At 56.1% G+C, this 70,620-nt stretch overlaps 2 long non-coding RNA genes across 3 annotated transcripts; both read right to left on the reverse strand.

The window, feature by feature from the left end:
* Positions 1-19,794: 19,794 nt before the first annotated feature.
* Positions 19,795-23,911, reverse strand: LOC112674215 (uncharacterized). Its single transcript, XR_003145331.3, has 2 exons — positions 23,466-23,911; positions 19,795-20,292 (listed from the first exon to the last, which is right to left on the reverse strand). It is a non-coding gene; the product is annotated as an uncharacterized LOC112674215 (long non-coding RNA).
* Positions 23,912-28,598: 4,687 nt separating this feature from the next.
* Positions 28,599-46,550, reverse strand: LOC118352234 (uncharacterized). 2 transcript variants are annotated; one of them, XR_007405593.1, is made up of 3 exons: positions 46,371-46,550; positions 31,169-31,256; positions 28,599-30,301 (listed from the first exon to the last, which is right to left on the reverse strand). It is a non-coding gene; the product is annotated as an uncharacterized LOC118352234 (long non-coding RNA). The 2 variants fall into 2 exon arrangements; XR_004809054.2 differs by lacking the exon at positions 46,371-46,550 and adding an exon at positions 31,596-31,859.
* Positions 46,551-70,620: the final 24,070 nt, after the last annotated feature.

Here is a 70,620-nt window from a genome sequence, read left to right on the forward strand (position 1 = left end):
GGAGACCCTGGCAATTTAAAGAGGCAATTGCTTCTGGGGCTCACCCTGCGAAATTGGAACTAATAGAGCCACGGTCTCCATCGAGAGAGCTCCGGGGACCTGGATACGATCCAAGAAAGACTTATTCCGGACAACATCAATATTTGTCCCATTAAAAAGTGTAGTGTAAAAATCAGTTACGTTGTTGACAATGCTCTTCAGGTCCTCCCTGGGCTAATCCGGTTATGAGACCTGGTTCTTCTCTCTGGCCCAACGGCTCGGCAAAGGAGCCTCACAAAGGAGCCCCGGCCCCTGGCCCGGGATCCCCTTCTGGGGTTCCGCTTAGAGGCCCCAAAATGACAGCGTGTGCGTCCCACCCTGCTTCATCCTTTTCTCCCCCAGGACCCCGCCTTCCTGACACTCTCACCAAATGCAAATTACCCACTTAAGTTCTCACACAAAGTCCAATTGCCAATTTGTCTTTTTATTTCTTACACTTAAAAGTAATTTGCCCTCAAATAATCCACGATGAATTGTTCGTTTTACTACCACAGCGAGCCATCCACCCGTCCAGGGAGCCACTCGTTCCGCGACGCCTGGCCAAGAACCTGCTCTGGGCCGAGAGAGTCCTCAGGGGGCTGGTGGCCGGGCCGTGCAGCAGTGACCCGGAGCCCCGTGCCTGGAGTCGTCAGCTGGCCTTAATAGGGTCGCTGGCACGCCGACCCAGGTGGGTTTGGGCTTTGGAATCCCTCGTGGCCGACGTGCATGAGTTTCGGGGGAAGGCGGTGGCCCGGTGGAGAAGCAGCGCCCCGTCCTGATCCACGTGACTCCCCACCCGTCCCTGTCCTGCCCGTCTGCATGTGGATCCTGCAGGAGGGTGGCAGGCCCAGCTCCCAGCGAGCCCTCTGCAGGCCGCAGGAACCTCGACCTCGCCCTTCACGAGGGGTCCACGCCTGGCTTTCCTGCACCGCAGCAATGGGAGAAATGCAAGGCCTCAGAATCCCAGCCTCTGCCTGGAGGTGGGGCTGCCCGGCTCGGCAGGCTGGAAAAGCAGCCCCCCTGGGCTCCAGGACACGGTGCCTCACGGGGACACCTGTCTGGCCCCTGCTTTGTCTCCGGGAAGCTCAGGGGGCATGACCAGCCCCACCAGCCACCGAAGCCCTCAGCTGGGAGGACGCTGGGGAGGGCAGACGCTGGGCGAGGGGGTCCTGGGCTGGAAAGCACCTGGAAACTTCTGGGCAAGGCGCTCCGCCCCGCCCCCGCCCACAGAGTCCAGCCGGCCATCTCGCCACCGTCTTCCAGGGACAGAAACCTGGCTGGAGTTCTGGAAGCAGGTGACGTGGGGCAGCGGGGCCGCCGGGAGCCACAAGGATGGAGCCGGCGGGGACCTCACATGAACATGGGGACGCTCAGAAGCACCATGCATTATTTATTGTCATAAAAGGCAAGACTGAAGTTTTATCATAAAATGTATGTCTGCATAAAAGAATCTGACAGGGCAAATCAATAAGCAGGGCGATGGCTTGTCTGGAATGGCCTTTTCGATTGTTTTTGTTTATCAGAATAAAGCTGAAGAAAGAATGATGAGCCCCGAGCTGGCAGGTCAGGGGAGGCTCGGACGTGGGTCTGGCTCGCTCAAACTACAATATACGTAGGAGCCTGGCCACCCGGCCGGCCGGCAACGAGGAAGCAGGAGCGGGAGGGGGTGTCTGGTTCCGCGCGGGTGTCGGCAGCGCTGGGGGTAAGAAGGGGGGTGCATGTCAGCCTGTGGACCTGCTGCGGCCTGGGAGCCCGTATCCCCACACGTCCCCCCCAAACCAGAAAGGCACACGCTTCCCTGCAACCATCTGGGCCCTGTCCTTGGCTCAGTTTCCGGAGGCTTCACGTCAGCGTCGCTTCACCAAATCTTCATAGAGGTTCCTTGGGGTGAGAGCATGACACCCACCCCACTGAGACCACACGGCCCCTGGGGACACCTCCTCACCCTTGCTATGGGCACCAGAGGGGACACGGTCTCTTCGCCCGGGACATCGTGGGATGGGGCAGTTTCGATGGAGAAACTAGGCCGAGCCCTGCGGCCGCCCCGACGTGACCAGCAGAACGAGACCGCCTTGCTCGGGTGTTCGCCTCCCCCAGCACCGGCCGCCTGCGTGCTGCAGCCTTAGCCCTGTTCCCTGATTTGCAGAAAGGCCAGGGGTGCTCCCTGGGATGCAGGAGGCGGGGGCAGAACCTCACGCTCAGCAGGGCCAGGCACGTGGTGGGCGCCCCGCGGGCTCTCGGCAGCCCGGCCTGGTCCACTGCCCACACAGGCCTCTGCTGGCCGCCCTGCTGAAGGAGCCAGGCCCCACCCCTCAGCATCACCCACACCGGGACCCCGTCCTTCCCTTTCCTGGGGCTTTCCACAAATACCTTTATTTCCCAGTGTTCCTTGACCTCCCCCCACGCGGTTTCACCGCCAACGAGTGAAGGAAGCTGCAGATGAGCAGCAGGTGTGTTACCAGCACTCATTGAATGAGTGAATGGATGAATGAATGAATGCATGCACGCAAGCCCTGTGTCAGACCATGCGCTGGGGACAGGGCCGGGAGGAGACGCCCGAGCCCGTAAGGACCGCATGCATGACGAAGGGGACCGTCGGGGTCTGATGGAGAACGTGGGCGCAGGCGCAGGAGGAAGGCGGCCTGCGGGCACGGCGATGCCCGAGCGGGTGCGGACGAGCAGCGGGCGAGGCTGGGGCGGCAGGAGCTTCACGTCAGGCTGCAGAGCTAGGTCGCGGGGGCTCCGCCATCTGTGGCCAGGCCGGGTCGTGTCGCCGGGGCGGGGCCCCCTCCGCCAGCCCCCCACCCCGGCTCGCGGCCCGCGGGGGCGTCGGCGCTGCCGTGGGGATCCAGGCCCCGCGCCCCAGCCGGGAAGCGGCGCCAGGGATTTTGACAGTTGGGCGGCATCTTCAGCCTGAGGAGGCCGCAGCCGGAAAGCCGCAGCGGTCTGTCACTAATGATCATTTAATACTGTTTGGTACCCGTGTGTGTACACACTCGCGGGCAGAGTCAACGGCATGTGGGTGTTTACACTGAAGGAGCGTTTCTAGGTTCTAATTGATAGAACTTTAATTTCCATGTGGTCTCAACAGTAAACATGCAAATGGCTCTTCTCGGCGCTACCGAGCCTTCGTTATTTTTAGGGAAGCAAAATGTTTTACTTTGGCCCCCGGACTGAAATAGAATGAAAAGCAAATGCAGATCGGACGAGAACTGCAGACACGGGGCTCGCGTCTCCCTCTGCTCCTGCCCGGCCCCCCGGAAGCCTGACCCGCGGCCGCGGCCGATGCGGGGACACCTGTGCTGATCCTCCGTCACATCAGTAAGAGTGAGCTCGGCTCCCTGTCGGGGAGAGAGGAGCTTTGTCTCCTGCAGGGGGATCCAGGACATGGGCCTGAGGGCCCACGAGGCGCCAGAGGTCTCTCCTAACACCTCCGAGTTCACCCAGGAGGGAGGCAAGGGGTGGAGTGAGGCCACAGCTCCGCACCTGCGGCCTGAGCTCAGGGTCCCTGGCTGCTTTGCTTGCACCCAGTTAGTAGAGGGAGTGGGACCCCCCCAGCCCTGCTGTTGGCTGTCACAAGAGTGAGAAAGGGTGATGCCTTCGAACCAGCCAGACCGGCGCTTCTCCTTGGCGGGGGGGGGGGTTTGCCCCCCGAGGACACGTAGCACCATCCAGAGACCTCTTCGGGGTCACTGCAGGGCACAGGCCAGGGGTGCTGCTGCTTGTCCTACCATGCACGGGCAGGACAGCCCCCAGCAGCAAATGTATGTACCGTGGCAGGAAACTGCCCTGGAGAGCACAGCGGTGAGCCGGGCCCCCATCGGGTGCCCCGTGGAGACACACAGAGCTCCTGGCCCCCAGGCGGAGGCTGGAGCTCCCTGCAGACTCAGCCTCTCAATCTACTGAGCCAAACATGTTCTGCTGGTCTATCCACACCATGACATGGAAAAGTTGGGGCGCGTGGCTCCCCAACACAGGAGGCAATCAAGAAATTAGTTAACTGTTCTCAAGACCTCACTGCCCCCAGGTGTCACGGGGGCATGACACTATCCGAGAGCTCGACCGTAAGGACAGCAGAGATGTCTGCACCCACTGAGGGCCTGGTGCGGACTCTTCTCCACATCCCTCGGGGAGAGGACAGTCGCCACCGCATCCCACGGTGGAAACTGAGGCCTAGAGAGACCCCACGGCTTGTCCAGGGTCAGGCAGGCCCGCACAGACCTGAAAATAACTGGTCCCTCCAAGGTCTCAACTGAAGAAACAAGGGCATGGCTAGCCCGGTGTCCCAACCAAAGGCCAGTGTCCCCTACCTCGGCTTCTCTTGCTCTCAGATGCACACTGGGAGCCGAATCCAAGGACGCCCCTGGTGTGGCTGGGGCTGAGTATTACTCACGGGCCAGCACGCTGAGCAGTCTTAGAGGTGGGGACGGGGCAGCGGGGACAGGCTCGCATCTGGGGCAGCCCGCCTGCAGGACAGGCCCGGGGCCCCACAGAGCCTGGGGGAAATGCTTCTCAGTCCCCCGTGCAAGCCTGCCTGCTGGCCACATTGCTGGGACGGGAAGGGGCCCGAGGCAGACCGTGTTCCTGGGGTTCTCAAGCAAGGACCACTCCTCAGGGGCCCCAGGGAACGGGCTGTCCCCGATGCAACAGCTTCGGCGCCAGGAGGATTAGTGACGACACATCCAGGCCTTGACTCTGCAGAGCAGGAACTAGGAACCCCACCAGAATGTGTTGGCACAAGGCCCCGGTGGCCGCACTGGGAAGGTCGCTGGATCAGCCAAGGGCCCCGTGGGACCTCGACCTGCCAGGAGGAGTCGCCGCCACCTGGCCATGAGGACGGCCACCGAGGGAGCCGGCTATTGGGAAAGAGCCACAGAGGTTCTCTGCTTGGCGCCTTGGGCCAGCAGGTGCGAGGGGCTGTGGCAGGGACCCGGCCCCCCCTCAGACGGAGCACCGCGGCCCTGAGCCTGCTCTCTGAATAGGGCTGGAGAGGGAGACACGAACCCCTGAAGGACCGGGGCCGCTGATGCGGTGGCCCTCACTTGCCATCTTGGGAAAGGCAGAAAAGGAAAGAAGGGGTGGAGGCCGGGGCAGGACACCAGCGCGCAGCTGTCATCATTTACCCGCGGGGTACGGCGCTCGGAGGGGGCAGCCTGGCGTGGGCCCCATCTCGGGGGAGCTGGAATCCGCGGGGAATGCAAGGAAAACGCACATAAACTGGGATCATCGATGAGGCGGCCTCCAATATCATCTTCCTAAAAATCGGGAGAGCAGACCGTGAGAGCTCGGCCCCCGGTCTCATCTGTGCGGTGGAGCTAATGATGGTGAACGTCGTGGGACAGCGCTGACCCTTCCCTTCTTGGGAGGACCTTCTCCTCCCCCCTCTCATGAGGCTAAGGGCGCCGTGATGGGGAGACAGAGCGGCCGGGGGACCTGGGTCTCCTTATCTCCCCAAGTCCCTGCGTAGGGGCAAAGGAATCCCAGGGAAGCATCCTCGAGGGGAGCAGACCTCCTGCCCGCTCCAACCAGGAGAGTCCTGGGCTGGAGGGGGCCAGGGGGCAGGGAACGTGCAAGAAGCTGAGAGCCCGCTCCCCCGCAGAACCGCAGTGCAACGTGAGATGGACTTTGCAGCGGCCGCGCTAAAATAGTAACAAAAACAGACAATATTAATTTTAATACTGGGTTGTATCTAACCCGGTGTATCCGAAATGCTATGGCTTCAACATAGAATCAATGCAAAAATAGTAATGAGATGCCTTACACGTTCTTTTCTGCACTGAGTCTTCAATGTCTGGCGTGTGCTTTACACTCAGAGCATCTCTCAATGCGGACGAGCCACGTCCCAAGTGTCGCCCAGTTGCCCGTGAGTGAGCATTGGCCACCGTAGAGGTGGCTCAGGCGTGTGCCGCACCCAGGATCCCACCTGCCGGCCAAGTACACAGCTGAGGCGCCAGGGGCCCCCGGGGGCCTGGGTCTCCCGTAGGAATCACCACCTCCTGGGAGTCCGTGGGATCCTGCCACCAGACTCTCTCCACTCCAGGTTCCATTTGGAGTCACGGGAAGACGTTCCAACGTCCTTGTTCCACGGGCAAAAGTCACACAGAGTGGTTTAAAACTTTCTGTGGAACCGGTAACGTTTTTAACATATCTGCAGTGAACTTTAATGGGATTCCATAAAAACGGAACAGACCTCGGAACTAAGCTGGAAGAGTCCGTGAGTGACCTTGGTGTTTTTAATTAAATCCAAAGTGAGATTCAAGATTGTGGGGGTTTTATGTGGCCAGCTAGTCAGAAGCAGTCAGGACCACGTCAGATGGGACAAGGTGAAGGACTGGGCCCTTCCTCCTGCCAGCTGACTCCGGGCTGATCTGGACCGGTTCGTTCCCAAGTGTGGGGTCAAGTAATATTTCAGTGTGTGATGCCCTAAGAGCTAAAGAATTTTCCAGAAAAGCTGAAAGTACTTCTTCTGGATGACACCCCCTTGACCTTCATGCTAGTCCTCAGAGATCTTTTCTTGTTCATGACAGCAGAGCCCACACATGCCGTCATCATCGTCTGTTAGGACACCCGTAACCCCTGTGGAACCGCGGGCCCAGGTGAGCTAGGTGTGTTTGTGGGGGGCGGTGGGGGCAGAAGGCTCTCCGCGAGGAACCGCTGGTCCCCGGGTGGCAATCACGTACGTGAATGGCCTATTTCATGGTAGGACCCAGCCTGAGTTATAAAAAGTCACAAACGGTTCGCGGATTCCTTCTTTTTATTTTTTTATTTTATTTTATTTTATTTATTTATTTATTTTATTATTATTATTATTTTTTTTTTTTTTTTGCTGATTCCTTCTTGTTAGTAAATCAGACTCTGCAATCCCTCCACCCAGGAAACATCCAGAAACCCTCACCCATCAGCCACGGGGCATCAGTCGGAACAACTGTGTGCACCAGATGCAGCCCCCGTGCGGCCCCCCAGGGCTCCCGGCCCCAGCAGGGATGTGCGCTCGGCTCTTTGAACCTGCTGGTTGTGTTTTCCCAACCTTTTCAGCCACGTGTTACAAATATGGGGCGTGATGATGCCGCGTGTGCTTGTATCCTCCCTCCTGCCGGGTTAGACGTTGAACCCGTGTCTATCCAGTTCCTTGCCTTTCTATCTCCCAAAGTCCCCGGTGCACAGCCTTAAGCGAAGGAGAAATTCAAAACCACTTGTTGAAAGGATGAGCGGGTGCCCTTGAGCACCTGTCCCCACAGCGTGGCCCCGACCCCGTCACCTGTTCCGTTGGAGTCCCTTGGGCTGGGTGGTCCCCCTCCTTCCCATCCCCTCTTACATTTTCTTTACTGGTTTTGCAAGAACCACAACGGAAAGTCTCAAATAACTGCTTGGCTTGGGCAAGATGTTCCAGTTAAGTAAGTGAACAAATGATTAAAGTTAACTGGAGAGTAATCAGCAAACATTTTTCCGGTTGCTTCTGAAAATCCCCATTGTCGATCATATTTCTAAATATAGAAGGGCCCATCTGTCTACGGAACAGTCACGGAAGGAACATAGCTGAACTGCCGCGTGTTGGTTAAAGATCGTTCTCTGATCTTTATTTCCGGTGACAGGTGGTTCTCCGGGCTGTCCCACCTGCCCGCCCCGTGTCATCGGTGCCCACCTCCTTGCAAACGTCTTCTCCTAAAGACTGCATGGCTGTCGGGCACTTCTCATCCTAAATGTAAGTCAACAGGACCTTTCCCACTTTAATCCGAAGCTCTCTGACAATGTGCCAAATGAAGGACCAAAAAAAAAAAAAAAAGTCCATAAAATTTACTTTGTAAAAACCCCCAAAGAAATGGACAGGTCCTGGGGCACCGGGATGGCTCAGTGGGTGAGCATCTGCCTCCGGCTCAGGTCGTGATCCCGGGGTCCTGGGATCAGGTCCCACCTCGGGCTTCTCTGCATGGAGCCTGCTTCTCCCTCTGCCTGTGTCTCTGCCTCTCTCTCTCTCTGTCTCTCATGAATAAATAAAATCTTTTTTTAAAAAAAGAAAAAAACAGGTACTACGGACCTGGATACACCCCCCATCTCTTCCAAACCTATTTTGTTCATGGATCAAGTGACCACATAGTTTAGACGAGCGGGGGGCCACTCGCCAGCCCCAGGGAGGCAATAAATCTTGATCGGTTAAACCAGTCCTCTTGGCCGTGATCAGTTTGGGTGATCCTAAAACGATTGCCATGCGACGACCACACAAATCAGGATTGAGGCATGAAGGGCAGTCGTCAGCTGAGGGGCTCCTGGAGAAGGTTTCCTACCTCTTAAGAGGAGGCACAAGACTATTCTTTCTTTCTGCCCTGGGGTGATGTCAAAGGATGAGAAGGTTGGTGCTGTAGCAACCAGGGTGCAACCGTCGGGGGCAGATCCGGGAACTGAAGCCAACAGCGCGGTGGAAGAGAAGGATGCGAGAGAGTCTTGTCCCTAAGTACACCACTGGTCGCTAGATCCGCCGTCCTGAAATCTCTAGAATGTTCCATTTTGATTTAGGTTACTAAGTCAGTCCTCCTATGACTTAGGACTCAAATCTTCAATGATTTGCAAGACCCTTCCCCCTTTCTGGTCTCCAAGTGAAGGGTAGCAGAAAATAAAGAGAAAAACACAGTCTGGTTAATTAGACACGCTACATGGCCTGGCTCTGGGTAATCACAATTTCATTTTATAGTTTTAACCTTTTTTTTTTTTTTAATCTTGTAGGGGAATTTTGCAACTCTGGTTTCTAACCTGCAGGAACCCACCCACACTGCCTTAAGGGGGCTTCTGTCTCAGCCTGTTTTCCTCACCCCAAGAGCCTCCACGCGGAAAGGTCGATCTTAGAACCTCACACCTACACCCTGCACAAGCACATGCGTCCGCCCCGACCTCTGCTTTCATCATGAGGGGTAATTCCGTGCCAAGTGTAAACATCTGAACAATCTCAGGGCCCGCTAGACAACCTAGCGGGTTGGCGATACCCGAGCAACCAGGAGGCTCCTACCCAAGCATGGAAGTCAGTACTGGTCACTCTGCTTAAGCAGAAGGGGTTGGAAATCTAACGAACCGTTAGAAACATTTTTTTTCCTCTATCTTCCTCTAGTTTAAAATTTTCATTTGAATTTATATACCGTAAAATTCACGTCTTTAGGTGTACAATTCAACGGGCCTCCCCACATGCACGGCTTCTGCAGCCGCCCTGACAGTCAGTACGGGCCGTCCACACCCGCGTGCCTGGATCTACATTTCGTTCCTATAGCTTTGCCTTTCTAAGAATGCCACACGAGGGGTACCCTATGCACGGAGCGTCTTGTGTCTGGCTTCTTCCACTCACCGCGACGCAGTGAGACTCCCCCTGGCTGCTGCTGCACCAGGAGTTCGAGCCTTCCTGCCGCCGAGCCGCGCTCCCCTGCGTGGCTGAGTCACGGTGGGTTCATCCAGTCGGTGCTCCCGGAAGAGTGTTCAGGCTGTTTCTAGTTTGGGGAGATCGTGAAGAACCCGGCTGTAAACCCCCATGTGCAGGTTTTACGCAAACATTAGCTTTTATTTGTGCTGGGCGGTGCCAAGAAATAGAGGAGTCCAGCAAACCAGCGTCTCTGGCGCGCCACGTCCTCGCCAACACTTGCTACTGTCAGTATTTTTTCATCCTGCCCGTTCGAATAGATTTTTTTTTTTGAATAGATATTTTGAATGATGTTGTATGATGGCTTTGATTTACTTTTCCCTCCCGGCTCTTGCCGTGTGCTTTTACCTTCCACAGATGTCCGTGACGCGTCTGTTCAAGCGGCCTGCAGGAACTTCGACCCTCTTGTCATCCTCCAAGGTCATCCTTCGTGACCTCGCCTGGACCGGAAGCGCCTGCCTGTGATCTGAGCTCTCCTTGATCCCGGAGCGGAGCCTCAGGGCTCCCCAAACGCCCCTGGAGGACTTCTGTAAGCGTCCCGTCCATCTGTTCGATGGCTGGGCGCCCCCGGGGGACACAGGGAGACCTTAACGGCAAACTCCGGTGCAGTGGGAAAGGCGCAGGAAATTCCTACACTGCCGTGTTAGGTGCTGTAAATGGGAAGGTAGCAGGAGAAGGTGAACACCCCCACCTTTGGGGGGAAGGTTCCAGGGCAGCCTCACCCTCCCGACGATGTGGTCATGGCACATGGGACTGAGGTTGTCGTAGCAACAGGAAGACCTGCCCCGTGAGGCCACTGTGAAGAGGTTGCCATGGGAGAAGGTTTTTTTCAACCTTTTTTTCAACCTTCATAGGTTTTTGCCAAATCTCTTTGGCTTGAGGAAAGCTCATTCCCTGCACGATGGGGGAAAATGCAATTTCAAAAAAAAAAATAATGATAATAAAACTGATTACATCTGCTTATTCATTTTAAAAGTGGATGAATTAATCTCCACTGTGGATGTTTTTAATTTAGGAAATGTTGTAAATGGACCTGTTCGCTGTGAAAGGAAAGGCCCAGGACTGTCTCAGTGGAGAGGCTGAGACAAACGGGCATCCCGTTGTTCCTAAAAGGCTGTCAAGGGTCAGGGCCTCTTGGCCACTGACAAGGAGTGTGTGTGTCCTGGAACCCAAGAGGAAGGGAAGGTGGGAGGAGGGTCCTGATGGGCAGAGGCCCAACAACGCGGGCCTGGAGGCTGGAGGGAGAGGCGGGCGGGAGGCCGGGTGGGAGTCAAGGCCCAGGCAGCCTGGTGGCAGGAACGAAGAGCACGGACTCCACTCGCCGGGCCTGGGCTGCAGCTCCCAAGCTACCATGATGACTTGGCTCTGGTTATGGTGTTTCAGGAATGAGTGTGCGTGAGCTGGGGTAAGTGTGGCAGTGACGGAGGTGGAGGTGGGTGCAGGAGGGCAAGGGAGGAGACTGGCCTCGGCAGGGGTCTCGCAGAGGTGGGGAGCACTGCCGTACCCAGCCTAAGTTAGAATTTTCCACAATGCTGGACTCACTGATGAGGAGGGGGCAGGGAAGGGGCAGAGGAGGGGTCAGGGAGGGGGCAGGAGAGGGGGCCCAGAGGAGGCAGGGAGGGGGCAGGGAGGGGCAGGGAGAGGGGAGGGAGGGGGCAGGGAGGGGGGAAGGGGTGGCAGGGAGGGGGGAAGGAGGGGGCAGGGAGGGGGCAGGGATGAGGCAGGGATGGGGCAGGGAGGGGCAGGGAGGGCACAGGCTGCTGGTGTGTGCCCCGGTCATCAACCAGAGGGCAGGGTCCGGGACACATCACCCTGGCTGTGAGCACCACCCCCAAGGAGTCCCCCCGACTCGAAGCCTGAACCAGCCTGTGGTCCCCACCCCCCGCTACCACCCCCACCCCCCTCCAGGCCCCTCCAGGAGACACTGGCTTTTCTGGAACAGGACTCTGATGGGAACAAGTCACAACCCACCCCCAGGTCCACTCCAGAAAGCACATCCTTCCAGGGCTACGTGGCCACGGGGGTGTCACTGCAGACGCTGGCCCCCGGCCCCACCTGAGGCCTCTGCAGGCCCCTGGGCTCCGCGTCACACGTGACAACCCAGGGCCGGGGGGTCAGGCCCTCGTCCACCTCACAGACCCGCGGGGCCACACCGGGATGCCAGGTCAGAGGCCCGGGCCATGTCCTCGGCCCTTTCCATTGAGCCAGGACACTGGCTGGGACACAGAGGGGACCAGGGGAAGGATACAGGGGCCGAGAGCTCTTGGATCTGTCCTGGAGCCCAGATGCACGTGCACTGACCACACTGCCACCCAACACCCACAGGGCTCGCGGGCGCACACGGGGACAGGCACACACGTTGGCACACGTGCACACGCCTCCTGTCCCCCGGGCCCAAGCAGGGCAGACCTCTCAGAGCCCAGCAAGCCTGCCACGAGCAGAGAAGGGCAGTGTGTCACCCGAGTCTATCACTGGCCGCCCTGCCCTGTTCCGGGATGTGTGGCATCCAGGCTCCGGGGCCCCCGAGGTTGGCTGAGGCCAGGGCCTGGGGTCCTGGGTACAGCTCTCTTCACTGCTGGTGGTTGTCCCCCGGCTCCCCGACCCCGGGAGGTCACCAACCTGCAAGGACACGCATACTTCACCAAACAGAGAGCCTGTACCCCGGCCTCAGAACATGCCCCTGCCTCTACCAGCCGCCACCGAAGAGCCAGGGGCACCTGCGGCAATGGTGAGGCCATGACAGGCACAGGAGACATCATGCCCTCACGGCACAAGGGGCTCAGAAAAGGCGCACACAGTGGTATTCCTGAGGAATGATGGTGCCAGGTTGCCAAAGCGTGTGCCCCACACCCCAAACCCCGCGTCCAGGAAGCAGTGATGCCCGCTCACGGATCCTACGAGGCCCCGAGTGTGGGCCGCAGACACTCCCTGGAACCCGGGGCCCAGCTCCACCGGCCTCACGAGGGCAAGTCTGGTCCCGACACCAGGCTCCACGGGCCTCCAACCCCACGGGCCTCGCCTGAAACATCGGGGCCGACTCTCGCTCGTGCACGTGACAATCCAGACCTCCGGGCCTGGGGCAGCCCCCCAGTCTCTCTGCGGCTCAGAGCCCGGCGACTCGGCCGCATCAGGAACGGGCCCACTGCCGGCCGAGAGGAAATAACGCCACGTGGCTTACGTGAAAGACAAGAGGGCAGGTGTGTGTGGGGGGGGGGGGGCGGGCGCTGAGGGACCGCTTGCCAGCTGGGCTCCAGGCTGGGCTCAGAGACGCCAGCGGACCTGGCTGTCCCACCTGCTCACGTCCCTTCCTCCTCGGGCGCACCTGCGGGCCGGGCAGCTCCAGGCTCACCTGCCCCAGGTAAACCCCCCTGTGAAAACAAACACGAGAGCAAGAGCATCTCGTTCTGGGATCCAAGCAAAACCTCGTGTGGCTGGCTCCGGTGAGGTCACGTCATCACCCTGATGAGCCACCATGTCCGGGGACTGTTTCCTCAGAGGTGTGGCAGCCAGTGCCCGAGATCTAGTCCCAGAAGGGGAAGGCGGTAAAGGGAGGAGAGGCCCCAGGGGAGCCCCTGTCCCCCGTCTCTCCGGCAGCCCGAGCGGGTGTAAGCCCCAGCTCGGGGCAGGTGTCCCCCGGGCAGCCTCTCCACTCTGGGTCAGCTCAGCAGCGCACCACCCTCGCGGTGGGGACCACGACCAGGAGCTGCTGTCCCGCCCCCGGGCGCTCACTGCGGGCGGCCAGGCCCCTCTGCACCCCGAGATGCGCCCCGAGGTGAGCCCGGCCCTCCCGCCCACGTCCTACCTGGAGCCCCCGGCCGCCCTGGATCTCCGCGAGGGCCCGTTTCTCGTGCTCAGAGGAAGGCGGCGCCCTGGACCCCGCAGACCCCCGGGCGTCAAAAATAGAAGATGTGTGGTCCATGAGGAGCTGTTTGCAGCGGGAGAGCGCTGGCTCCGCCCCGCCGGCTCTCGCGGCTTCATTGCTGTCATCAGAGTGTGGTTCACAAGGGACGTGGCGGCCTCGGGGCGCGTCGACCTGCCCTCCTGTCGCAGGCGTTCAGAGAGGACTGCCCGCCTCCCCCTCCCAGGCCGTATCGGGGACCGTCAGCCCATCGCTCGCAGCCCCCCAGCATGGATGCACCCGGGCCGCGTGGTTGATCATCACACGCTAACCAGGCGCCCAAAGGGGGAAAGTCGGGGCCCCGGGGTGGGGGGAGCCTCCTGCAGCCCGCAGGGCAACCATCTGTCTTCACATCCACGTCCCTTGTGCTTCTGCTTTCTCGGGGCCCGTTTTTTGTCCTCAATTAATTACAGTCGATGAGACGATGCACAAAATGACTTTGCCGGGTACCGAGTGGACCTCCTCGCGGCGGGGCAGTTTCCGCAGGTCAGCGGCCCGCTTTCGCCTCCGCCGCGGAGACCCCGGGTGCAGGGGGGACGCGGGGGCCGCGACGCCTTCGCCCTCGGCCTCCGGTTTCTAGACGGGGCGTCCTGAGCCCAAGCAGGAAAGCTCTTGCAGCAGGCGGACGGTCCACAGACGGGGGTTCCCAGGCCCCGGCGGGAGGACCGGAGCCAAACTCCGAATGGCCGGGAAGACGGAGGAAGAGGGAGGCCCGAGTCTCAAGGAACCAGCTCTGCCCGCATCTTTTTTGCCTCAGTTACATGTCCTGTGTTATGTCTCTAGGAATACTCCCTTGAAACAAAACGGGGAAATCCACTGAAACCTCATTAGGATTCATCCTTCCAGTGAGCACTTAGTGAGCACCTGCTGTATGCACAGAGCTGCAGGAGGGGCCCCAGGGGCTGGGGATGGGGAAGGACCGGAGGACCCGTTCGGTTGACAGGACAGTGGGTACGGAACAGTCTGGAGTGGAACTCATGGTCCTTGCATCTGGGCAGGGCAGCCATGCCTCAGTTTCCTCATCTGTGCCTCACATGGTTGTGAGGACTCCATGGGATCATCTTGCACCTGAGAATCCAGGACGGTGGTGCGAAGAGAGGTTCCGATAACACGGTTCTCAGGGGCGACCGGCAGCTAGAAATGCAGATTCCCGGGCCCCGTTCCAGGCCGGCAGGTTGAGGAACCCCGCAGCAGGCCCAGAGCCAGTGTTTCCGCAGCCTTCGGGGCTGGGCGGCCTGCTACACCCTCGCACTTGGCACCCCCGTGACCGCGGGCCGCCGGGGGTGGAAGCAGGGCGCCTGCGGACGGCGGAGCCAGCAGGGGAGCCGCGGGAAAGGGGGCCTGGAGGCTCCGAGACAGAGATACGCCAGGTTTGTGTCCGAGAGTGTGACGTTCCAGGCGGGAGCCCCGAGGGGAAGGTGGTGTGATGCTCCCGCGCTCCTGACGCTCCGCGGCGGCGTCCCGTCCGTCTGTCTTGCCTGCAGGGCGCGAGCCCGCTGGGGACAGCCTCAGAGACTGCGTCCATTCCCGTGGCTGTCGTGACAGCTTAGCACGGGCAGCAGGCTCCAGCCACGCACATTCACTGTCCCCTGGGCGGAAGTCAGGGGTGGGCAGGGCTGTCCTGCTGGAGGCTCGGGGGTAGGCTCGGGGGTCCGTTCCCTTTTCAGTTTAGGGCTCTCTTCCTCATCAGAGCCCCAGCGTTGGTGGGTCTCGGGGGTCTTTATCTCCCTGACTTCCTCCTGCTGCCCCTCCTGCCCCCTCCTCCCTTTTCAGGGCGCTCAGGATTCCCCTAGGCCCACCCGGGAAATCCAGGACCACCTCTCCATCTCCAGCTCAGAGGACCAGCAGCCTTGTCCATTGCTGTGTGATGGAGCATGTTCACGGGGTCTGGCCCTGGGACGTGGGCGTCCTTGGGGAGCCATCATTGTGACAGCCGCAGGACAGCCTGTGTCTCTCCGTCTGTCCCCCTGAGACCCCACAGCATAGCCAGCAGTTAAGAGCAACAGGAAGACCTGGGTTCAGTTCCTGGCTCTCCTGCTCTCTCTGCCGTGTGACCAGGGACAAGTTCCTAAATCTCTGTGGGATTCCATATGGGCTCCTCTAGAACCAGCAATGGTAACAGCACCCCGAGCACAGAGACGTCGGTGCCGAAAGGGCTCTCACACCTATTCCTGCCCCTGAACCACGGTCACGTCTTCACCGATATGACCGCTGCGGTCACTGTACCGTTGGCAGGACAAGGAGAGCTCTGAGCCTGCTCACTGTGCCATCACGGCCTCGTCTCCGGTGGACACGGATGGGCTGTGGCCCTCTCGCTACACCACCCACGCTCCCCTGGGAAATGTGTGGCGGCTGAGCTCTGAGGTGAGCCGATCAGCAGACCCCAGACCTCTGTCCACAGGGACCGTCCCAGGTGGGATCACAAATATGCCCTGGGGCCCGGGGAGCAGAGGAGGTATTACGGAGGCCCTGCTGCAAGGGGACACCAACCTTGGGCTTCCAGCCTCCAGAGTGTGAGAAGGAAATACCTGTTGCTTACAAGGTCCCTGCCTGCAGTCCAGAAGGATGGACTACTCTGCTCTCCCACAGGTGTGGAGTCCTCCACAGGTGGTTCTGGGATGTGAGCCCCCACATGGAGCCTCACAGAGCTGAACACAGCACATCCTGTGGCTTGAGCGGCAAGTCCGGCCGACACCCAGCTACGTCCAGGTGTGAAGCCACGGCCCTGAGGTCGATGGATGCTGGGCTGGTGGTGGGGGTGGGGACTCTAGTAAAGAGGGCTCTGTTCTTGCAACTATATGACACTATTCCCTACTGAAGACTCTGGGACCACAGGTGAGCCACAGATGAAGCACAGGTGAGCCACTGTGGGTGAAGCACAGGTGAGCCACAGGTGAAGCACAGGTGAGCTACAGGTGAAGCACAGGTGAAGCACAGGTGAAGCACAGGTGAGCCACAGGAGCCACTGTGGGTGAACCACAAGTGAGCCACAGATAAACCACAGGTGAAAGCACAAATAAACCATGGGTGAGCCACAAGTGAAGCACAACCGAGCCACTGATGAGACACTATGGGTGAATCATAGGTGAGCCACAGGTGAAGCACAGGTGAATCACAAGTGAGCCACAGGTGAGCCACAGGTGAAGCACAGGTGAGCCACAGATGACCCACCAGTGACGCACAAGTGAGCCACAGGTGAACCACTGTGGGTGAACCACAGATGAACCATAGGTGAGCCATAGGTGAAGCACAGGTGAGCTATAGATAAACCACAGGTGAACCACAGATGAACCACAGATGAGCCACAGGTGAACCACAGATGGACCACAGGTGAGCTACAGGTGAGCCACAGGTGAGCCACTGTGGGTGAACCACAGATGAACCACGGATGAACCATAGATGAAACACAGGTGAGCCACAGGTGAGCCACAGATGAGCCACTACCAGGGGCAGGCAGGCGCCATGTAATCACATTCTTTCTGGTCAGCACTCCTGGGTGACCTATGGCAGTGACCAGGCTGCTGAGTTGACAAAGTGCTTGGTCAGCGAGGTATCAGCTTGCATTTCTCAAAGTGAGGCCCCCTCACCACCTGCCCCTGGCCCTAGGGGCCCAGTGCCACCTGCTGAGTGTCTCTTGGGCCCACCTCACACCGTGCAGACCAGAGCTTACACCTGCCTGGAGAGGCCAGGGTCGTCTCCAAGCAATACCTTGTGTCCAGGTGCCGAGCCTCTTGGAGCCTCCATCCTGGCGCCAGAACACACAGGTGAGACGCGCCATCTCATGGCCCGCTGCGGTCAGAGCGAAGTGGGACTTCACCTGTCTATGTGTCACCTGGCCCAAGGTCAAGCAAGGTTACTCTCAACCTGGCCCCTTCTTTCTTGAAGTAGCGAGGGGAAACTTCTGGCAAAATGGGGCAGGGGGGTTCTTTTTGTTGTTTTTATCCGAACCAGTAATGCGCACGTGTGGTGAAGCATGACAATTCCCGAGCCCATCTGGGTGGGTCCCCAGGCCGTGTTCCTGACCAACCACCTCGGCTGCTTCTGGACTGAGGTCTCGGCCTGCCCGGGGGCCCCGGGGCCGACACGAGGCGGACACAGAGCTTAAATTGCATGACTTCCCTTCCAGACTCTTCTGAGCGGCTGCCTCCTGAGGGGCCCAGAGCAGCTGGAGCAACCGTGGGGACCAGATGGCTCCGAACAGGTTGCAGGTCTGCAAACATTCCCCCTCCCCTCGGGGCCCGCAGGGTGCCCGGCCCCACTACGGCGGGGCTGGTGCGCGCCACTTGTTTAGGCTGAAGGGGCGTAAGCAGAGACAGTGAGGCCCCCGGGCGAGCCGTGGAGGTGGCTGGCACGTCCTCGTGGTCTGTTGCCCGATGACCCCTCGTTCAAGGGGGACAGGAAAGCAGAACTCAAGCAAGCTGCAGCCTGCCTCCCCCGCCAGGGAGCCACACTACTCACCTGTTGACTCAGGTGAGAAGGGAACCCTTCCTGCTCCCAGCCTCTGGGGTGGGGGAGGTTGTTACTCAGCACTAGTACAGCAGCTGCTGACGGACACAGGCCGGTCTCAGCCTTTTTATCCCGTCGCGTTTTTCCAGGGTAACCCTTTACATTAAAAGCAATTTATATTATTTAAAAAAAAAAAAAGCAATTTAATATTTTCCTGCTACGTTTCAACTTTTGTAACTCTCTCCGCCCTCTGTCACGTTTCTCAACAGATTTCCCCTTTGTGTGCTTTTGTCGTAAGGGCTTACTTCCTCCCCCCCTCAGCACACGCTTTGAACTTAAAAACCCGAAAACCGTGTTATTCGGAACAAAAGAATCTGGAGTGTCACACATTTGTCGGCGCATGGGTTGCTCCTCGTGTTTTGCTTTCATTTCTCAGAACGACTGTTTATGAACGGGGCCCCCGTGTCTTCGAGCGCAGGCTGGTCTCTGGATCCACTCTCCGCGTGAAGTGGGAACCGCCTGACAGCACAGGCGGCACACGGCAGGCGGAGACGACGTCACGGACTGGAGCGTGACTGCCGCGACCCAGACTTTGGCATCCTTCATCCGCTCCTGGAGCCCGGGAGCCCCCGGGAGCCCCCGGGAGCCTTACTGCGGAGCACACGAGGGGCGCCGGAGGGCTGCGGGGTGGGTCCCGGGCCGAGGCCGCGGGGTCAGACACAGCGTGTGAAATCCAAACCTGACGCCGCTCTGCAGCGCCACACACGTGCACGAAGCCGAACGGATTGCTTTTTGGTTTTATTCAGTGGTGTCTTGTGTTGTCCTGCCCCCTCTGTCACCGCACGGGAGGAACAGTATTTCAAAACACAGGTTGGGGGCCCCCGGGTGGCTCAGCGGTTGAGCATCTCCCTTTGGCTCAGAGCGTGACCCTGGGGTCCCGGGATCGAGTCCCGCGTCGGGCTCCCTGCGTGGAGCCTGCTTCTCTCTCTGCCTGTGTCTCTGCCTCTCTCTCTCTCTCTGTCTCTCGTGAATAAATAAATAAAATATTTTAAAATAAAATAAAGTAAAGTAAAACAAAAGCACAGGTTAGCATTTCTCAGGGGACTGGCAGGCTGGGTTGGGGATCTGCGAAAAGCTGGGGAGCAGCTGGCGGACCAACCAGCGGGAATCAGCGCTGCCTAGCCAGCCTCAGCGGACCGCGGTGTGGGATCCAAGTCTGCTCGAGAGCCCCAGCTCTGGCCTTTGACCGACTGCCTCTCAACTTCTCCTTTTGACCTTTGATAAGTCACTTAACTGACTAGAGCCTCAACTTACGCCAAGAAACAAAAGAGTGCATGTTATGGTTTTTTATTCCAATTGAACCACTCAGCACATCCAGGAGGCCAGCAAAGGAGACCCCAGGGAGGGGAGTGGGTGCAGGCTGACACCCGGGCATGAGTGCTCACGAAGTCCACGGACACCCTTATATTCTCAGGGTCACTACATGGTCTTCCAGGCCTCCCCAGGGGGGTAGGGGGGGCAACCGCCCATTTCACAGAAACCAAAACCGAGGCGTAAGGAGTTTCCAAGAAGCTCCAGGTCACCCAGCTGGAAGCAGCAAGGTAACGGTTCAGACCCAGGTGTCCAGACTCAGGCCCTGGGCCCTGCACCCTGGGCCCTGACCAGAGCATCAGCTGACCCTGGAGGACGGTGCGGTGGGGCGAGGGCAGGATGTGACCCCTCCTGGGAGGCTCATTGGCCAAAGAGGGAGGGAACCAGGGAGGCAGTTGTCCTCTTCCCACCCCCCTGGTTGCACTGGGGATCCCCTTCTGCCCCTGGCATCCTTCTTTACCATTTCTAGGGCCCGCGGTGGCTGAGACTGTGGGCCGCCCGCACGGGAGGCCTTGCACTGCCACCCACTCACAGCCACCGTGAGGGAATAATCCTCCCGGCTGTACGCAGAATTCAAGGATGATAATTGGGTCTGCTTCAAAACAGTAATCCCCACAGCCTTAAAACATGCAAAATAAAAATAAATTAATCACCCCCATCAGCATTTCACGGTACGTTTATAATTTTTTATTTAAATGCTTAATATCATAAAACAAGCTTGGCACGCAAGGGAAACTGTTGATTGCATCAGAAGAAATTTCTCTCTTTTAAGTGAAAGTAAATACTAATTAGGGCATCCCCAGAGAGGAAATTAAGATGAAGGAAGCAGGTCCCAAGTTGGCCAAACTGGGCAATTATTCCCTCAAAGGTGGCAACGCGTCATGATAAAGCCTAACGATTCCCGAAGTGATCCGTGGGACTGATTTATGGGCCAAAGCAAACACGTCGTCCCCCAGGAGGCCTGCAGGTTAGAGACGCCTGGGAGTGCGGAGGAGAGAGCAGATGGAGGGAGGCTCCGGGGTCCTCAGGAGCCCAGGAGCCCTTCCTCGGATGCGCCTCCTCCTAACGATGGATTTTCACCTACAGCCCTTCCTCGGACCCCTCCTCGGCCATGCGCTCCACGGGAGGGACAGGCTGCCCACGAAGACCCATTGTTCCGACTCTGAAACGAGAGAAAGGGAAGCAATTAACATCTTGGCAGTGGGCAGACTCAACCACGCGTGACCACTTTTATTTAACTTCTCCCCCAAATGCAAGACTGAAAGACATTTATTAGTTCACACAAAGGGCATCTCTGAACAGCAAACATTCAATTATTTCAATGTTTACTGTTGCGAAAACTGCAAGAGAAAATGTACGTTCAGCAGACACACTCTGAAAGGTCTTCTGAAAATGAGGTTTTTCCACCATTTCGAAGGCACATCCTATAATTTTGTTTGTTAATCACTGCAACTCACTGGATGCAATATTAGATTTTTTTGTTTCTGTTCCTGCAGGCTCCCCCTCCACCCACGCGCCCCCCACCCCGTAGGTCCTGGCCGTCTGGTCTGGGCTGGTGTCTCACAGTCTACGTTGCAATGCCTCACCACCACTGTCCCCAAATTAGGTATCAAAGCACCTCTGGGCAGGATGATGCTCAATGACAAATGGAGTTTGTGGAATATCTTCCAATTCGGAGGCCTTTTCTCCAAGAACACATGATAAAGCAGTTGCCTTAACAGCCGGCTTGGTGGCCTCCTTGTGCTCTCTGCGTCCTCTGCCCCACAACCCGGTGTTCCCACCAACTCACTCAGGGCTGGGCCAGGTGACTCGCTTTGGCCACTGAGATGCCAACAACTGTGATTCAAGCCAAAACTTGAGAAATTTCAAGCATTTCCCTTCACTTTTTGACCCTGGCCACCACCTTGAGCAAATATCCGAGGGTTTCCTACCAGGAAAAAACACGAAAGACTCCTAGGGAGACACTCCTGTCTAGCAGCACTGCCCCCCGCCCCCAAGCATCCCACAGCTGACTACAGACAGGACCCCCCCCCGCCGACAGCTGAGCCTGCCTTGGATCAGCATCACAGCCCAACAACTTACACACTCATAATGCACATTAGTTCCCTCCAGTTCTCAGGAGTTGGGACGGTTTGTTACACGGTGTCAAGGCTGCAGGTAGCTGAGACAAACATAACACATTGACCGATCATCAGGCACATGTGTCAGCTGTGGTGCCTGGTGCTTTACTGGCTCGGCTCTGGTCTGCCCAGTGACGCCAAGATGCAGGTGTCATGACTCATATTTTCATAGACAAGGTACCTTACACAGTAGAGCTCGTGAACAGGAAAAACTGAGTTTGAACCCAGAGCAGCCTGTCCCCCAAGTCCCTCCCCACAGGCCACCAGCCTCCACACAGCCAGGCACTCCCCCTAAGCATAAACGGGTTGGCCAGTCTCCATCCATTCAGCTCCGCAGGCTCTGAACCATGCCTCTGAATCACTGCCACGTCACGCCCTGGAAATGTTCCCTGGAAATGCTCTAGGAACAAAACCACCTTGAGCGTCTAAAAGCAGACATGCGAGCTCGGCTATCGGTAGCGGCCCACCCGTGCTTCATCGTGTCGGCTCATCCTCCCATTATGTCGTGTAATAGGATCTCTCCAAACAGCCCCACGCACCAGATACCAAATCCCCCCACTCATCCTTTGGGATTACAGGATCCCCGACTGTGGGGGAGTGGCTGTCACCCTCCATTGCTAGTCTCCAAGCTGCAGTCACCCGCCTTGGGGCATACACAGAACGTGCCTGGGACGGATCGGATTCATCCAGTTGCTTTTGTTCTGAGTCGCTTCCCAGGCGGAGGCCGGCTACTTTGAGCTGAGCATGAACGTGGCTGCACTTGCCATGTTTCCCGACGGGGGGATGAGCTGGAAGCCATGCCAGGGCCGGCAGCTGGGCAGCCGCTCGGGGACCTTATCGGGCGTGGTAATAGATATGGTAAGTAAATACCTGTTGATGAACGAATAAAAACACGTATGTACGGGGAGATTCTAAGCACACATTTGCGTTTACCAGCGCTTCTCCACGTGGGCCACCTATTAGAGTCATCCGGGGTGTCCAGAAAAATACAAATGACCAGACTCCATCCTGGACCGATTAAGCAGAGGAGCTTTAAGCCCAGCTCTTCCCTGACACCCGTGATGTGATGATGTCATCTCCCCCGGGGAGGTCTTGTATGGAGTCTCCACCGGAGGGTTCACCAAATGTCCTGTGAGTAGAAGTGAAGCCCCAGCCCCACCTGCCAACCACCAAGCTAAGTTCTGTTTTCCCTGCAGCTGTTCACACATATAAGGACGTTAGGGTGACAAATGAGCCGGGATCACTTAGACACGGCTTGAGGAGGGGCCTTCCCAACCCCTGTCGCAGCTGGAGACTGTTCCCCTGCAGGTCACACATTGACTCGGCTTCTCGCCAGCCCCGAAGCACACCTCAAGGGCCTGGCTTGTGCACTCCCAAGCACAGGGGCCACCAGCCCCGCCCAGCCGGCCTCAGCAAGCTTGTAGGACCATTAGTCTCTGAGCAAAGCCACAGCCGGCAGGACACACCCACCCCCGACAGCCCGTAGATTGTGAATGTTGTCCCTTTCAGCCCAGTTAATGAAGCGTCCGCATGATGCCAGCTTTCATCTGTCAGATAAACACCAGCAAGCAGGGTAGAGAGGCCAAGCCAAACTCTTGCTTTGAAGCATGAACTTCATGTAAATCAGGAAACAAGAATTGGTAGCTTTCTCTAGTGCAGACTCAATATGAAATCAGCTGACACTTGGTCCAAGCATCAGGGCCACTTTCATCAAATCAGAGATAGATGCATGGCTGTGCCCCCGACCAAGAGGCCAGAGGCTTCTACAGACATTGGGTGGCTGACCCCACCTGTGCCCAGGCAATCCGGCTGCTTGTCTCCCACACCGTGTGAACCAGCCAACAAGCAGCCATGTTAAACCACTAAAACAGCAATTTCCTGTGTTTCTGCGTAAATAGGAGAAAGGCTAGTCTGTTTTACTGGAAGTATCTTCCTTGGTTGGGTGTCCAGGGACCCAGCTTCTAGGCCCACCTTTGCCATTAACTTCCTCTAGGTCTGTTTGGTCACTGAAAATCCATGTCACGTTAGCTATCTGACCCATTTCCTCTCTGGGAAAAGAGGCATTGGGCTGCCAATCGCCCACATCTCTGAGTATTTACCATTTCGTGGATATAAGCAATTATCAGCGCTGCACAACCCTAGAAGGTACGGACTATCATTACTCCATTTATCAGTTAAGGACACTGGGGGCAGAGGAACGAACCATGCAACGTACAAGTGGAGACTCCAGGTCTGGAAGGATTGCCCAGGACTCCATCATTCCGCCTCCCTCCAAAAGCAGAAGACTCCTTCCAGCCGTAGGGCGCTATGACTCTGCCGTTGACAATCTGTCGTCTTACAACCTGCTCACTGTAGATGGCTCCTCTTCAGTGGCATTTGTACAAAGTAACATCTGAGCTGCCTCCCAGCCCACAAAGGCCTGCCTGTCACCAGACATACATAGAAGGACGGCCACTTGCTTCATTACATCCAAGGTCTTCTTTTTTTTTTTTTTTTCCCAAGGTCTTCTTTATTCCCTGCAAGTTTTTTAATCTCCTCCTGCCAGCTGGATGAGGCCAACTGGCACTTAGCATCTATGTGCTCCTCCTTCTTGAGCCTTCTTGTCCTGCCAAGGTTGACACGCTGAAAACTATGTTTCCCAGAATCCATACTCTAGGGACCTGATGCTCAGGTGGCCTCCAAGGACCCCTTGAGGGTGCAACAGCCCAGAGGAATGAATTCCAGCAATTAAGTAAGCTTGGAAGCAGGTCCTTCCCCAGGTGAGCTTGCAGATGAGACCCAGGCCCTGGCTGGAAACCAAGCCAAGCCCACCAGGATGAACCCCAGATCTACAGGAACTGTGAGCTACTTTGATAAAAGCAGCAACAGGAATGAATTCACCTCGCATCCAGAGTGGCAGATGAGATCCAGTCCTGCCGATTGGACGCTCTCATGGAGATGTGGAAGAAAGAAGGGAGGTTGTCTTCTGGCTTCCCTCGGCTGGCTTCAGCCAGCACCTGTGTCAGGTCACCAGCTTGCCATTGCAGTGATGGTGGCAGTCAGGACATAGTCTGAGTATCCTCTTGGTTACAACAGTGTCAGCAGATTCCTGAGCACCGATGCCCCAACCAAGAGATCACAGTTCCCACGTGTTGTTGGGATCACTAGCCCTGTGGTGGCCTCCCAATTTCCCACCTTCTCGAGGGTAGAAGAAGCGGCAGCTGCCCAGCAGCTCACATCTGCAGAACATGCTATGCTGTCCGTGCAGGCTGGCAGCTCTGCGAATCTCTAGTGCCCACCTCTCCCACCATCCAGAGCTTTCACAAGACCCGCTTCCCCGTGTTAGGTCACTTTATGCTTTCACCACCTTGAGAAGTTTCTGTTTCTTTCCCTGAGCCCTAACAGATCCCCCTGGCATCTGGAGTGTTTCTTGGAAAGTGAAAAGAGCCCTTCAACTTTCTTGCCATGTACCTGAATGCTTCTTCTCCATGTAAATTCAAGATACTGTGACTCTTGGCCATATACGAATTAGACGACATAATCCTACCTCAAGTACATATGGAGCCTTGTAGTTTACCAAGCTGTCCTAGAGAAATAACTTCCTTCACACCTCACAACAGCTCCCTGAGGCGGGTGGACACCCCTCACCTTGCCACATGCTAGAGACGAGGAAACCGACACTCGGAGGCAGCGCACGTGCCAGCCAGAGTCAGAAGTAGCAGAGCCAGGACTCCAGACTCGGCACCAGCATAGCCCTTTCCTCCATATGATGGCATTTCCTATTATTTATTATTCTTGTGACTTGCTGAATTAGGCCACACTTAAAGCATCCAGTTTCTACAAACACGGACTGCAAGGTGAAAATGTCCATTAGATCATTCCCTTAAATCCATTCCCACGGGGCTTGCATGCCTGCCCAGTGAGTAAAACCCTAATGTGCTCATCCATTTGCTAATTTCTGGAACGTGAGTGCCCATTATTGGCAAGTTCAGGGACCATCCAAAGACCTTGACCAGTGGAGAGAATGGGAGTTGAAAGATACCCACACTCTCTTGCTTACCTCCTCTTTGCACAAAAATGTCCGTTAGCTCAGCCTTATGCTTGTGGATCTGTGAGCACCCAGAAGTGCCTGTCCCTGTTTATCCAGATGAATGTTCTTGTCTACTTTGTACCAAGGCTACTGTATCAGTCAGTGACAGCCCTGCCCAAGCTGGGGTACAGATATGAACAGGATCTTTTGGAGGCCATAGAGGTATGTTGCCGTCTTGGCAACAAGAAGGCTTCCCAACGTCATGAAAGGTCAAGGTCAAATGAAAGTAACAAACTCAAACACTGACTCTGGAAGAGAGTTTATTCATAATCCAAGTGTTGTAGAGACCAGAGCTAGGAGCAATGACTGGAAATGTCTGGGAGACCGATATGGGGCACTATTCAGTCCTCTGCAAAGTCCTTACCCTAAAATTAATAAAGCCCCTGTCTCTAGAGGTGACCAGGTCACTCGGACCACCTGATGTCAGCTATGACCTCTATAGGAAGCAGAATCTTAGCATTGATGACATGGGATCCTTCTAAGCCCCCCTTCCTTGACCCTTAGTACCACTTGCAGTCCCAGTGACCACTGATAGAGCAGACTTTCTGGATTAATTGTCCTCGTTTCCACCCATTCCACTGTGGAGGCATACAGCATGATGTACTAAAGCCGAGCTCCTAGGCCACCGACGTCCCCTTACTGCCGATCTGTGCTGGGAGGCAGGTAGGCCCAGAGACATCTTTTCCTTACAACCAGGCAAACGTGAATAGCAAAGATGGGAAAGAGATTCATTTTTAAAGCAAAAGCTACATAGGAACATATCATGAACATTTTGGAAGCCAGTAGAACGTAATTGGGTTTTCTAACCACCTCGCCATCTCATCTGCCTCAGCCTTGGAGGGACAATGCAGATGGATGTGAAATAAAAACCAGCCATGCCCCGGAGCCCAAGCCTAGTGCAAGCAAACAAGCCTAATTACCTGCCGGAGCTAATTGTTCCCATTCGAGCTGGCTTCTGGACCTCTCCACGAAGGCCTTGGGAAGGAGACGCATCAGAGACTCACAGGCCAGAGCCCAGGGAAGCGAGATGCACTCACACAAGCAGTGCACGGGCAAGAAGGCTTTTTAAGTAACTTCTCTTTGAGCTGCTCCAAACGAGGCAGCCAGAGCGAGAGGGCTGCTTCCTCTGAAGGTGCCCGGAACAGCTCAGAATCTCGTTCAAAGTGGCAAGAGGAAAACAGACCTGGATAACATGATGCACACACGCACTTTGATCTCAATCAAGGCGCTCTGCGAGGAGCGCCCTGGTGTCGATGCTCCGAGAAGCTGACACCTGGAAAGACAACCCCTGCCTCAGAAGAGAGTGCCCCCGCCTCTCCTCCTCCCTGCAGATGCTGCAGAGAACTGGTGTCTAAGGGGCCACATCTACACATCGGCAGCGTCCATGGGTCACAGTCTGTATCCCCAAGGGACACCTTGAATTGTGACAGCTCCTCTTAGCAACGTGAGCCGGCCTCCCTCCTCTCGCTCCCTGCCACTCTCCCCGGTTCCGGTCTCCAGGAGATCTCACTCTGTCTGGGGAGAGCTGCGCTCAGCAGGGTTTGGAATCTCTGAGGCATAGGATGCTGGATGAAAGGAAATGGGTCCCAGCTGCACAGCAAAGCTCCCCAAGTCAGCGCTGGTGATTCTCTTTCCCCACACTCACCTCCAACTTAGCAGCCAATCTGGTCAGCACTGTCTGTGAAGTATATGGAGAATTCAAGCTTTTCACCTCACTTGCACCATTACTTCCTGGGCCCAGGCACCCAACACCCTTGGCCAAGCCAACTACAGTCAGGGTTACAGAAAGTCTTTCATGGGCTCTAATCAATCATGCATGCCTTTATGAGCATTCCATTATATCTATCTATCTATCTATCTATCTATCTATCTATCTATTGATCGATCGATCTATCCATCCATCCATGTGTATCATCTGTCTATCCATCTAGCCATTTACCATTCATCCACCATCCATCCATCTATCCATCCACCATCCATCCATCTATCCATCCACCATCCATCCATCTATCCATCCACCGTCCATCCATCTATCCATCCACTCATCCATCCATCTGTATCATCTATCTAATCTACCTACCTACCTACCTCCCCATTCAACCACTCCCCTTCCTAAGATCAGTTGATCATCTACGTAAGTATCTATCTATAAAAACAGTTGTTAAAAATTTTACATATATAGATACATATCATAACCTATATCAAATATGTAACACTCATTAAAATATTTTATATATGACATATTTTATATATCACAAAAACTCAGTCATTAAAATTGTACATATGTGTGTGTGTGTGTGTGTGTGTGTATGTGTGTGTATGTCTTGTGTTGGTATAAAGACAAAACTGTTGGCATAAAGAAAGAATAATGGGGGCACCTGGGTGGCTCAATTGGTTCAGCATCCAACTCTTGATTTCAGCTCAGGTCATGATCTCAGGGTCATGAGATCGAATCCTGAGTCAGGCTGAGCTCAGCAGGGAGTCTGCTCCTCTCCCTCTCCCTCTGCTCCTCCCCCTGCTCACACTGTCTCTGTCTCTCTCTTAAAGGAAGGAAGGAAGGAAGGGAGGGAGGGAAATAAAGAGAAGCAGTCCCTCAACTCCCTGAAACTGATGCCAGGGCTGAACAGGAGGCAGATCCCAGCTCCCAGGACGTAAGTGTGCAGAGATGTTCAGGACAGAACCACGGCGCTGAGACGGGACAAGCGGGTGTGAGGAAACCTAACCAATTGATTGACTCTGCAGGGAGATTTAGCTGGGTCAAGGTTCCCAGGGGTGGGTTCTCTGCCAGCCTTGGATCGGGGTTTTAGGTCCACTCTGCACGAGTGCCTCTGGGGAGTCCCAGGGCAGGACTTCTCCTTGGCTTCTGGTGACCAGGCTGGGCCCCGCACAGCTTTCCCAGCGCACAGGCACATTGCCCTCATTCTGCAGCAAAAACGTCAGCTCCCCACTGTGCTGTGGCCGCGGGCCAGGACACCTCGTTCCCTTCCTTATGTTTAACCCAGTGGCTTCCCCGCCCCGTGCATCACACCTGCTGCTGGCCGTGGAGCAGGTGACATCACGTGGCACTTTGGGGCAGGCACGGCCGCCGCCCTGCCGGGAGGGTCTTCCCGCCAGCCACTCCTGGATGCTCGGCGCTCTGGACCTCTTGGTTGCTTGGTAACAATTTTCACGGCTGCATTATAAGGAGATTTCTGAACAGAGGATTGCTTAAGACCTGACAGCAATTACAGAGAAGCCAGACCGCGGCTTTCATTCCAGAAACCAACACGCACACGGGCCTTCCATTCAGATAGTGGTTTTATTATCATTTAAGTGGGCTTCCCGTGCCCCTCGACGTGGCTGATTCCACACCCCGCGCTTGCGAGCATCTCACAGAAGCAACGGCAGTCACCGACGAGAGGGGGTCCCTCCCAACACTTTTCTGACTTACTCTTGGCTTCAGAGCTTGTGGTGAGTGGGAAGCAGCCACCCCACCAGAAGGTCACGGCCCCAACGCAGAAGCGCCACCCCCCGAGGCCTTGCCCCAGCCCCTGCCCCTCTACTCTCAGCCACCAGCGCACCCATAACCTGCTGCCATGGTGGGCCCACCTGGGCTGATCATGACGCTTTAAAGGAGGCAATATTGGGGCGATCACCTCTCCAGGAAGCGCTGTGATGTCCCGGGCCCAGAAACCACTCTCAGTTCATGTCCCTCTGTTCATGCCGATTGGTTCTCATGGGCAGAGGTGGCTCATAACTTTAATTTCTCCCTGTCGGATGGGACGTCTTGATGACGAGATCGAGCTTGCAGAGACATGTGGGCGTGCCAGGCTTGAAACCAAAAAATCCCCCACCCATTTCCATGCTCCTCTGCTCAAACTGCACACGGTAAGGCTATAGAATTATGCTGCAGGGACACCTGGGTGGCTCAGGGGTTGAGGATCTGCTTTCAGCTCACGGTGTGACCCCGGGGTCCGGGGATCAAATCCTGCATCGGGCTTCTTGCATGGAGCCTGCTTCTCCCTCTGCCTGTGTCTCTGCCTCTCTCTGTATCTCTCGTGAATAAATAAATAAAATCTTAAAAAAAAAAAAAAAGAATTCTGCTGCACCCATGCCTCTTAGGGCGCCCACGAGCACACGTGCGTGCGTGCGTGCGTGTGTGTGTGTGTGTGAGATGGGATCTACAGGAACCTGCCTGTATCCTGAGTTAGTCAGTAGACTACTGAGTTTGCAGATCTGCCCACACTGCTTTGCCCACATCAACCGTGGCTGCTAGTCCAGACTCCGTTCCCTCCCCTAGTGATGAATACTTTGTTTTCCCCAGGATTTCCCTCCGCGCTGACAAAGCTGCCGGGGACAGACCCTCAGCCACCCTGCAGGTGGATGGGCACAAACTCCTCCGCAGGGTAGGTGTCAGGTGTGGAAACGCCGGGTGCACGTTCGTGTTTCTTCAGTTTTCGTAGGTGTCCTCAAGCTGCCAACTCTTCCAAGGAGTGAGAGCCCCGCCCGGCGGGACGCCCCACATCCTCGCCTTCACGTGGCCCTCTCACACTTTTTCTTTTTTGCTGTTTGCAAGTCTGATTGGTATAAAATGCTGTTCTGTTTCTGTTTCCGTGGTATTTCCCAAGATTCTAATGTAGTCGAGTGTCCTTCTGTCTGTTCGCTGATTTCCGAATACTGATGGCATCGCCCGATGCCCCTCACCCCCTCCTTCAAGCCCCCCAAAACATGCATTGACGACAGGACCAGGAGAGTCCAGGGACCGCCTCGGTTGTCCCCCACCCCCAACACAATACTAGAAGAGGATAAAATCACCGTCACTGACGTACGTGGTACATATTAATCTCTGCATTTGGTGCCGGGGTGGTTTACAAAGATACGAGGCTGAAAATGGAAGAAATCCGTCGCTGCTGGATTGGTTCCACTGGTTCCACACTGACAGTTTGGTTCCCTGCTCTTTTATGAAGCAACGAGAAAAGTAACAAACCATCGGCGTTGTTTTCCTGTGTGTTTTTTTAAGGAATAAATAAAGAAAAAAATGAACAAAAGAAAGAAGAAGAAAAGGCAAGAAGCAAACCACTGTCTCCCACTGGCGCCCGCCGCCCTGCCAGCCCCGCTTCCCCGCGTCACCTCCCGCGATGCCTGGGCCACCTCCCGGCAAAGCAGCACGGCCCCGTCATTGATTGGCGAGTCATCGAACACTGGGCAGGGGCCTTTCTTCCTCTGTTTTCATTCCCTCCGTCTCCCGTGGGGCCTAACTATTCCTTATAGAACTGAAGGTCGCCTCCGAGGTGAAGACTGTCTTCATCCTCTGGTCCTCCCTCCCTCCCTGGGTCATCACGTGCCCACGACCCCCCAGGCAGCCGTTTATCAGGGGCCCCCGGGCAGAGAGGGACACAGAGCACAGGGCCCCAGCCTCAGCCAGCACCCCAGGTGCCTGGAGGGCTTCTTCAACCACAGATGCTGGTGGGCTCACCCCAGACTTTCGGATTCAGGAGGTCTCGTGTGGGGTCTGATCATTCGCATCTTCTAAGAAACCCCCTGGCCATGCTAGCCCATGCTTGAGAACCCCGGATGACCTATTAACGGCTCCTCTGCCTCCTGAAGCTGAGGGCTTCGGATCCAGGGGAGGGCGAGAGCGGCGAGGCCTCTGCTGTGTCTTCTGCCCACAGGCTCCCTGGGACCACCCCGCATCCCTGCAGCCCCGGCTCCTCACACCTCCCACAGCTCCTGTGGGTTTGAGATGCAGGAAACTAATAACTAATAAAAATGGTAACATCCAACGTTGACAGCTCACTACCTGTGAAGAACTAGAAGGTTCCAGTAGCTATCATAGTAATAGCCACATAAATAACAGTAATGATCCAAACCTTGTATCCCGCCTTTGGGCCAACACCAAGCTCAGCGAGTTGGACGTGTCTTCTGATTCATTCGCACAAAGCTCTTGGTGGCTGCGCCCTGTTTATTAGAAGAGAGGAAGTAACTGGCCCAGGGCCACGCTGCAGCTGTTCCCGGAGGTGAAAGTCTAGTCCAGGGCCCTCCGAAGGCAGGACCAGGGCACCGAGGGGCCACCCGGCCAGTGCAAGGAGCAGACCCGAGGGAGGCTGGGGGTCCTGATGCACGCTCCAAGCAGCATCAAGGCCATCCTACTTCCCCTTCACCCCAGGGACCAGCAGGTGCATGAGATCCCGGGCAGAGAAACTTCTGCTGCTCCCAGGGAGAAACAGCTCCAGCCTCCCCGTGTCCCGCCTCATTTCCCTCTTACACCTAACGCCCCACAAAATCTCGCTTACCCACCCAGTACCCAGACTTTTGAGTCAGCAGAGAAGTGGAAGAGAAAACAGAGCCCGGCTACCACATAGCAGCGGGCAGCTGTGGGGTGTGCTGCAAGACGTGCCCAGCCCGACCAACTCCTTCCTTCCCTCTCGGCACAGAGGAGCCCATTTGTGGGGCCCTAAGGGAAGCCTTCCGGTGCTGCCCCCTCCCTTGTCTCGGTGAGAGAAAAGGAGCCCCTGATCTAAGGCAATACTCCAGCAACAGGACAAACGGACTTCCTCTTGGTCTTGCCCAAGCTACTTACTGTCAACTCCTCAGCCGGTCAGAACCGACCTGGGCAGCTCAGCAGGGCTTGTCGGCTCGCGTGTCCACAGGAGAGTCCCCAAAACTCTCCCATTGGGGCTCTCTCCTCTTCTTTGCTTATTTTGAAAGGAATATGTTTCTCCCAGGAAGTTGGCAATACTCGTTAAAGTACGATTCCTCAGCTTGGGGTCTAGTTACAAGCAGTACCTTCTAGAACTTGAGGAACAGAGATGGGCACGTGGAGTTGTCCAGGGGCTGTATAAAGGGAGACCAAGGGCCCGTAGCGTAAGGAGGCACTCCCAAGATGGTCTAAGCGCAGGCGGCCTTCAGGAGGAGCGTCTCCTGGCCCGGAGCCGGAGAGGTGGCTGGGTGACAAAGCTGGGACAGTAAAGGTGCAGGCCTCAGCATCGGCTGTGAGTTTGCAGCTACCTGGGCTGATGGACAGGAGCAGAGCCAATTTATCCAACGTAGATGCAAACCCACCTGTCCCGGGCACTGGGGAGCCGTGTAGACCCTGGCTCTGCCCTGGGCGTCTGCTCAGCCAGGGAGGGCGGGTGCAGGAGACTGAGGCCGAAGAAAACCCTGGTGAGTCCTGCAAACCTGGAGAAACGCTGAGTGCGGCTGGGATGTTCAGCATCATTTTCTCTCCAACTGTTTTTTTCACCAGCTTTATTGGGGTGTAATTTACCACATGATTCACCTTCTTAAGTGTGTGGCTCCATGACTTTTATTAAACACGCCGGGTCGCCCAACCATCATCCCAACCTAACTTTACAGCATTTCCATCACCCCCAGGAAGAGCCACTCCCACCCCAGACCCAGGCACCTCCTCAAGTCCTTGAAATGGAAAAATCACAGTTCATAGTTACAGACTTGAGGAAGAGCAGATTGCACCTGTTTTTTTTTTTTTTTTTTAATGCCCAACCAAGAATTGCTGCCATTTCTTAGACAAGGGACAGTACTGATGTTTTTTTTTCAAATCCACCTACCTCCATTCAAGAAGGGGCAACATGCTTGGCTTGGTTGAAGGCCAAGCCCGCCTCCCCTTTTTCTTTCTGGCGCCATTACCATCCCTGGAGACGTGGGGTGCCCAGGAGCCTGGGGGAACTGAAAGTCTGAGGACTCTCACTTGCACGGCCACTTCCAGGGCCCCACGAGGAACCCTGGCAATATGTTCATACACTCCATCATCTTTATAGAATTTGCAAAAATGAGGCAAACCACCTCTGACCAGTGGTGGTTTAAGCTGTTCCTTCCCTCCGGTTAAGTCACCACCAGCCATTCCAGTGTAGGCTGTCTTTTGGGAATATTTGTCCTCCCCCATATCAACCCATCCAACATTTTGACCCAATGTGGCAAACCCAGGAGGGATAGCGTGATAGAAACAACCGCTCTGGGCAACTCGAGTGGCTCAGAGTTTAGCGCCGCCTTCAGCCCAGGGCCTGATCCTGGAGACTGGGATCGAGTCCCACGTCGGGCTCCCCCATGGAGCCTGCTTCTCCCTCTGCCTGTGTCTCTGCCTCTCTCTGTGTCTTTCATGAATAAATAAATAAAATCTTTAAAAAAAAAAAAAAAAAAGAAGAAGAAGAAGAAACAACCGCTCTGGCTCTGGACACCAGGAGCCCAGGGCCCATGGAGGAGAATGTGGAGGAGTCAGAAGCTGGTCTGTGGAAAGTTCTTCCAAATCTTACAGTTCGTATAGGAAATAAACTCGATGAAATACCTCCCAAATTTGAAAATGATCCAAAAGCAGTATGTGACATTAATAAGAACATTTTGTGATGTGAGACGAGACTTCCTAGCTATTAATAATAGAATATCAAGTTTTGATTGATGAGCATAGATTAAAGGCTGAATTCCCTTCGGCCCATCAGTCCATCGGCTCCTGTAGGATGAGCTCCTCGCTGACTGCAGTTCTGCCAAAGGACGCCGGGGGCGTGGGGCTGCTCGCGGACTCGATGGCCCCGGGTCAGCAGGGGGTTGTCATCCCCCTCATCGTCGTTATTAACCACCTGAAATCGTACTCGCTAACTTCCAGCTTCTGGAACATGATGGTCACCCAGCTGACCGTGGGAATTACCTAATTCCGCGTGAGTGAGTTGCAGGTGTCGCCGTGGGTGGGGAGGTGTTCCTAAGTGCAGGTGTGGCGACGAAGACAGGCAGGGTCTGCCTTTTCCTTTCCTTTCTGCGGGAGGTACGTCTTCCCCATTATGTTCTGTCCACCTCATTCCTCCCCGGAACTGTGCTCAGAGACCACCCTGGGGTTGCTGGAGCTTCCCGGGTCCCCCGTCCCCGGCCACATGCCCTTCCGGGCCCGGGTCCTCTCCCAGGACCAGCCGCGGGCCCCGGGCACCCGTCGGTTCCTCCACCGGCTTCCCCAGGAACACGAGGGAGGGAAGGTGCACCTGCCCCGGGGCCCTTCCCCCGTCCCGGGGGACGCTCTCCCAAAGCTGAGTTAGGCGGCAACCGTTGCGCCTCCGCGGCAGCTTCTCTGCGCACCCGGCCTTCCCACGGCACCGCTCATTTCTGTCGCAGAGAATTCATTATCTGGACTTGCCAGAAAGAGCCTTAGACCTCTCGGCGGTTACTCCCACCCATTACTGAGAAAGTGGCTGCAGCCTTCCTCTCTGGAATTATTTGTGTGACGAGGTCAAGGATGGCAAGAGGAATGAAAAGCCATTTGCGTTGGCGCCATTAGTACACTTTGTAGATAATTATACAATGTTTCAAGTATTCCTGGGGATTCACTTCAACTGCCCAATCTTAGGAGTGAACTTTGACAGCGGAAAATTGTGGGTAATCTCTGTTTGTTTGAGTACCGTTTCTATAGCAATAAAAGTAATTATTAATAAAGGAAGAAAGTTGTGCTATGGATTTCAGTCAATAAATAGCCCTAATTTTTTTTCTTTTTTCTAAAAAGTGCTCACAATAGAGATCTAAAGCAGAAAGAAACAAGTAAAGGGCATCTAATAGCCTCTCTCTCTCTTTCTCTCTCTCCCTCCCTTTTTTTTTTTTTCTGACTTATCTTGCAGGTGAGATATTCTCAATTTAATTAAAGTCACAAAGAACAACTGCAAGGCTATATTTCTAGCCGCAATCCCAAATGCCGAGGAGCTTGCGGATTTCTCTAGCAAAAGAAGAGGAAAGATCACCCTTGTGTGTGTTTTAAAGACAAGTGTCTACCTTTGTCCCCGTCCGTTTCCGCCGGTCTGTAAGGCCCGTGAAGGGCTCGGCACATCGCACACCGTCGTGGGGGGAAGAGACAGTCTACTGCGTCTCTGACAGCCAAACAACCAGGGGCATGAGGCCCCCCCGAGCCAGTGGCCCCCAGAGGACAACCGACATGTTTGCGTTCGCGGGCTGACTGAGCAGCCTGCCTGCCTCCACTCACTGTGCATTTACTGAAGCCTGCTGCGTGCCAGGGAGCGGGCTGCAGACGGACGATGCCACCATTAACGTAGTAGGTGAGACCCTTGACGAAGCCCTGCAGAGCCCACACACCCAGTGGGGTAGGCGTGCGAACTACAACCATATGACAAGGGACTCTGCCTTCATTTAGGTTCCCCAGAAGCAGAGCCTGAAGCAAGGATTCAAGGGTAAAGAAGCTTATGCAGGAGGGAAGCCCAAGAAAGCCCAGCAAGGGAGTGGAGAAGTGAAACAGGGAAGGCAGACAGTGAAGACGAGTCACGAAGCCAGCTGCTGCCACATGGGACGGTGGAGCTAATCCCACAGGGGACACCCCCGCCAAGAGCCAGCAGAAAGCTTGCACCTCGGAGACATACCGCCTGAAGGAATGTTTCTGACCGGTCTCCCCAGCTGGACCGATTGAGGGCTGCTCCTGCACAGCACTACTTCTCTGGCTCTTCGGGTCTCTGGGCTGTGCAGCTAGAGGAGGCTCTGGGCACAGAGATGCCGATGCTGGTGCAGGTGGATCAGGCTACTGGCAAAGAGGAAATGCGGACATAGTGCCACCAATGTCCATTTCAGTCTCCAAAGGGGGACCGGGAGTTGGGACGCCGTGGGGACAGAGCAGGGAAGGTTTCCTAGTAAAGGGAAGGGATGTCTGTGCTGAGCCTGGAAAGGTAGGTGGGCACGCTCCAGGGAGGTGGGCTGTGTTCACAGAGGCCCGGGAGGGTGACCCCAGGAGGGTGACGACAGGGAGTGTCATCTCACCAGGGGTAAGGTTGAGAGGGAGGGAAGCAGGGAGATGATGCAGAGAGCTGCACCTGGGTCCCAATACAGGAGGGGCCTGTAACCAACAGGGTGCTGGGGAGGAATTTTAAGAAAGGGAATGACAGGGTCCAATGCAATGCTTTGAAAGAACCTCTGACCAACAGACACAGGAAATAATGCTCCACATCACTCGGCATCAGGGAAATATAAATCAAAACCACCATGAGATCCCACCTCATACCAGTCACAATGAGTAAAATTAACGAGTCAGGAAAAAACAAATATTGGAGAGGATGGGGAGAAAGGGGAACCCTCTTACACTGTTAGTGGAAATGCAAGCTGGTGCAGCCACTCTGGAAAACGGTATGGAAGTTCCTGAGAAAGTTAAAAATGGAGCTACCTTGTGACCCAGCAATTGCACTACTGAGTATTTACCCCAAAGATAGAAAGGTAGTGATCAGAAGGGGTACCTACACCCAGTGTCCATAGCAGCAATGTTGACAAGGGCCAAACTATGGGAAGAGCCCAGATGTCCATCGACAGATGAAAGGATTAGGAAGATGTGGTCTAGGGACACCCGGGTGGCTCAGCGGTTTAGCACCTGCCTTCAGCCCAGGGTGTCATCCTGGGGTCCCGGGATCGAATCCTGCATCAGGCTCCCTGCATGGAGCCTGTTTCTCCCTCTACCTGTGTCTCTGTGTCTCTCATGAATAAATAAAGAAAATCTTTAAAAAAAAAAAGAAGAAGAAGAAGCGGTCTATATATACAATGGAATATTACTCAGCCTTCAAAAAATGAAATCTTGCCATTTGCAACCATGTGGATGGAACTAGAGGGTATTATGCTGAGTGAAATAAAGACAATTATCATGTGATCTCACTCATGTGAAATTTAAGAATCAAAACAGAGGCTCATAGGGGAAGAGAGGGAAAAATAAAACAAGGCAAAATCAGAGAGGGAAACAAACGATGAGAGACTCTTAGGAAACACACTGAGGGTTGTTAGAGAGGAGGGGTTGGGGGAGGGGGTCACCAGGTGACGGGCATGAAGGAGGGCAGGTGATGGGATGAGCACTGGGCGTTCTATGCAGCTGATGAATCACCCAACTCCACCCCTGAAAGTACTAATACTCTATATGTTAATTAACTGATTTTAAATTAAAAAGGAAGAAAAGGAAAGAACTCTCTATGTCCAGTGAAGGGCAGCCTGCAGCCGAGGAGCCACACGGGTCGCTGTGGCTGCAGCTCCGGAGACAGTGGGGCGGTGGCCGTGAGGCCCAGGGAAGGTGCTGGGTCCGCAGAGAAGATGGGTCGTCGTCAGGGTCCTTTCTCGGGGCGGGGGCGGCAGCTGAGTCAGGTCAGATGGATTCCCAGCTGCACCTGGGAGGGAGGGTTGAGGCTAGCCAGCCCCGGGGACCCGGGACCGGGGACCGGGGACTGGGGACCTGTTCGGCCGAGGTGTCGGGCCGCCGCCCTCCCAGGCCCGGGCTCTCCTGTAAGACGCGGCGGAGCCGACGCCGCAGATGAGACCGAGAAGCTCCACTTTCACGCCTCCCTTCAAAAGCAGCCATCTGACGACGAGGCTTAGCTGCTAATCCGTCTTCCCTGCATGTTCGCCGACTCTCAAAGGCAGCTGCCAGCTTGGTCTCAGCCAAACTCACCTCCCAGACACCAATTTTATTTTTAAAATGACAGTTGGAATAGGATCCGGCCTAGCGGCTTTGTTCATGTAGCTTCTTTTCCCCTCTCCGTCGGCAGAAGTTCAACCACCAAGTCCTCCCGTGAAACAAGCCCAACGTCTTCTTTCCTGTCCGTGCAACCATCGGGGAACTAGCCCAGAGCGCTTCCCCGAAGCCCTCTGACCAGACACGAGCCCAGAGCTTACGGGTGCCCGAACCGATCCCCCGGACGGCCCGTGGGAAACATCAGGTGCTCGCCTGGCCACCGCCGGCCACCAGCCCGCCTACCGCAGCGGTCACCCCGGGAGACACAATAACAGCAACACGACGCACGACATTCAGGGAGCTACGCGTTGCTCGGTCACGTGTAGGATTTTCTCCTGCTCCTGATGATGCTTATTTAACACCCATCACTGGGGGAGGATCGGGTGAGCAAGTCTCAGGTGCGTTGGTTCAGCTCGACTGAGGGATCTATGACCCGGTCCCTCGTCCCAGGCGGAGCTCTCCGGTTGTCACGCAAACCCCGGAAGGGAGGGCGGCCCGCCCAGCCGTCTTTTCCAAAATTACGGGAAGAGGGTTGGAGTTTCTCAAGAGGCTCTGTGCTGACTCAGAGCGCGAGCGGGAGAGAAAAGCCCGTGACTGGGTCCCAGAACAGAAACGCGGGCTGAGCTGGGACCTGGAGCTGGGGCCGGTGGGTGTCTCGGTGTTTCTGCACCTCGTTTGTGGGGGACCCTCGGCATTTCCACCTGCAGAGAGACTCACCCTACGCCGGCCTCTCCGGGGTCACCAGACGGCACCTCCACCCCATCCCGGCCCCTGCTCCCTGTCCTGCTCGCTCTCTTGTCCTCCGGGCCCAGCACAGAGCCCAGCGTGCACGGGCCCCACCCGAACCCATAGTCGCTGAATAAAAGATTGAAACATCCCAGTGGATTATGTACATTAGAGGAGACGTGACCTTCGGCATCACTGATCTTGGTGTTTGTTTGGTGAGACGAGGGGAAGACGATTCAAGAAAGAATTATTTACAAGTTTCTTGTTTTCATTCAAAATGAAAAAATATATATAGAAATTTTATTGAATTGCATGGATGCAACGTATACTTCACACCGGGGTTACCTACATTTTCGTCTAGAGAAGGATTTGGCAATCCGTGGCCCGCTGGCAACATTCGGCAGCCCCGTGGTTTTTGCAAATTATGAGTTTTTGTGGGCAGATGAGCACAGGGTTTGTTGATGGTCAGGCCTGCTTTCACCCCAGGGCGGGGTGGACCTGCTGGACACGGGCCTCCGGGCCTCCAGATGGAGCGTATTTGCTACCTGGCCCTTGAAGGGGCCAAGTCAGCCACAGAAAGGAACCGATGGTGGACACGCAACTGTGACTTAGCATCCGGACAGTGTGAGATCCAAGCACAGCCTCGGGGAGGTGGGGAGGGAGGGAGGAGCCCGAGCACCGCTGGCAAGTGCCCTTAGCCTGGAGCAGACACACGCCCCCCCCCCCCATGAGGAGTAGTTTCATACGTCATCACATCCCCAAAGTCCATAACATGTTGGCAATTGTTTAACAAGGAGATTTCTGGGGGATGGTGGGGGGCTAAGCTCTGATTATTGCTGTGGCGCCAATGCCCCAGGCGTGGCCATGTCGACCACGGGACGTCCCGCAGCGCCCAGAGCGGAGGAGAAGCTGGCCCTCGGATCTTCGGATCTCCTGAGTGGTTTCGGCCACTGGCAACACTTCCCTTGTAGGCGAAAACGCCCCCATTTCCTGGGGTCCCTCTCGTTCGCTGTCACCCCGCGGCCTCCATACGACGCTGCCCCAGCAGCACAGATGGCAGCTTCCGTGCCTCTTTGTGCCCCATCGCGGCCGGGACCCCATCGCCTACATCTCCGGGCTGCACTGGGCTTATTTTCTGCAGATTTGGAAGGAGACAACCTAAGAAGTGACTTATTCCATGGATATTTTACATCAGTCCAGCTCCGTGGCCTCAGCTTCAGGTTTGGGGCGTTCGGTCCCCGTCTCAGATGCAGCCTGCTGGGTGCCAGCACCCTCCCTCCTGGTCGCTCCCAGGGCGCCGGGCGCCCATCCCAGGCTTGTGACCCCAGGTATTTCCCACTTATTTTTTTCTCTTTTCCCCTTTATTCCCTTTCACTATTGTTTATATTCCCCAAATGAATGAGACCATATAATGCTTGTGACCCCAGGTATTTTCCAGGGAGGCCGCGTACGGCATCTCTGTGGCGCTCACTCCAAACGGCCATACGCTACCTCTGAGAACCCGGCTCGGCTAATGTACAGTTGATTTTAATTTTTTTAAGGAATAAGAATAATACCTGGTAGGGTACGAGTTACACCGTTCTTCCCCCCGCCCCCCACCCTCTACAATCTGCATGTACCGCATTTTTCATCCATTCAAAGAATTCAAATAAAAATCATGCAACATACCTGGGATAATTATGTCCATCAAAGAACACTCGCGGGTGTCCAGAGCCCGGGAGCCCTGCGCGGACTCTTTGTTTAGAAGCGCAGGGAAGGGAGGGGGTCTGTGGGGGAGCGGCGTGCGGGAACTCAAACACTCCCGTATTTCCTGGTAATGGCCCATTAGAGAAATAGCAGTTTGATTTTCAATCACGCTTAATGATACCTTTTGTGCAACCGGCACCCTCCCTCTGTCCCTAATGCCCACCAGGCCGACGTGTTGGAACAGGACCCTCACAGGTGGAGGCACGGGGTGGGGAGGGGTGAGGCGGGTGGGGCCACCTCCCAGGCGGCTCGGAGGAGCACCTCGCGGTCACAGCCGTGACAGAAAGGGCCGCTGCTGCTTCAGATCGCTCCGTGGGTCTCGAGGCCACCGTCGGACAGTGGGGGAAGGGGAAGCGCCGGCCGATGGGCGACCAAGGCCAACAGGCCAGCTTCTCGGTCACTGTCGCACGCCGTGTGCCGGTGAGACCTCTCCCAAGATGCGGGAGCGCACGAGGGGGCCCGTGTGCGGTCCTGGCAGGGGACGTGGAAGCACAGGCCGTCCCGCCTCCCAGCGGAGCCCAGCGCCCTGTCCCCCCACAGAACTTGTCGTTGAGACGGAGGAAGAAGTCCCGCTGCCAGCGGTTTGGTCCTCCGGGGACGCCGTGTTGGTCTGGTTCCCGGGAGAAGCAAAGCATCGGAGCCAGGGGATGGGATGGAGAAGCCCGGGTCCCCGTGAGCCCCCCTCCCTGGCTGCACCCCCACGAGACGTCGCACTTCCCCTTCTCGGCTTCTGTAGTATCTTCCTGGATCCGCATCGTGGATTCCCCTTCTTCCCTGAGCCACGGGCTGCAGGGGACCCCTACCTGAGCGACCCGTCCCCATCCTGGGGAAGCAAGTCTTCAAAATGTAAGTCCCAGGAAACACACCTTCTAACCAAGATCCTCTGCCCCGAGCTTTGGGGTCACGTCCTGCCCGACTGTCTCACCCTGAACAGCTGGTGTCCCTGGGGGGCCTGGGATCCCCCTCCCTGTGTCACACGCAGTGAACCAGGTGGCGACGCTGGGCTTGCACCTGCAGCGCTGGGGGCCTTCCTCTTCGTGACGGACTGTAAGTGACTTTGCTGAGACTGTCCCAGCCTCTGTCCTCAACTCTCTCCCAGTCTAGTCGGGGAAGGACACAGCATGAAGCCAGAGGAGAAAAACCAGCATTTTGAATGATACAGGTATCACTTTGGATCATTTTTTTTTTCCCTCCCAGTTAGAAATGGATAGTGGCATGGGACGTCCGGGTGGCTCAGTGGTGGAGCACCTGCCTTTGGCTCAGGGCGTGATCCTGGTCCTGGGACCGAGTCCCGCATTGGGCTCCCTGTAAGGATCCTGCTTCTCCCTCTGCCTGTGTCTCTTTCTCTGTGTGCCCCTCATGAATAAATAAATAAAATCTTTAAAAAAATAAAAGCAAGAAATGGACAGTGCCATTCCCAGCCTGTCCTGTCTGGTTTGACATCTCTAAAAATGCTTCCTTTAATTTGGAAGCTAGCGTCGCCCTCATCCTGACGGGAGGGTCTGAGACCAAAGGCAACCACGAACTGTCCAGAAATCCTGCCTCTCCGCCCCACCTCATTTGTGGGCTACGCCCCGATGCCCCCCCGCAGCCAGGAGCGAGACCCCACCCAGAGCGGGGTGGCACCTGCCCAAGCAGGGGGTTCAGGCAGCGTTCCCCGGAGCCTGGTCCCTGAGCCCAGAGGCACAGCCAACGTCCCTCCATCTAGAGCGTTGGTAGATTTACCCCAGAGGACGAGGCTGGAGACGTGCGTACAGGATGTGCCTTACAGCGCGGTTGATCACAGTTAACTAGCGCCAAAATGTCCTACAGTAAGAGACCAGGTGTAAAAAAAATTCGTGCAACAGCCACATGATGGAATGTGCCACAGTTAACAAATTCCTTCCCAACAAATATTTTGGGAGGATGGGAAATGCTCTTGCTATGTGAATACGAGAGAAAGGGCGAGACAGAAATTCGTGAGTAAAGGATTATCTCACACACACGCAGACACACATGAGCGACCGTAATATTGGTGGGAGCCGCTGAAAGGAGGCCCGCGGGAGGGCGGGGATTGCCAGACACTTTAATTTTCATCTGAAGAATTCCCTGTATTTTCCAAAATGTATAGATAAACGTGTATTTCCTTTGTAATTAGAAAAGACATTGGATGGGGATCCCTGGGTGACTCAGCGGTTTGGCGCCTGCCTTCGGCCCAGGGAGTGATCCTGGAGTTCAGGGGTCGAGTCTCACCTTAGGCTCCCTGCAGGGAACCTGCTTCTCCCTCTGCCTGTGTCTCTGCCTCTCTCTCTCTCTCTGTGTCTCTCATGAATAAATAAATAATATATTTAAAAAAAAAAAAAGAAAAAGAAAAGACATTGAGGCCCCTGGGTGGCTCAGCGGTTTGGCGCCTGCCTTCGGCCCAGGGCGTGATCCTGGAGTCCTGGGATCGAGTGCCACATCGGCTCCCTGCATGGAGCCTGCTTCTCCCTCTACTTGTGTCTCTGCCTCTCTCTGTGTCTCTCATGAATAAATAAATAAAATCTTTAAAGAAAAAAAGAAAAGACATTGGGGCCCCTGGGTGGCTCAGGGGTTTGGCGCCTGCCTTCGGCCCAGGACGTGATCTTGGGGTCTGGGATCGAGTCCCGCATCAGGCTCCCTGCAGGGAGCCTGCTTCTCCCTCTGCTTGTGTCTCTGCCTCTCTCTCTCTCTCTGTCTTTTATGAATAAGTAAAATCTTAAAGAAAAAATTTTAAAAATCATATTTTTATAACTAAATAAAAAATAGGAAGTCCAGCATGGAAGGCCAGGCCGTCAGGAGATTCGGACATGCTTCAGGGTTGCCAGGAGGGGCACCTGCCACAGCACCAAAATCACATCTTGGAAATCCACGTGCAGAGCTCACACATTTCAAGCCCAAGGGAAACCTTAAATCAGTGGTCTTTCCCCAAACATGCTTCTCACTTCCTGGCGTGGACGGCTGCCTGTCCCCCAGGATGGGGCTCGTCCATCTGGAGGGTGAGCTCCAGGTGTCCACCCCAGGGCTCCCTGAGGACGAGCCTGGGGACCTCGGGGTCCCCACCTTAAGGGGAGGTCAGGGGTAAGAGTGCCTCAGGCGCAGTGCAGGGTCTACTCGCCAAGGCCATGACCCATCGCGTGGCTCCACCCTGGGGACAGGGGCCTCCGCTGGTGGACAGAAGGGGATAGAGGGTCCGAGATATTCTAAGCTTTGGACGACACACAAAGGCTGCCTCCATCACGGCATGCGGTGCTTCTTCGTTATGCCTAACCGATGTAATAAGGAAAACCAAGAAGGGAGCAGGTTTGGGGAAAACATTTTTAAAAATGTAATATCTCCACAATTTAAAATGTTTCTCTGACTCCGACTTAAGAGACACATATATATATTTTTTCCTTACGGGTTCTGGTACTCCTTAACGGAGCCACCGTCTCACACAGAATTGGGTTCTTCTTGGATTAATATCTTTGAAAATTAAGTTGATTTATAACCAATTTTCTCCTCATTTAAACAGCGACCCCCAAGGGTTCCTCTGGGGAACCCACAGGATCCGAGAAATGATGGGTTGCCAGGAAAGCTCAGTGAAGCTTTGCAAACGTGTACATATGGCGGTGGGTGCTTAGGGGAGCAAAATAATGTATTTCCGTGTTTTGCAGTCCTGCCTTGATTTTGGAGTCACAACATGCACTTTGCTGGGGACAGGGAAGCACTAACCGAACAATTACCCAACAACCCCATCGGAGGCCCCACTCTCAACAGAAACCATTCGAGTTTCTCCCCGTCCTCGGGGTACACGTGGGTCAGCGTCCTCAGAACGTTGGGGAGACTCCCCGTCCTTCTCCGCGCAGTCCGGGACGCACCACCTCCACCCGGAGTTTGGAAGGACGCAGGGGTCCCCGCTCCATGGTCAACGTTGAAAGGAGGGATGTGCGGAGGGTGGGCGGCCGGATGCTGCCGACGGATGCAGGAAACACAAACATTGGTGGAGCGGCACCCTCCTCCCCTCTGCTGGGAAAACACCGCACTGTGTTATTTTGCTATCGTTTGGGGTAAAACGCGCTCAGTGTGTGTGCCCCACAAACGCGGCAGGGACGAAAACGGGTGGATGATAACCGGGTGCGGCGGAGTATGAGCGTGGGCCGTGTGCCAGGCCCCGGCCAATGTGTGCCATCCCGCAGACCCCCACCCCGTGTCCGCAGGCGAGGGCGCAGAGACTCGGGGTGCCGGTGCCTGAAGGGTCAGCGGAGCAGCCCCACGGTTGTCTTTGTTTTTCCATTCACGCGGCCCCCGATGGAATCTGTATTATTTACGCAGCTCACCGTCCCCCCCGAGTCCTGCCAAGGCAACACGAATTTCTCTGGCTGTTCACGGGGTGTCCCGGTCCCCAGGCCGGAGCCACGCTCCACGAATCCCTGCTCTGGGAAGGAATGCACGCGAGCTCCCTCAAGCATCGTAGGCCACCTGGAGTAGGTCATTCCCGCCCCGCGGAGGCTTCCCAAACCGAGAAACGACTTTCCAGAAGTATTTTAACCCAGCCGCCAAGCGTCCCGGCTCGGTTTGCTGCAGTCAGCCGCGCTGCGCTCAGATTTCCTGCCTTAAAGACTCTGCTGGACTCCGGGGCGCCCCGGCCACCGTGGCCAGAGCCACCACGGCCGGTTGTGGAGCTGCTCTGCAAACCATCGTGAGGGCTGCTACCTTCCCGGGGCCCCCGGAGAGCAGCACATCGAGGTCCAGGAGTAGCTCCAGCGGGTGGAGCCAGACGGCTCGGACCCACAGATATCCAGGACGCGTTACGGGGACGAGCCGCGACCGCGAACTCCTCCAGGGTCCCCTCCCTAGCTCCGGGTTGATAACCAGAAGGAAAGAGCAATTTGGAAATAATTTAGGCCCGCGATAATTGCGTTGTCCTGTGTGTAAGACGCAGAGGCCTCCTCCGCCCAGAGGACGCAGCCCCGCGATGAGAGCCGGAACCTGTGCTCTTGGCAGAGAGGAGACCCCGCTCAGTCCCCGGGGCTCGGGGTGAGCCTCGACCCCACTGCCATCTGGGCCCCAAACAGCCTGTGGCAGGAGGGGCCCGTGCGCCCCGGCCTGGGCAGAGCCTGGGTGGCCCCGACACCGTCCCGCTGGGCCGAGCTGCCCTGGAGCAAGGCCCGGCCCCCCCGCTGCCCCAGGCCCGACCCACACCCCGGCTTGGACCATGAGGACGCAGGCACTGGGCCGGCAGGCAGCGCACCCGCATGTCCTCCACAGAACCCAGCACCCACAGGAGCCGCTCTCCAGCCCAAATGAGGAGAAAATTGATTATAAATCAACTTAATTTTCAAAGATATTAATCCAAGAAGAACCCAATTCTGTGTGCACCTTCTTCACTCCCCGGAGCTCGCAGCTCGCCCTGGCGTAGGGACCATCGGTGACCCAGGATGCGGGACCCGCCTTGCTATGTGCCCACCAGCGACCCGGGCTCACCAGGGACATTTCCAGGGACCCAGGTCTGAGTGCAAAGCCCTTCCAGCCTCCCCTGCACCCTCTTGCAGGGGCCTCTGGGGGGCCCCTGCCTACCTGCCTGGTTCTGCAGGACCAAGGGGCCGGGGCCGCCCCAGGGCCTCACGAGCCCATCCATGCCCCCTTTACTGGGCGGTCACAGGACAGCACTCTCTGCCCCCAGGGGGCAGGAAGCCCTCTGTGCCCAGGGCCTCATGCTCAGCAGGGCCTGCGATCCCCGAATGTGAGTGGGGCCCCACCGGGAAGCCATCCTCTGGGGCTCTGCACCCCGACAGTGCTGGCTCCGTTCTGGTCCCCACATCACCACCGAGCCACAGGGTCCTCCCCGGGCGCACAGAGAAAGCAGCGGCCTCCCACCTGCAACCCCACAGAGCCGCCGGGAGAGGCCAGGACAGGGTGAGAGCCTCGGGGGGTGGCGCAGTCTGAGGCGCCGTGCACAGGCAGGGGCAGGACCCTGAAGCAAGCTCGGTCGACACCAGAGTTTTTCCAGAAGACCCTCCCCTGCTACTCAAGATCGTGGCATTGAGTCGGACAGCCCCAAACCAGAAACATCCACCCCAAGGTAAAGGGCGCCTGCTTCCTGGTAAAGACGTTTCTCTCTCCCCTACTTGAATGCCTCGACCGACCTGGGACTCACGACTCCACGGGGCACGCTGTCCCATCTGCAGCCAGCTCTTCTTCTTGTGAAGTTGACATCCACAAATTCTGTGGTGACACGCGGGAGGAAGAGGCGTAGTTGGGGTTGAAACCTTGAAGCCTCAGCTCTGGGGTCGAACTTGGTGGAATTCGGAAAACACGTGTGACCTCCCTCCGTTCCCGTCTTCTCGCTGTAAAGTGAAGAAGCTTCGATGCTCTAAGCGTCACATCTGTTTCGATACTTTGTATTAGAAGAAATAAAGGCTAAGTCTTGGCTTACGGGGGTGGGTCTGGTTTCAGGTCCAGTTTGATCCAGGACACGAACAACGCCCAGCTCCTGCGTCCCCCAGCTCCGTGGCCACCTGGGTGCTGGCCAGGTCCTCCAGCCGCTGCTCACTTCTGGCAGCAAAGTGACCATAGGCCCCTCAGATCTCGCATCTGCGGGCCTCACGTCCTGGCACGCACATTCTCCACCTGCCCTTGTGTCCGAGGTGGGGCCAGTCGGACCCACCACTGGCTGAGCATCAGAGAGAGGCGCTCCCCAGGAAGAGTCGGGATCTGCAGAAGGAACAATTTGCTAAGCTTGAGCGCGAGGCACTAAATGGTCGTCAGGAATGAGCATTAACACACCTTCTCCCATTTCCCTAATCGTCCTATGAGATCCACACGGTTGCCTGTGGGAGTTTAGAACAGCCACCGCCACAGCCCACGCTCCCCCGGGGGAGCCCGTAGCCGTCTCTCAGATCCACCCCCGCCCATCCTGAGGGTCGGCCCCGGTGGACCCCAAAGGCCCAGGCCTCTCCAGGCGCCTGAAATGACGTGAATGGTGCGAGGCCACGGAGACCCAGCGAGCGATCCATGGTGATCACGCCGGAGAAGCCGGCACCGCTACCGGCGGGGATAACGTGCAGCTGAGCGGATGCGCTTGACGGAAACATTTAGGTTGTTGGGCTCGGCCCCGGGCACCCGTAGGATAGCACATCCCGCTGTGCTGGGCCGAGGAGGGAAAACTCGGGGAGAAGGGGCGCACTGGAGCCCGGCTCGGGGGTGGGGAGAGGGCACAGACGCGCTTTATTCCCTTGGTTTTATTTCTCCTTGATGTAGGTCAAGTGACATCACCGACCCGATGTGGCCAAGAGTCTGGCTCTCCCTGGGGACTCAGCCGGACGCTGTGTGTCCATCGACAAATAGTCACGGAGCGACGGCTACGGGCTCGGCACGTGGCACTGGGCAGGGTCGGGCGGGAAAGGGGGACGCTCTGCAGCAAATAGACCGAGTCTCTGCTCTCCAGGGGTCCCGGGCTTCTGGAAAGCCCAGCACACACGCCCGGCCTCTCATGTGGCCAAATGGGCAGCTGGAACCAGTAAGGCCGGGCGGGGAGGCCTGGGGACACGTGTGCCGCCCCCTCTGCTGGCTGCACGTCTCCCGGGCCTGCTGCGCCGTCGGATGGACAGGCTTCTGCTGCCCCGGCTCGGGGGGCCAGGGGCACGAGGTCGGGGTGTCAGGGGGTGCGCTGCTGAGGCTCCGGAGAAGAGTCCGGCCGTGCATCATCCCCGCGCTCCTCAGGGGCAGTCGCCTCACCTTCAAGGCCGCCTCCCGGTGATCCCGGTGACCCGACCCTCCTGCCAGCCCCTCGTGACCGTCTGTGCCGGTGTCCGGGCCTCCGGGGCTCCGGAGACGCCTCCCACTCCAGGGCCCTCGCTCCATCCCATCTGCAAAATCCCTGCGGCAGGCGACGGAGGCTCAGGTTCCAGGGACTGGGACGGGCCCCGGACTCAGCCGACCACACACCGGAAAGAACCCTCTCTCTCTGCTCAACGGAGATTTCACATCTGGAAATACCATGATGTGCACACACTTCCGCTCCCCCTGTGGCAGGAAGAAGCACATTATTCAGGGAGTTTGTTGTTCGCCTTGCTAAAAAGTCAAAAAAAAAAAAAAAAAAAAAAAGCAACGGCTTAAGATTTGCTTGTTTTCACAACAGGGAGAATGGATACCTTCAAGTGGCTGCACTTAGTCTGGGTCTTTCGAAGTTGGTGAATCCTTTTGGGTTTAGAACTTTCTAGAGCCTTCTCTCCAGGAAGGTTTTCCGACACAGATTGCTTTGACAAGGGTCACCTGCTGGGGTCTGGGGGGAGGACGGATGCGAGTTTACTTTGCATGTGTCATCACTGATCAAGAGTGATCACCAGGAAAGCCCACCTTGTTTACCCCGTCTCCATGGGAACGGCCTGCACCCCCTCGGCTTCGCCTCTGGGAACTGGAGACATTTTCACAAACTGCCGTTAACCTGTTCGCAGTTTGATGTGCTGCCGAGTGGGGAAAAGCAGCAGCTGCCGAGGTGCAGGGAGAGCCAGGAGGGAGGCCGGGAGGCGGGGAGGCGGGCAGGGGGACAATCTCTCTGATGGGAACTCGGGAGCTGGCCGGAGGGGAAGGAGCAGCGCCGATGCCCCCCCCACCCCGTGTCCCCACTGTGCCCACAGGTCCCTCCTACGACCCTCCAGCCCAGAGGTCAGAAGTGACAAGTTGTGAAAAGAAAACCCCATACAGGCCAGATGGGCCACGGTGCCACCGTCTCTGACCAGCGCCCTTGAGAGTGGCCGTCACCGGCTGTGGCAGCAGCCTGGCTTCAGGGGATGCGGAGTGGAGCCCGTCTGGACCGCGCCAGGTGACACAGAGACCTCAGGAGCTGAGGGTCAGGTCAGGGCAGTGGAGGACACCAGGCTGACCCTCCCTAGGCCCCTGGGGGTACAGGGGACACCGGGCTGACCCTCCCTAGCCCTCTGGGGGTGCAGAGGACACGGGGCTGCCCCTCCCTACCCTGGGGGTGCAGAGGACACCGGGCTGACTCTTCCTAGCCCTGAGGTGCAGGGGACACCGGGCTGACCCTCCCTAGCCCTCTGGGGGTGCAGAGGACACCGGGCTGCCCCTCCCTAGCCCTGGGGGTGCAGAGGACACCGGGCTGACTCTCCCTAGCCCTGAGGTGCAGGGGACACCAGGATGACCCTCCCTAGCCCCCTGGGGGTGCAGAGGACACCAGGCTGACCCTCCCTAGCCCTGGGGGTGCAGAGGACACCGGGCTGACCCTCCCTAGCCCTCTGGGGGTGCAGAGGACACCGGGCTGCCCCTCCCTAGCCCTGGGGGTGCAGAGGACACCGGGCTGACTCTCCCTAGCCCTGAGGTGCAGGGGACACCAGGATGACCCTCCCTAGCCCCCTGGAGGTGCAGAGGACACCAGGCTGACCCTCCCTAGCCCTGGGGGTGCAGAGGACACCGGGCTGACCCTCCCTAGCCCTCTGGGGGTGCAGAGGACACCGGGCTGCCCCTCCCTAGCCCTGGGGGTGCAGAGGACACCGGGCTGACTCTCCCTAGCCCTGAGGTGCAGGGGACACCAGGATGACCCTCCCTAGCCCCCTGGGGGTGCAGCGGACACCGGGCTGCCCCTCCCTAGCCCTGGGGTGCAGGGGACAGCAGGCTGACTCTCCCCAGCCCCCAGGGGCAGACCCAGCGTGCAGGAGGAGCAAAGCTGAGCCTCGTGTCTAGTGGTCACCCAGGAGACTCACCAAGGTGCATCTGGCCCCAGAGGCTATGCTGCTCCGAGCTTGGACTGGAGAGAGCGCCCCACATCCTGCCCCTGCGTCCCTCCCGGGGGTGGCTGCACCTCCTCCCTGCCCTTCTTTCCCGTGGACTCTCACAAGCCCATCTGAGCTGGGGGCCAAGGGTCTGTTTCCCTTCAGGGAGCTGCTCTCTCTCCTCTCGTCCCTTGTCCTGCGGCCTCCGGAGGCAACTTCTTACTCTTCTGGCCTCTGGCCCAGACTGTCCTCTGTCGGTCATTCCCTGTGCGCAGCACAAAGAGGGGCGCTGGGGCTCCAGGGGCTGCCTCTACGGAAGTGCGTGGAGCTGGGCGGGTGCCCCCGGCCCCGGGCCTGTGCCCTTCTGTGCTGCAGAAGGCCAAGCCTCAGGGGGCCCCACAGCTCACCTCCCCCGGGAAGGAAAGAGCAATTGCCAGCAGGAACCCAGGTTGGGGCCTGGACGTCCGAGGTGGAGGCCGCAGCGGGGCAGGAGCCTCCCGAGGACCCGGGCGGGGAATCTGCGCCAGCCTCTCGCGCTGGAGTCTGGTGGCGGCTTCGCTGTCACTCATACATGTGCATCCTGCTCCCTCCCCCACTTCACATGGGGCTCCCCCTGCGTGCCCATCTGGGGCCAAATCCCCCTTTCAACAAGGACGTGCCGGATGAGGCCCACCTAGTGACCCCCGCCTAGCTGGACCCGTCTGTAAAGACCCGGCCTCCAAATAAGGTCCCGTTCTGGTGCTGGGGCCAGGAGTCCCGCGTACGAGATGGGCTGGGGCAGGGGGGACCCAGTTGGCCTCATAACCATAGTAAGCAAAATCTTACTTAATCCTCAAAACCCGACAGTATCATTGTCTCCAACTGACAAATTTTAAAGGAAGGCTTCAAAAGATTAAATAATTTGCCCAGGGCTGTGTGCCTTGTGAACGGGGGAGGCGGGACCCAGCCCCGGCCCCCTGGGAGCCCCCGTGTGCCTAAATACCCACTGCGGTCCCCTTCGCGTCAGAACACGGACTCCCACCCAACCTGGGCTCCTGGAGAGCAGCCGTGTGTCCGGGCTGGGGGAGTGGGGGAGCGCCGGGAGCTGCACCCGCCAGCCGCCTGCCTGGGGTTCCCCAGAGCATCCCCTCCAGCCCCGCATCGAGGCTGCGTGTCCAGGATTTAAGACTCAGAACATGGTTGAAAGCAGAGACTCCACTTATCGACGTCCTCAGGGAGCTCGCGGGGGATGTCGACGTGTTTCTGCCTGTGCTCCAACGACAGAAGGGGAGTAATTAGGATTTTTGTGGTTGCACAAAACAGAGAGGAACCCGGTCGGGCCTAAGCCAGAAGAGGGAGGACTCGTCCTGAGAATCCCGGGTCTCCTGGGCCCTCGTCCGAGGCTGCGGCAGGGCTCTGGCTTCGATGTGCGGCGCCGTGCCCCCTGCACGCTTCCGGCGACCCACGCCTGGGGCCCAGCTGACACCTTCTTGCATTGGAGAGACACTCACACAAGAGTCTCTGGAGTCCAGGGCCCCAGCACGCGGATTCTGATTGCCCAGCTCGGGCGAGGGTCCGTCCACGGCAGGGCTCATGCAGCCGCGGCCGTGCGTGAGGTCACGAGGACGGGCCCTGGTGGCCAGGTCCAGGCGGGCTGCGGGGGGAGGGGTGGGGGAAGGGGCCGTGTGCGGTGAGCAAAGACCCCACCGCCACCCGCCCAGAGAGCCTTCCTCCCCAAGGGCCAACGCAACAGCGTCCGGGTTTGGGTTTCACCCTTTTCCGGGGATTGGGTTTAGAAATAAGGCGACCGTGATAAGAAATTGTAGACATCTTCTTTGTTTAAACAAAAAACTGGGTGTGGGGAGAAGGAGCTACGCTCTCCACAAATCAAGCACTGCAAACTCCACGGCGTGCGGCATTTCCTCGGTCGGCTCTAAATGGGGCCGCCTGCTTCTGTACTGGTTTCTTAGCAACTAAATACCTGACTAATATTCAATTTTTCCAGGGCTTTAAGAGCTGCAAGATATTAATTCCAAACAAGACATCTAAATTGTTACTCTGGAAACTTGCGTACGCAACCCTTCATGGATTAGGTGATGAAATGCCATGTTAGAAATCTCCTCGATCATTTCTCGAGCTTCCCCACTAAGTGGGATCCTAAGCCCCCATCCACCCCCCTCCCCCGGCCGCCGTGTGGCCCCCACACCGCTCCACGTGGCCACTGCAGGAAGGGAGTCCATCAGGGGTCTTGCGCTCAGGCTGCAAACTCCTGCACAGCCTGGTTGGAGCTCCAGGTGACCTTGAAGCATCCAGAAGCTTCTCCAAGGCTCCATTTGCTCCTCTGGAAACTGGGATTACAGTAGCGCATTCCCACGGCGCTGAGTCGGGGATGCCACATGGTCAGAGACTGAGGATGGTTACCCACAAGGGACAGTGAGGGACAAAGGGAACGCGGCCCCGTCAGGATGTGGCCGTTTGTCCAAGGGGTGCCTGCGGCCAGGAGCACAGCTTCACATGCATTTATTGGGGGGAAAAAATTAAACCAAAGAGCCACTGTTTTCTGATTCCACATGTAAGGAGCTTGGAGGTTGCCACACCCACCCAACAAGTGAAAAGCTGAACAGAGAAAATCAGCAATTCTTCTTGGCTTCACAAGAGACGGGTGGGGACGTCTGGGGGGCCGAGTCGGTGAAGCGTCTGCCTCTGGCTCAGGTCATGACCCTGGGGATCCTGGGGTCGAGCCCTGTGTCGGGCTCCCTGCTCAGCAGGGCGTCTGCTTCTCCCTCTCCCTCTGCCGCTCCCCCTGCTTATGCCCTCAATCTCTCCCAAATAAATAAATAAAATCTTAAAAAACAAAAAAAGAGAGGGTCACACAGGGCAAGCCACTGACCCGGAGACTGGAGACACACAGGCAGGCAGACGAGGGACGAGAGGAGAGAACTAGGATCTTCTTGTTATTAGAAGCCACATACTATCTGTGCAGCAGGACGGTGTCATTTCAAAGTGGACCTAAATTAGTCGACTTGTCACCGTCAGGATGGCAGCCCTCCCAGCCTGAGCTGCGGATTCCCCGCAGGCCCAGCCACGCTCCCCGCCAGTTACCTCATGGATATTGACAGATGATAACGCGTGTGGAGAGGACGGAAAAGACCCAGGGCGGCCACCGCGGTACAGAGAACAGAGTTGGAGGGTGCCTGCCCGCCCTGGGGCTTCCTGCAGACTCACAGCGATCACGACAGCGCGTCCCGGATGAAGAGACGGACAGGCCGGTGCAGCAGAACAGAGCCCCGAGATAGGCCCCGCGAATACGGTCGACTGACGTTTTGTTTTTCTGCTTTATTTATTTATTTATTTGAGAGAGAAAGAGAGTCTTCAGCAGACTCCCCGCTGAGCGCAGAGCCCGACCAGGGGCTCGATCCCATGACCCTGAGATCATGACCCAAGCGAAAACCCAGAGTCTGATGCTCAACCAACTGAGCCACCCAAGCATCCCAAGAAACAGCTGAGAAAGGGCCGTCGTCCAAAATACAGAAGAACTCCTAACACGCAGCAACAAAAACACAAACAACCCGATTAAAAAAAGGGCCAAAGCCCTGACCGGCCCCTCACCACAGAGGACCCGCAGGCGAGCCCCTGAACTCACGCCCCTCGGCCTGTGTCACCAGGAAATGCCGACGACGAGGACCAGCGAGACGCCCGCACGCCCGTCAGAAGGGCCCAAGCCCACCGCGCCCACGACGCCAAGCGCAGGCGGGGACGTGGGCCAGCAGGGCTCCCTGGGGGGCCGGCGGGAAGGCGGGACGGCGCGGCCACCTGGGAGACCCTCTGGAGGGCGACGCTGACAAGCCCGAGCCCCCTCCTACCCTGCGCCCCAGCGCCCGGGCGCCCTGGGATTTGCCCGCAGGAGCTGAGAGCCCACGTCCACGATCCCGTTCACGGATGTCCACGCGGCTCTGCCCGGAACCGCCCACACTGGGAAGCGGGCAAGGCGCCCCTGGGCAGGGGGGATGAGTCCGGGGCGGTCCGTCCAGACGACAGGCTGTCACTCGGGCTGACGTGAGAAGACGCGGAGGACGCGTGTCCCCAAGCGAAGGAAGCGCACGCGGCGTGACTCCGACCCCGTGACCTTCTGGAAGAGGCGCAAGTACGGAGACGTGGACGGACCGGTGGGCGCTGGGGCGGCGGGAGGCGGGGTGCGGGCAGGGGGAGACGAGCGCGTGGCGCGGGGGGACTCAGGGCAGGGAGACGGCCCTGCGTGATGCGCTACCGCCGATGCCCGTCACTGGACGTCTGTGCAAACCCGCGGCGCGCGGCGCCCAGAGGGACCCGAGGGCCAACCGCGGACTGTGGGTAATGACGACATGAGTGTGTGGACTCATCCTGGCAAAACCAACACGACTGTGGTGAGTGATGAGGACAACGGGGAGGCCGTGGGGGTGGGTGCAGAGAACCTCCGAGCCTCCCTCCCCGTTCCCTTGTCGACCGACAACTGCTCTAAAACATAAAGTATTTTTTAAAGCAAAGAATTACGCTTTTAGCTCAAAAAATGAGGAACACCTCAGGCCTAAACTGCTTCGAGCCCTCGCTCCTGGCCAGATGTGTCCGGCGTGGTTTCCTGCAGCCCTCGGGATGGCTGCTTGAGCTCGGGGCTCGTCACCCCCATTTCCAGCCACGGGAAGCAGGGCTCCAGGTCACTGCTGACCTACTGGGGCCCCTCGGCAGAGCGAGGGAGCAGGGGGCGCACAGGGCAGCGGGTGCAGGGCCCGTCTCCACGACCTTGCCCCGGGATCCTCCCCAGACGCAACCCCAAAGGATGTGGAAGCCACCACAGCTGTAAAAGAAGAGAAATAACAAAATAAAGAAGCAGAAGTCAGAGTTGACCGGTACAATCCCAGCTTATGTTGGGGCGGCGTCCACGCTCCGAGCATCCTTCCTGGTGCCCCGTTGGCCCTCACTCCCCCCACATAGCTGGACCCTCACGGCCCTGTCGCCAACGGTGTCCTTGGACCGGAAGGGCCCGGCCCCAACCCAGCAAGAAATCATGGAAAGAAACAATGAGATAGGATGGCAAAGGTCAGGCTTGTTCTCTAAAAATCACAAATGTGGGGATCCCTGGGTGGCTCAGTGGTTTGGCACCTGCCTTTGGCCCAGGGCCTGATCCTGGGGTCCCGGGATCGAGTCCCACGTCGGGCTCCCGGCATGGAGCCTGCTTCTCCCTCTGTCTGTGTCTCTGCCTCTCTCTCCCTTGCTCTCTATCATAAATTAATTAATTAATCAATCTTTAAAAAATAAAAATCACAAATGTGTATTTCTTAAAAACAGAGTAAGATGCAAGCATGAGGAACAGAAAGCCGGACATAGGAAACGAAGGTCCTCAGTTCCCAGCGCAGCCAGCGTGCTCCCTGTGGCCTCTGGGGCTTCCCCAGGGGTGGGCCCGGGCGAAGTCCCAGAGGTGTCGGGGTTGAGAGGCTGCCCGTGAGGGGCTGGGTCCCCCGAGCACGGAGCCAGCAGGAGGAGACACACCACTGGGCCCCCTCGGGGGCTTTGGTCTGGGCAGGCCGGGGGCTGGGACGCCGGGGAGCCGCTGGCCTCCAGCTGGAGAAACCACACAGAGGCCGGGGACCCAGAGCCCCCCACGCCCACCCGGCTGCTCGTGCTGAGCCCCCACCTCCTGAGGCCTCACAGGGGGCGAACGCGCGAGACGGGGGCCGCAGCTGGCAGCCGCTCCGGGATGCTTGTCCAATGATCCTTCGGGTAGAAATAGGGAGTCACACGCCTTTCGGGGCGGCCGGGCCCTGGGTACAGTAAAGCTGCTTACTTTGGCGTTTTGTCAACTGGAAATCCTTATTAACTAAGGATCGTACAATACGGTGATAATTGATATTCACAAGGAACTTAATTGAAATTAGGTTTAAAATAGCTCTAGTGTTAAGTGTATTTTATTCTAATTTCTTGAAAATTGGCGATGAGTGCAGTAGACGAGGTATCGAGAACTCTTGCATACTCCGACCGCTCAGCTCTGACCCTCCCCGACGCCGAGCTCTCCCGGGGGAAGAAGAGAGGCTCCGCCGAGCAGGGTCAGCCCCACCGCCCGCCCCGCACGCCGGGGAAGCTGCCCCCCTCCAGACTCCCCCCTCCACGGCGGGTCCTGGTACTGTTCCCCCGATGCACCTCATCACCGCAGCCAGCGGTCCCCACCCAGCTTAGGGGCCGAGAGTGGGCCCGAAATACGTCCAAATCCTGACCCTCAGAACCTGGCAATGGGACTTTATTTGAAAATAGGGTCTTGGCAGGTGTGATCAAATCAAAGATCTTGAAGTGGATCCTCCTGGATTTAGGGCCATCCTACATAATGAATAAGAAGAGCAGACACTGAGAGACACACAGGTCAGTCAGGAGACACCACGTGAAGACGGAGAACAGGGCGTGGAGGGACAAGGCCACAAGCCCACGAACACATGGAGCCCCCAGAAGCTGAGAGGCAGGAAGGACCCTCCTCTTGATGCTACTGGAGAGAGGAGAGTGTCGCCCGGCCACCTCTGGGCTTCAGATCTCTGGTTCTGGAGCTGAGAGAGTCCCTTTCTAGGAGGCCACGGTCTGCAGAGCTCTGTTGCGGCAGCCGGGAGAGACCGACCCAGGGTCTACAGTCCAATGGTCTTTAGGCCTCAGGATGAGTGACCGACGTCACTACGGTGGCCCTCTGCACGCATGACTCCCTGCACCACCACTTTCACTCCTGAATTCTTTGTTCATTCAATCATTCACAACCCCGTGGGGCTACCCTCGGTGTCACACACTGGGCCAGGCTCTGGGCACCTGTTGTGAACTCGGCAGGGCTGATTCGGGCCCCTGAGGACCACTCCCCTGGATGGAGCTCCTGATGGGGACAGACCATAAGCTGCCCCAGGTGCTGGAAGACCAAGGAGGTACATGCACGTGTCTGCTCCAGCACACCTGGGCACCCCATCGGGTGACCTCCTACAGGTGTGTGAGTGGACGGCAGGGGCCTGGGAGCTTGAAGGCTGCCTTTGTGCACACGTGAGCAAAGCCCACGGCCCTGGGCAGAGCCAGCAGCCCCCACGATCGCAGGCCGCAGGCAGGAATCCACCTCTGCTCCGTCCTTCCCCTAGACCCTGACCACGTCAGGGCACCCGAGGAATTCAAACACGGCTGTGAGTGACCAGCCCTACAGTTTTAGAAATACATGTGAAATGCGCCCACGTTCTCAGCCGCCGCACAAGCGCCAACCGAGAACGTAGCCCAGGAGAACAGCCTTCCCATGACCTTCAAAGTTTAGCAGCAGAGGTCCCGAAATGTGTTCCCGACCCCACCCCACTCCTGCCCCCAACACCCCGAGGTCCAGCCCTGCGGGATCAACGCGGCCCCCCTGAGGACAGGTGCAAGCACACCCCAAACCAGCCAGTCTAATTATCTGGGAAGCCCATGTGGAAACTCAGCTTGCATATTGAAAATATGACAGGGCAGGGAGGGGGCGCGCTGGCATTTCTCTACCTGCCGGTGTCATCTTCCGACGGCATCACAAGGCACTCTCCTAATGTAGTAATAAAAACAATGTGAAATTTAAAACCACCCAAGGACATGTTTAAATGGCACCATCTCCTCTCTCTCTCTCTCTCTCTGCAGTGAAATTACAGGAGTGGCTCAGAAAACGCAGACCACAGAGCGCCCCCGAGGGACCCACCACCACAATCCCACCCTGCGGCTACTGCCTGGCCGCCACCCCGCCAGAACCTGGGATGCTCCCCGTCATCGTAGCAACTTCCGTGTTCTAACCACTTGGTTACCTGGTAAACTCCTACAAACTTTTAGCTGCTCAAGTCAATGTGCAGATTACTGATATAAAATCTGCTGTGCTCGTTTTATCCTCAAAAAAAAAAAATGTTTAACTAAAATATGTGCAACTGTGAAGACAGCCAGGTGCTAGAGGGAGACTTTCCTTAAACAAAGACACATCCTCCAGCTACTGCTCTATTTACTGCATGCGTGTTTATATGTGGACGCCACATGGCACTCTGCAGGCAACAACGCGGCTTCTAAGGAAAGTGCACAGTCGAGGAAACCGGCTCACGGGACTCTTCAAAGCCAATGCCGTGGCTCACAGCTGTCCCTTCCGGGGGAGGGAGGCGGGAAGAGGAGGGTCCCTGTGGTTGGGCCTGGAGGAGAGCTTTCCCTGGGCCTCCCCCCGCCACCATGGGCAGTGTTCCTCATCCCCCGACCCCCCTGGGTACTCTGAGCTGCTGCCCCTGCGTCATACTCATGTGCTCTCGGCCCCAGTCTCGGGGCGCTGCTAGGGACAGCCTGGCTGATGTGAAGTCACCCCTGAGAAGCAAATGCACGCTGGGGAGGGAGGGGCTTTGAGGCGGTTTCCAACCGTGTCTACACACAAATCTTGCTTTTAGGTACAATTTATCTATTTTTTTATGGGGTGGCACAGTTTATTCTCCTTCATGATACCATGTTGAATTCTCACGGTGGGAATGAGCATCCTTGTGTGGCTCCTGACTGTCCCTAGCAGCATCCCAAGACTGGGGCCGAGAGCAGGTGAGTATGACGCAGGTGCAGGAAGGCTTCAGTTTTTACTGTTCAATATGGTGTCGGTTGTAGGCTTTTCATAAATGGCAGCTATTTCGCGGCGGCAATCTCTTCTGCCTCCATTTTAAGATGTTTCAAAGATAAAAGCGTGTTGGATTCTGTCAAATGGTTTTAATCATCAAAGGAAAGGATGCTGTACACCCAATCCTTTACTCTGTCAAAACTCGGGGTCCCGTTTACGATCTGGGCATATTGAAGGTAGCATTTAAATGCTTGTCTCAAAGGCCCTGGGGAGGGGGTCCTCCTTGCCGGGCTTGAGGACCTCCTTGGCTCCTCTTCCTTCCCGTCTCCAGTGGTTTTGCACGGCTGGGCTCCACCAGCTGGAGATGCATCGCTGCAAGCTCAGTGCCTGGAGATGTGTCCCGGAGCACCCAGCCACAGCAGCCACCCATCACCGGAGTCACCCGACTCTCAGAGCCTTGGGCACCTGACTCTGCTTTGTCCACAGAACTGCTCTGCAAGACTGTCCTTTGTTGCCTGAAGCACGTATCGTCCATCTAGGCCCCTCGCCAACACCGCGATGCTAAGTCCACACGGTGAGGACCATGCAGTCCCCCTCCTGGCCTCTCCTGCTAGCACACAAGCACGCGGAGAGCTCCCTGGATCTGCACTGAACAAGCCAATGACTGTGCTCACACCGTTGGGAACCCAAGATGGGGAAAAAGGCGCTCTTGGGAACTGTGCCCCTTCCAGGGAGAGAGCCCTGGTCCTGTCTCCTGGGGCCCAACATCAGCCGTGGTCGATTCATTGCTCCAGAGCAGGCTTCAGATCCCCAAGGCCCCCCTATAAGCGTGTGCTGACCCAGAGACCAAGGCTTAGGTGGTCAAGGCCTGCTCTGTTCTCCGGTCTATCCGCTAGCCTAGCAAGCTTCCTATGATCATGATTTTAAAGAGAGGGTGACAGGATTCCCCCAAGTGATGGACAGCAGGCTTGGAATGCCCCATGGAGGCCAAATGGGCAGCATGGAAAATTCATACATCTTGGTAGTGAAGCCAGAACTTGGATGGTGTTGCTGAGCATCGAACTGAAGGTAGGAATGCGCAAACATTGACTGAGCTCTCATTGTGCGCTGGGCCCTCTGGCACAGGGTCCCGCTTCATTCCTAGGATAATCCAATGAAATATGCATGGGCCTCCCAACAGTACAGCATTTTCCCAGGCTCAATTTCCAGCCTGCAAGTCAATCCTTTCTCTCCCCTCCTAAGAATCAAATCCATGAATGAAGAGGAGCTGGAAAGTCCAGTGAAAAACGCACCGGGAGGGGAAATCCACCCAACCATTCACAATGTGTGCATTCACGATACGCGCACCACGCCTAACGCTCAAAACACCCAGGATGCTGTTATTTTTCCCCATCATTGAGAAATCCCCTCAAAGGCTGCTGAAACCAGCAGCAACTGGAATTGCTACACGTTCTATTAGCAGTTAAGAGAAACGCATTTTTAGCACATAGGTAATCCACCCCATTGATACGTGGGCAAACCGATTTCAGTGAATCGAATGATGTGAGATTTCAGGAATTTAATCCTGCAGCAAATTGTGCATTCGGTGGATTGACTGACCACGAGTTAGTTCCGCCAGCCGACACCTTAGGTGTGAAGCTTATCACCTCCTGCACCGCCCCACCCCCACCCCAGCTGCAGACCCTCTGGACCATGTGGTTCTTCCGCAAGGAGCCGGCCTTCTGCTGTCTGCGGACCCGGGAAGTTCTCCTCTGACCCTCATTTCATTGCTTTGACTTTTCCAACCGTGGGCTGCCCACGTGAATGACCGCTGAGCATTGTTTCCAACACTCCGGGGTTTAGGAAGATGTGGTCAAGGAGTCAGGGCTTCCTCGCTTCCTGATGAGACATGAAATGCGCTGGTCCAAAAAAAAAAAAAAATGCGCTGGGTCGCCCTGTCCCTCTTCTCTCCACCATGAGGGTTCGCCATCAGACGTGGTTTTTCCTACCGCGCTGTAGAAACTTGGATCCGTGTTTGGCTGCTGACAGCTGTTTTTCCGCCAGAGTTCACAGCCCGTCCACCCTCTGTGCCCATACAGATGTGATTTAGGGCATCGCAAATCAATCACCACTTTTGGAATTCTAGCTAGCAGATGTCCTCTTTAGGGATTCTAATGCTGTTAACCCACAGATTTCTTTGGCTTTTTTAATTTTTTTTTTTTTAAGATGTATCAGTTGTCTGTGAAGACGCCAAACGGCATGAACACGATTTGGACATTGGACTTATGGACAGGTCTTCCTTGAGTGAAATAAATGCATCTTAGGGAAGGACGTGGGTGAGGGCGTGCAGCAGAACCCTGAATCCAGCTTGCTCCGGGCACGGCAGGCGGCTAACAGATGCACCACAGAGCATCAGAAATTAATCACTGCTGTTGGCATTTTAATAAACAGCTGTTTTTGAGAATGTTTTGGAACGAGCACGGTCGTGACCACCAAATCTTCCTGAAAGAGGATCGGGGGTTGTAAAGCTGCCTGCCGCGTAAGCCAGGCGGGAAGAACTGGAACATCATCGTCAACCAGCCTCCTCCAGGCGTGAGCCGCTGGGACGTGGCCCTGGATGGGGCTGCAGCAGACGCCGAGCAGCAGGATCCATCCTGCGGCCGCACAGGCTTGCCCCGTGACCTTGAGGGCGCCCTGCGGGGGCTGCTTCCTCTTCCACCAAGTGGGGGTGCAGCTTGCACACTCCCCCGGGCTTCTGCACTGCTGAGGAGTTGGGGGGCGAGGCCGTCCTCCAGGTGTCGGCTCGCGTCCGTGCCCACTCACTCGTGTCTTTCCAGAACAGGAGGGAAGCCGCTCCTGAGGCAGGGTGAAGGGGAATCTAGCAAAAATAAACCCGTCTTTCTGTGGCCACGTACCTGGGATACGCTCCCAGCACACCGTGCCACATCCCCATGGTGACAATTAGAAGGTTGGAAATGACTCAGTACGACAGGAAGATCCGCTGGCTGGCTGGCCTTCCTGGGTTCCCTCCGTGCTGGGAAAGCGCTCGAGGGGACGGCGAGGACAGAGCTCTGCGGGGCCAGGACCTGCGCCCACGTTCCCTCTCCGTGCCTGTCCCACCGCCCCTGCCACAGGTTCCCCCTTTCACTGCCATCTCTGTTGCTTGAGCTTGTTTCCCGCAGACAAGGACGACAAAGACCACGCTCACCCGGCAGGGCCCCCAGTCCCCGGGACGGTCCCCTCCCAGGTCCAAACAGGAAGACCCGAGAGGGAGAATGTGGCTTCGGGTGCAGGTTCCCTGCAGGCTCAGAGGAAGGGAGGCTGCCAGGCTGTCCCGTGCCCCAGGGCCACCGTCTCTGCTGGGGCACAAGGCCGAGGTCACTCCAACAGGCTTGGCCGTAGCAGCCGGGAAGGGAGATGCTCCGATGCACCCGGCCACCGCGGGAAACCCGCCCACCTGAACACCCCGTGTACTCCCCGGGGCCTCACCTCCCCTCGCGGGGGCCGGACCAGGCCCGCAGCCCCTTTCCCTCTGAAGGAGCAACCCGGGCCTTCGTCGCTTTGGCTCATCCCACGGACGGAGAGGCCGCCATGCCCACGGCACTGGCCACTGCCTCCGGGGCTGAAAGCATCGGGCACCGTGCTAGAGACTCGAAGACCTCTGCTGGACCCCTGCCCCAGCGTGCCCGTGTCAGGGGACGCCTGTGGGTGGGGACAGACGCACTGCTGGTCGGGGAGCGCCCCCCTGCGAGGAGGGAACGGTTGGCCGACTTGGGGGGACGGGCACTCGGTCTGACCGTGCTAATGTCCCCGACAAAACCTGCTTCCCGTGCGTGAGCCTCTTCTATTCCTACAGATCAACCAAACAAATTGCCCAAACAGGAGAAGCCAGAACCTATTAATTAGCTTAAATATAAGTTTTAAACTGTAATGTGAGCAACATTGAATTCGAAAGTTCACAGGCCAGAAAGAAAATAATATCTCAGAGGCTAAAATGCTGATATTTATCAAAGTCCGGACAAAATCCAGCATCTGACATTTGCTTTCAGGGATCCAGGGAGGGAGGGCTGGGGGGGGGAGGGTGGCAGGAGACGGCCAGGCATCCGCAATTACGGAATCCAGGGACGCCTGTGGGGCTCGCCTGTCACCATTCTCTCCATCTGGGTGTGGTAGAAATGTTCGATAGTCTAAGGGTTTTTCCTTTGTTTTTGTTTCAATCTCTGCAGGCACCCCGCTCCAGGCCTTTTGTGCTTCTAGAAGTCAGGTGTTAAAGAACGGTTTAGGAACAGGTGCGATCAGTCAGGGGACAGTAACAGGGAACCCGGCCATGCCTTCTGGAACCATCCACCACTGTTGCGGACGTGAGCCTCCTGCTGACCAGCTCTCACCGCCAGGGCAGGGGTCGAGGTCGGCCTCACGGTGCCCTACATGGGCTCGCACAGCCTCGTTCTCCGTCTGTCTGGCCTCCAGGGGACTCTCAGGATGGGAAGGACTTGGTCACCAATGAACCCAGGACGACCCTGCCTTTCCAGCCGGGGCAGCCCGGGATCCAGCAGCACCCTTCCAGCCCTTCCCCGCCGGGAGCAGGCCCAAGGCCGGTGCTGTGGCAGCCGTCTTGAGTCCAGGAGGGAGGAGGGCCCCCGTAGAGGAGAGATCAGCCCGTGGACGAGCCCTGAGATGCCCTGTCCAGTCCGCCGACCCCTGAGCCCTGCGCGAGTGGCACACACCCCTCTTTGGGTAATTCTCCTCTGGGCGAGTGTTTGCTCCTCAGGGACACAGTTGAACGATTGCCCTAAACCCTCCTGTGAGTCCCCAGGCATCTGTCCCACGAGCATCAGCTTTGTCCCTCAGGCACCTGGTGGGCTCCAAGGTTGTCCCCCGTCGCCAGGGCACCCGCGTGGCCGCCCATGCCAACCCCCACATGGAGCACCCGGGGGCCGGCGACAAGATCCAGTGTTTCTCACCATTGGGACTGGGCGCCTACGCTAAGGCTTTTGTTTCCACAGACAGGCTGTTCTAGGACAGAAGAGGCCCCTCGCGGGTCCACCCCCACCAGGGAAGGCGCCAGCGGCCGCCTCTGTCGCCAGCCGGCCGCTCCCCCCGGTGGCAGCGCCCTCCCCAGGACGCAGGGTGCTGGCGCCCCATGGAACCCGGGCATTTACCCAGCCGCGCCTGCCATCAAAGGTGTAATTCAGCGCCGCCTTGGATAAAAAGGAATTTCAAAGGCAGCTTTCTGTCGCTGACTCCTTTGAATCCGCGTATAAAAAAAAAAAAAAAATCAGAACTTGATTCCAAGCTTGTTCTCGGGGACAGCAAATTAATGAACTGTCCTCGTGTCTCTAAAGACTCGGCTCAGAACTCAGGTTACCAGGCGGGTTGGTTTTTATTAGTCGCCGTATTCTGGGCTCTTTGCAATTCCAGTCTTTTATTGTTGCGCCGGAGGGTGTTGTATGAGGCTGATGAGTGTTTGCTGCGCAACGCGGAAGGAGAATCAGGGATGCGTGGCTGGTTCCTCCCCGCTCCTCTCCTCTTCTTCCACAGTCAAAGGCTCCGGGAAGCAGAATTCAAGGGAAAACCAAGCGGTGCATAATTCTTAAATGCGAGAGTTAAACGCCCATAATAAGTACAGCAGCGATTAGACCAGTGCTTTCCACAAAAGGATCAGATGCTTGTCTGCCTTTGAAAGGATCTGCTCCTTGAAACCTGACTTCAGGGATATTCAATCAGCATGAATATCTCCCCCAGTGACGCTCCCCGTAAGCTAGCTGTCAACTCTTCGGAACAAAGCGCGCCGTTTACAATATATTTACGCGGGAGTCCACGTGGAGAGCCCCTGAATACGTGCATTGTGTCCCCTTCAAAGTGGAGTGATGAGGAATCAGAAGACGTTTCATAAAGCGGGAAGAAGGCAATCTCGCCTTCATGTGACACCTTTCAGGCTCAGAGGATCCCAACAGAGAGACACTTAGGAAGAGGAGGTGCTCACGGCCGCGGGTGATGCGGTGGGAGCGAGGCTGGGGTGGGAGGGAGGGACTCACGCAGGGCAGGGCGGAGGGCCGGCCTCCACGACCTCCACGACCTCCACGGCCTCCACGGGGCCTGTTCAGACATTCGGGGCGGCCCCAGGGAAGCCCCCCTCCGGAGCGGCTCTGCTTCGCGAGAGCCCTGCGGCCCTGTGGGCTTCCTCAGACTCCCGGCCTGCCGCCTGTTTGATGAACTTGAAGGTCTGTTTCCTTTTCCTTTACTCACGTTTTAACTTCATCCGTCAAACACAATTAAGACGATATTAACTTGTCCTTTGCGGTCTCGGTGGCAGTCTCACTGCTACTGTCCTTCCGGGATTCCCTTTCGATCCTGATTCGTAAGGATCCAGAATTCTGCTCCACCACGTCGCTGGCTGGGGTAGGATTCAGGTAGGATGCCGTGTTCGGGCCCTCACGTGGCCCCCGCTCCTGCCTTGGCCTGGGGAGCAGCCCAGGCATCACAATGGGGTCTTGCGGCTGCCGTGTCGACGACAGACAATGAGGCGGCTCCGAATTTTTGTTGGTCAGGCAACTTTCTCCTTGGGGGAGATTCCTGGGAGCTGTGATTTATTGTGTCTGAGGTTGTTTGTATTTTTGTGGTTATTTTTCAGAGAATACAATTATTTTCTTAAGGAGCTACACCTGTTCATACTGCCCTCGGCAATTTGTGCATGGCATCCCCGTGAAATGATTATGGGTTTCTTAACGCGTTACTTTAACAGAAAATTTTTAAGTTCTATTAATTTATTGGAGAGAGAGCACGAACGAGGAGAAGGGCAGAAGGATAGAGAGACTCTCCAGTGGACTCCCCACTGAGCACGGAGCCCGACATGGGGCTCGATCCCACAACCCGTGAGATCACGACCTGAGCAAAACCAAGAGCTGATCTCCTAACTGACTGAGCCACCCAGTCAGCCTTTAAGGTAACAGGTTTTAATACCACTCCTCATTATTTTGCTCAACCTTAGGGAGGTCGTTCCATCCTTACCCACGTGATGATGGTGTGTGTGTGGGACTCAGCCATTCGCAATTCTTGTCCATTTCCCCAAACAACCATGAGCTCATTTCTTTAAGAGAGGGTTGTCCGAAGTAGCAGGAACCTGGCTAAATTGGAATTTCACATAAATAGCGAATAAACTTTTAGATTCGTGTGTCTTGTGCAATATTTGGCACAGTTATCCTGAAAAGTTATTGGTTGTCTTTCAGCAATTCAAATTTCACTGGGCTTTCTATATTTCATTAAGATGCCCAACCTAAAAGAGTGTCTAGGACAGATTTTCCACATACCAGGCACTGTCCCAGGTTCCAGGGGTGCAAAAAAGTGCCACCCCCTTGACGTTCACCCTTCACGTGGTCACATGCCACCCTTCACATGGGTCTCCTCTGTCTTCCAGGACGCTGTTCCTTTACCTTCTGTTGGAGTTATTTCTTATCATATGAGAGATTTTAACTTGTGATTGATTTTTTTCCACTTAGTTTCTCTTATCTTTTATTTCTAAGTTAGGAAGACATAACACCTCCCACAAGGTGACTCTCAAACATCCGTCCGTGGGTCTGGTGACACCTGTCAGTATGTTTCCTGGACCACACACACTCGACTGTCCCTATGATTCCCAGTTCTGAGAGGCACAGCTTGTCAGACAGACTGACGTCCTTCAGACTCAGTAGGAACGTTTCCTCCGAAAACCCACCCTCATCCCCGCACGTCATCCAGTTTCCAGCACAGCAACTGAGAAGGGAAAGCTTGGGCGCCTTTGTTGAGCTCATACTGAGGACCAGGGCTGTGGGCGGCGTTTCCCGTGAACCAATGACCTTCCCCACCCTACGCCTCTCAGTGGCCCCACGAGGGAGAAGTGACAGATGTGTCACAGGAGGCTCAGAGAAGTCATAAAACTCAAAGAAAAGCAAAAGTGAAGCTCTGTCCATTGTAGACCAGGCTTGGCTGCGAGGGCTCCTGAGATTGGAACTGGACTTTGTAGCTGCCATGAGATGCACTGGACGTGATCACAGTGAATGCACCACACCTAAGCTGCGACCACATTCCTAACTAAGGCACCCAGCCTCATAGGGGTTATGGGAACGAAAACGTACATGAAACCTAGGGAGCTTCATCGGTGGTACACGTGGTCACCTTGTGCTTTATCAGTGGGTACATGTGGTCACTTTGTGCTTTCTTGGCAGGTACACAAGGTCAGTTTGTGCTTTATTGGTGGGTAGACATGGTCACCTTGTGCTTCATCAGTGGGTACACGTGGTCACCTTGTGCTTTATCAGTGGGGACATGTGGTCACCTTGTGCTTTATCAGTGGGGACTTGTGGTCACCTTGTGCTTCATCAGTGGGTACACGTGGTCACCTTGTGCTTTATCAGTGGGTACACGTGGTCACTTTGTGCTTTATCAGTGGGTACACGTGATCACTTTGTGCTTTATCAGTGGGTACACGTGGTCACCTTGTGCTTTATCAGTGGGTACACGTGGTCACTTTGTGCTTTATCAGTGGGGACATGTGGTCACCTTGTGCTTCATCAGTAGGTACACATGGTCACCTTGTGCTTTATCAGTGGGTACACGTGGTCACCTTGTGCTTTATCAGTGGGTACATGTGATCACTTTGTGCTTTATTGGCAGGTATATTTTGTAAAGCCATTTTGTACTTAGTAAAGCCATTTACATTTTGTAAAGCCATTTTGTACTTAGTAAAGAAACGTGTGTGGATGTACAGAGGTTTGAAACCCCTTTTTGAAAGGCCTGTGCTACAGGACCAGGTGATCTGCAATGTGTGTGTTTCACGGACTCCCTTTAGAAAACACACCACAATCACCTAAAACTTTCCTTCCTGTTCTCTGTCATCCACTGACACTACTCTTATAGAAAATGTGACCACTGTGCCATTCTTTCTTTTAATTAAAGGATGTGTGTACAAATGAGAAAGTTGGGTCTGAGGTTAACTTTCATGACAGTGCAATGCATACTCACGTCGCTGATCTCAATGAGATATATGGACGTATAGACAGGAAGAGGTCCACACTCCGTGTATTTAGTGACACAAGGGTCTGAAGCCACTGGAAACTGGATCTGGTCATTTTACTTTCTGCTGCTGATTAAATGGCTGCTTATTTGTAATGAAAATAAATATTGTGTGCCTTCAACACATGGCACAGGTAAGACTGGGTGTCCACGTGCAAAAGAGTGAAGTTGAACCCCTACCTCACAACATATATAGCAATTAACCCAAAATGGATCAAAGATCTAAACACAAGAGCTAAAAATCATAAAACTCTTAGATTAAAACATAGGGATAGATCTTGAAATCCTGGGGTTTGGTATTGATATCTTTAATATGATGCCAAAAATAAGTAACAAAAGAAAAAATAGACAAATTGGATTTAATCAAAATTTAAAATCTTGTGCATCAAAGGAGAGTATCAAGAATGTGAAATGAGGAGCACCTGGGTGGCTCAATGGTTGAGCATCTGCCTTTGGCTTAAGTCTTGATCCCGGGGTCCTGGGATCGAGTCCCACATCGGGTTCCCTGCAGGGAGCCTGCTTCTCCCTCTGCCTGTGTCTCTGCCTCTGTGTGTGTGTGTCTCTCATGAAAAAATAAATAAAATCTTAAAAAAAAAAAAAGGTGAAATGACAACCCATTGAATGGAAGAGAATATTTGCAAATCATGTATCTGACATGAGTCTGGTATCCAGGATAGATAAAGAGCTATGATCCAATGGATACTCGGAGTGAAATGTTGATAGGTCTTTGATGTCTCCAATAATCGATTTGATTTCAACAAGAAGGAGATCCTTTGTGTTGCCTTGCCTGTCACATTGGCAAATATCCAACAATTGATCATATCCGTTTAGGAAGAAACAGGAGAAATGGATATTTTCCGGCATCGGACTGAAGAATGTAAATCGGTAAAGACTTCTAGAAGGAACTCATTGGCGCGGATGTAAACACTTAAAAATATTTAAGACTTCTGAAGCTCTTCCGGGAATTTATTCACAAGAAACGATCAGAGAGAGTCAAACAAAAATTTGTTTCTAAGCAAATCCATCACAGCATCACGTATAATTGCAAAATACTTTAAATAATTTAAATATTAAAATTTGGTTAAGTAAAGTATGGAGCACTGATAGGATAGAATAACATCCAGCCACCTAAAAACACAGCTTCAGAGAGCATTTCATAATAGGATGAGACTTTGATGAATGAACAGTGGGCTACGAAGCCCGGTGCCGTATAACAGCAGGATGTATTATGTATAATACCAACGCTGTAAAAACAAGGTAAAGACATTAGGACTCAGTATCAATTCCCAAAAGCACGGTTACCATCAGTCAGCATAGCCCAGCCTCTCGCTGACGCGCTCGGTTGAACAGAAAGATTCAACGGTTCCTCAGAAAGGGAGCAGAAACCCACATAAAGAGACAGGGCTGAAAAAAAAAAAAAAAAAAAGAGACAGGGCTGGGGGCACCTGGGGGGCTCAGCGGTTTAGCATCTGCCTTCAGCCCAGGGCGTGATCCTGGAGGCCCAGGATCGAGTCCCACGTCGGGCTCCCCACATGGAGCCTGCTTCTCCCTCTGCCTGTGTCTCTGCCTCTCTCTCCGGGTCTCTCATGAATAAATAAATAAAATATTAAAAAAAAAAAGTTTGCTTAAAAGAGAAGGTGCATTCTGTTTTGGCTGCTCGAACAAAATACTGAGGCTGGGTGGTCCCAGGAGAGCCCCACGCGGAGCCAGGCAGTGCAGGGAACCACTCACCTGGCTGCACCCCGAGAACCTGGGGCAGCAGAGGCTTGGGGCGAAGGTAATCGGGTCGCCTACATCTCTGAATGGACGACTATGTGAGCCGATGGGGGAGGCTGGTGTGTGCAGATCCCGAGGAGCTGCTGCCATCGTCCAGAAGAGCAGCAACGGGTGACAGGGGAGGACACGCTCCACAAAGCGAAGAAGTCTGTGCCTCCAGGGCCCAGTGGTCGGGGTGCCAGGCACGGCCCGAGGAGGACCCCTGGAGATGACCGTCCACACATTGCGTGGCTGGAGGCACGCAGGGCTCCGGTCCTGTGGCCCCACATTCCCAGGTGAAAGCTCTTGGACTCTATTCCAAAGGTGGTGGGAATCCATCACCAGATTATAGGAGACAGTTGACACGATCAGATTTAACGCTTAGACACTTCACCCTCTAGGCTGGGGGGCGGGCAGGGGGGTGAGCTGGCAGGTTTCTCAAGGCTTCTATAAAAATGAATGTGTCAAATCAGTTTCTTCATCTTTAAAATGATGTTAAAAATAACTCATTTGGGGCTTGGGGAGCATATAAAATAACTATCGTAATATCTATCATTCACAGCTTGCTTAGGCATCATGCCAAAGGCTTCATCTACAAAATCTCATTTAATTTAATCTTCAAAACAACCTGCAAGATAGATGTGATTGCCTGCCTTTCACGGATGAGAACATTAAGTATCAGAGTTTGAACATTTGCCTAAGACCATCCAGCTATTAGGGCCGAGCGGGGTTCCGAACCCTCTTCAACTCCTCACGCCCTAAGACACGTGAGGACGGCGACTTCGGAGCCCGGGCAGGGTCCCCTCACATGTCACAGATGAGATGCTGGGACTCAGAAATTCGGCAACCTTACCAGCCCCGGGAGAGCTGCTCCTAGCCCCAAATTTGTAGACATACGTCTGAAAGCGAGACGCAGGTGATTCTTATGGCACCATCGCCTATGACGTCCCAGGTCCTGCGAGTTTCTTCTGACCCGGGTGCTGCTGAGAGGCTTCCAGTCCTCGGCGACCGGCAGCGATGCTGGAGCCGGCCAGACCCTTTGCCTCCTACAAGTGCACGGACGCACGTGCAAGGGGACCCACGGCTCTGAGACATGAGTCTTCCCGGTCAGCCTCCCTCGTGGCAGCCTCCTTGCTCCTGCCACATGGTAATGTGTGTTTCCAGAAGAACCAAAGCAATTTATTTGGGAGATGAATCCAAACCCTTGAATGGGGACGCCTGGGTGGCTCAGCGGAGGAGCATCTGCCTTTGGCTCAGGGCGTGACCCTGGGGTCCTGGGATCGAGTCCTGCGTCAGGCTCCCTGCAGGAAGCCTGCTTCTCCCTCTGCC

Source organism: Canis lupus, chromosome 24, assembly GCF_003254725.2.
Source record: "Canis lupus dingo isolate Sandy chromosome 24, ASM325472v2, whole genome shotgun sequence".
In the NCBI taxonomy this organism is placed as follows: domain Eukaryota; kingdom Metazoa; phylum Chordata; class Mammalia; order Carnivora; family Canidae; genus Canis; species Canis lupus.